Source organism: Peromyscus californicus, unplaced genomic scaffold, assembly GCF_007827085.1.
Source record: "Peromyscus californicus insignis strain IS unplaced genomic scaffold, ASM782708v3 Scaffold_10__1_contigs__length_136768540, whole genome shotgun sequence".
NCBI lineage: Eukaryota > Metazoa > Chordata > Mammalia > Rodentia > Cricetidae > Peromyscus > Peromyscus californicus.
In genome coordinates, this window is record NW_026294391.1 from 47,458,985 (window position 1) to 47,531,073 (window position 72,089).

The 72,089-nt window shown below is 38.6% G+C and overlaps 1 protein-coding gene across 1 annotated transcript; it reads left to right on the top strand.

The window, feature by feature from the left end:
• Positions 1-29,157: 29,157 nt before the first annotated feature.
• Positions 29,158-56,963, top strand: LOC128116595 (kinesin-like protein KIF22). The gene is given in 2 exon segments (XM_052747996.1): positions 29,158-29,296; positions 55,570-56,963. Coding segments are annotated over 2 exon segments (1,512 nt in total). The 3' UTR covers positions 56,943-56,963.
• The last annotated feature ends 15,126 nt before the right edge of the window (positions 56,964-72,089 follow it).

Genomic DNA, 72,089 nt, shown 5'->3' on the forward strand with positions numbered 1-72,089 from the left:
GGGGGTGCCTTCCCTGGGCTGGTGGTCCTGGGTTATATAAGAAAGCAGACAGAGCAAGCCATGAGGAGCAGGCCAATAAGTAGAACTGCTCTATGACCTCTGCATCAACTCTTGCCTCCAATTGTGGGCCATACATGAGCTACAAAAGATGGTGCTGAGAAGAAGTTAGCTCAAGTTATTTACACTGAGATACGATACAAAGATCAGGAGATGATGTCAGTGCATAAACAACTCATAAACAAGGAAATGAGTATAGGGTAACCTTTAAAATGATTGGTTGATTCCTTCCACCCCCTTCTAGGGTTCTGAGGTTTTTTGCTATAAAAGAGGCTTACTGCCTAACAATAAAGGAGTTCTTGCTTGACTTGACTCCCCACTGTGTCTGATTTTCTCTGGGTAAGAGGAAGGCAGTGAAATGGACCAGTGGAACACTTACCTTTCCTTAGTTCCAAGCTACCTCTTCAGAAGTGACCTAAGTTCCCAGTGGAGCAAGACTCCACATCCAGTTGTCTGCCCTGTCTATGCTGTTGAATTCTTGTCCTGACATTTTTTTTTTTTTTTTGGTTTTTCGAGACAGGGTTTCTCTGTGTAGCTTTGCGCCTTTCCTGGAACTCACTTGGTAACCCAGGCTGGCCTCGAACTCACAGAGATCCGCCTGGCTGTGCCTCCCGAGTGCTGGGATTAAAGGCGTGCGCCACCACCCCCGCCCGGCCCTTGTCCTGACATTTTTAAATGATGAACAGTGACATGAAAGTGTAAGCCAAATAAACCCTGCCCTCCCAAAGTTTCTTTGGTCATGGTGGTTCATCACAACACTGGTAACCCTAACTAGGACAACTATCTTATTCACATTTTCATATTAATGTGAAATCTCATGTTTGGAAACATCACTTCTTATGAAGAAGTCTAATCACAGTCTGAAGGAGTATTAAAGCAATGTAATACAACTTTCATTTCGATTCAGCAATTCTTACACTCCAATGCCATGTCTTTGGGGATGAATGTGTATAATAGCACAAAGTAAATTTGTTATTATTAAGAGGTGTTTTATTCCCTAAGAATAATCTTAAATACCACTTTTTATTTATGCAAGGAAAATATGATAAATTAGGATACTCAAAATAATTCATTTGAATCAGTTATTTTCTCTCTTTTAATTTGACACACACTATAGCTGTTGGCAGTGAGGGCTTTGTTTTATGTCAGTGTGACACTGATCACTCACTTATGCCTTGCTCAGGACAAGGAGTCAATGATCAGTGGCTGAAAACTTTATTAATTCTGATTTATTTATCTTTCTTGCTACAGATCTACTGGGATAAACTTTATTTTAGTAAAATTAATTTTGAAAATTAGGATTATTGAATAATTGGCCAACCAATGTTAATTATATAATTATAGAAATCTAGAAGCCCATCTTTCCTGATTTGCTTACATGAAAATGATACAATTATCATGAATATAAAACAAATGGAATAACTATTGTCTTTTTTTCTAAATAAAGTGAAACAGCTTCAAAATAGTTATTAAAATGTTATATGTTGTGATTCAGAAAAGAAAAGCACTGTTCAAATAATTTAATCCATTGTTGAAAACCTTCCCATTACTATGTATTATGTCCAGGATAAATGTGAAGAATGAATGTTATATTTCATTAAGTAAGTTATTCTAACTTTATCACTTTTCCTTTCCATCCATCATCATGGCCAGTTATTATGGGGAGTTTGTTTATGCTTTGAAAATGCAACATTGACAGTTGTACACACATTCTTGATATAACAGCAAAGCCTTTTGATGATCTCAATTTACAGGAGATAGGAATCTTAAAATTAAGAAGAACAGATTGTCAAATGAAGCGAGATGATAAGTGGTAAAATTTGTTTAAATATAGACTTGTACTCCTCAATAAATTTTGCCAAACTTGAACCATCTGCTTTGTAAGAATAAATCATCAGTAGCATATCATGCTAAAATATTCATGAAATGAATTTGTCCAGGATGGAGAGTAATGGGTCAGTGGTTAAGTCTTGCATGTGCTTATTCTAGAGGATTTGAGTTTGATTCCCAGCATCTATGTTGGATAGCTCAAACTGCCAGTAACTCTAGCAGCAGGGAATCCAGCACCCTTTACTGACCTCCATGGGCATATGCACAAATGTAGCAAACACATATACACATACATACATACACACATACACACACACACACACACACACTCATGCACACATAAATGAGAAGTAACTCTTTAAAATATGTTTTCCTAGAGTTATTAATTGAATATAATGTTATAAAATTTCCAGGAAGCTACCTGATTTTTCTGTTAGTGGTCTTTTGATGGATGGACTGCCTCAGTTCTTATATAATTCCCTAGTGTAAAAAGTTTAATGATACCTTAGAAATGGTGATAAATGATATGGAGTATATTGTTGACCACACAGATGTCTAAATGTTTAGAATACTCAAAAGAAATTCAACTCTTAAGCCATTAATTGTCAAAATTTAGTAAAAATATGCCAAGTAGTCTTAGGATTCTTTAGAAGAAAGTTAAATTTTTTACTGCATTATGTGAAACCAAATAGAGTGCTATATGTAATATTAAATAATTATCTTTAAAAAATACTGGTATTAATAAGATGTTTTATTTTGATTAACTAGAAAGATTATTAAACTTTGAAATAATCCTTCACTGACCTTTGATACCTGACTTCTAATACTAATTAATTGTACTTCTCTATTTCATGTCATAAGTTTTTAATCATAATCAAATAGTGCATCATATGCAATAAATTCATCTTTTCAATATGTCAAACAATGTAAGTTCAAAACAGGAGAGATGACTCAGCATTTAAGAGTGCTGGCTACTATTTCAAAGGAACTTGGTTCTAGTCCCAGCACCCACATGGTGGCTCAAACTATCTGCAACTTCAGGTCTAGGGGATCTGATTTCCTCTTCTGGCCTCTGTGGGTACTGTACATGCATAGCACACAGACACACATGCAGAAAAAACAAACATTTAAAAACCAAAGAAAATGATAAAAAAAAAGTGCATAATGGTGCTAATATGCTAAATATTTAGTTGGTCTCTTCAAACTCCAAATAAATTGTTTCCTTCTGAAAACTTTTTGACTCCTCAATAGGATTTATGTTCAACCCATAATTTATAAATCATTGATTTTACATTGAATTTCTTTGGCACACAGTTTTCCTTCATTTCAGTTTTGCTATGCCATTCCTTTTAGAAGATAAGCATCCTTAGGTACAGTGACTATCTTTTATTCTCTAATACATTTTCCTCAACTTAAACAGATGTGTTAAGTGGAGTAGATGCTCAATAAATATTGGCTTTAATCAAATTAACTTTTCTATCTATTCTGAGATTAATCATGTCATGTTTTATGGAAGGAATTTAATATATCACTCTTTTCTTTTTCAAAGAGAACCCATCCAGATGGATTATTTTTTTCCATTTAAGTGGTTAACACTTTTATATTTATTCTACATTGCATGTGTTCTTTCTGTTACATCTCTCACTTTAATGAGTTGATAATGTCACCAAATGGTTTTTGGCTATATCACAACAGGTATGTGTAGGAAGTAATTTGAATTCCTGTATGAATACCTATAAATACCTAATAAGTTTCTAACATAGAAAACAGGGAGTTAATGAGGAAAGTGAAGATTCATTTCCTGGCACAATAACAAAGGAATGTATTTAGGACAATACAGTGTTCTCCTTCAGAAACATAGCTGTCTAATTTCAATACACAGACACACAGACACACACAGTTTTGTTTTAGTGTATATATATATATATATATATATATATATATATATATATATATATATATATAATTTTAACTTGCCTTGAATTTTTTTCCAGTTTGAAAGAACATTGATTGCTAGTTTGCTTTTCTATATTTGTCCGTATCTGAAAAGTGAGCTTCACTGTTTTACATTGAAGAACTGTGAAAATATAGTTATATTTGTTTAGAGATCTACAGCAAATTTAGTCTCTGGGCATTAACTGGAGCACTAGTCCCTGCCTACTAGAATATGGGTATGCAGATGCTAAACCAGTTTACTCTTTCATCTTAGTCCCTCACTATCTGTCTGACCTCAGCATGATACTGAACCTGCTTTTCAGTTTCTAAATTCACAAAGCAATTTATATGTTATATATTTTAATTCATCTTCATTCTGAGTGTGTTGTTGTGGGGCTATGTTTTGGGGAAGAAGATAATATTGGCTTTCTGCTCTCGATCATTTATTACCTATTTCCTTGCATAAGTTACTTAATGTAAGACCTCCTCATATTTTCAAGAAGAGTACAGTAATAGTTACGAAAGACTAAATAAATATTCAAATGTATTGTGCTTATGATACATAAAATCATACATATCAAAAGTGAAATTACTTAAAACCAACAAGTATTTATTTTGTTTATTTTGGGTGCAGGCTTTTCTATTTGCAATAATAAATGTAAGCTCCTGTGGTTCAAGTTTCTTAACCATGCTTAAAATTGGAAAACATACAGTGGATTTAGTTTTCTTTTCTTTATGGTATAGAGAAGTAATTTCTAAAAATGGAGTGTCAAGAGCTAATATTATTAATCAAACACAACATAATTTGAAATTCCTTAATGAGTAAGTTAATGCAAAATGTTCTTTACTATAGGGATTTTAGTAGTCCAAATATTTGCACTTAAAAGCCTATAATCCAGGCATTAAGGCAATACTTGCACAACTGAAAGCAGTTTTCTCTAAGTACAGACATTAGTAATTACTAGACTTTGGGCAGAAGAAATAAAATCATGTCCTTTGATGATGAGGGCAAAAAAAAAAAAAAACCTCTCAAAGTAAGTGTTGCACCTTCATCTGAATATTAACAAAGGGACATTTATAGCAAATAGAGAGCAATGTGTATGGGTTCTGGGATGGGGCAAAAGAAACTATGAAATATTTACAAGACAATAGATGGGTTTGTGGGCCCTGGCCCCCCACTGTGAGTGGCTGCTGCCTTGCTTGCCGACCTTGACCAGATGTCCTCCTTATGCAAATTCCCTGCTGGTTTCCTTCTCACCTAATGATCATGGGAGGTTCTTTGTTCAAGAATCCTGCATTTGGTGTAAACAGCTTAGATGCAAGAATGTAGAACTTTCGGTAGCGAACTACTGCCCTCCGGGGATTCTCTATTGTGCTGTAAGCCTGTATTTAAGGTTTCCTCCCTCTTTCAATAAATGGCATTTGGCATTCAGCTGTGGAAAATGACTTGCTGTCTCTTGTCTCTTATTTTTTAATCCACAGCCCCTCCCTCGGACATGGTGAATGGGTAGTGGTTGCGCGGGCGTTACCGCAACAGGGTTACTTAAAAATATAAACTACTGATATTATTTGTACATATGTATTAATTTATCAATTTTTATTTGTATATGTGCTTGCCATGTGACTGCAGTATCCTTTGAGGACAGAAAAGGATGTTGGATCCCCTGGAGCTAGAATTATAGAAGATTATGAGCTTCCTGATATGGGTGCTGATAACAAAACTGCAATCCTCTGGAAGAGAAGCAAACTTTTTTTAACTTTCATTTTTATTAATTCTTTGTGTCTTTCATATCATACATTTCTTTCTATTTTTTTTTCTTTTTTGGTTTTTCGAGACAGGGTTTCTCTGTGTAGCTTTGCGCCTTTCCTGGATCTTGCTCTGTAGACCAGGCTGGCCTCGAACTCACAAAGATCTGCCTGGCTCTGCCTCCTGAGTGCTGGGATTAAAGGCATGTGCCCCACTGCCCAGCCATATCATACATGTCGCATTCATTTCATGTCCCTTCGTATCTGCCCTCTACTCTTTCAACTTCCCCCCAAAATAAAATAAAATTTAAGAAAAAACTCGTTGTAAGTAGATTTAACCCTGATAGTGTAGTTGGAGAATTGGCCCTGCCCCTTACTCATTGCTGCAAGGGTGAACGAGGAAGAGCAAAGCTGGTGAAGACAGGGGAGAGCTGTCAGGCTGACCAACCCTACAACTATCCAGGCCCAGAACCAGGGTTGGCCCACCCCATCATCCACCGCATCTATAAACTGCTGGAGCATGTGAAGGGGCTGGACCTTCACATCCAAAGCTACAGGATCTCCATGACACAAGGCAAAAATGGGATATCTAAGAAGTCCCAGTGAGGGCCCAGCATTGATAGTGCATCACAAACCAGACCAATAACTCTTTGCAAAGAAGGAAACATTCTTAACTACTAAGTCATCTACTCAGCTCCACTATATGTGTATTTTTTATTATTTTCTAGTTTTTTTATATTGAGATATCATAAACACTAATTATTTGAAGTTTCCTATTGTGATTTTATTTTAATTACTTTCTTCCACTTTATGTACTTTACATTTTGAAAATACATGTATTTATTTTATCATATTAAGATATATATGAATCTCTTTAAAGTACATTGTATACTTTATAAAATACCATATAATTTTTAAATAATTTTGCTTGTAATTCAGTAATCCTTGATTTCAATAACACAACTCTTTTATTTCCCTTTGTAAGCAATTTTATTCATTGAGTATAACTTTGTTTTACCTGAACAATTTTACATATTTCAGTTTTTCTGAGTTTTGACAATATCCAAGAATCCTTTCTTACATGTTAATTTTCATATTATATCATTTATTCTACTTGATTCCTTTAGTCCACAATATCTTACTTGCTTATTTTATTTTATTTTCATTTTTTGTTAGAATTATAATTCTGAGCTGGGCGGTGGTGGAGCACATCTTTAATCCCAGAGCTCAGGAGGCAGAGCCAGGCTGATCTCTGTGAGTTCAAGGCCACCCTGGGCTACAGAGTGAGTTCCAGGAAAGGCGCAAAGCTACACAGAGAAATCCTGTTTAGAAAAACAAAACAAAACAAAAAAATTATAATTCTGTTTTTAAATATGTCGAGTCTGATGATGAGTTTCTATCTTAATTTTTTTGTTTTATATGTTAAATAACACCTTAGATTATTAAAAGGCATTCACAACTATGATAGAGGCAATTCAGATAATTTTGCAACATCTGTGCTGTGAAAAATTCTAAGTAGGTTATCACTAAATGATCATAATGGTTGGTAGGAAGCATATTATTGATCAACCTCCGACTTAAAATTTTAAATGAATACATAATCACAATTTTTAATGGCATAGAAGAGGCTAAAATGTGAAAAAAGGAAGGATGTTGATGATTATGAACTATATAGTGATAATGAGGTAGCTTAAAATGAGCAATATTGTAATGAATGACAATATGTAATTATAAAAGCATTTAATGAGTTCTCTTTCAGGACAGATGTGGATAATAACAGGTCATTTTTTCCATTTTTGCTGATAATTATTTTTATATTACATGTAACATATCAATCTTTATAGCATATACTCTAAAAGTAATAATACTCTAGTTCCAGTCTTTATGACTTCACACGTGATGGAAAATGATGAGTTTTCATATGTCACTTATTTTAAATTCTGGCTTGTAACTAGGTGAAACTTGTGAGATTACCAATTTCCCAGGTCAACTCAGGGTTAATAACTTCACATTGTTCAAACTAATAATCATTGTTTGCATATTCTTGTATGTTTATCATTTTAACTTGTATAACTACATTTGACTGGTAGCTTGTAGGATTTGTTCATGTAGAGTAATTACCCTATGAAAATTTTATATCAGTTTTCCAAATTATCTTATCCTATCTCTGGGTATCTAGGCCAAGTATTTTTGTCTTTCAATAGTAATTGAGCTGATAGTTTCTTGCATGACTTTCTTGAGAACTTAGTCATATGATCATAACTAGGTTCAAGTTAGGTTAGGAAGTATATTCATAAATTGGGTTGGGAATTTGCCTAGTTTTTAAAAAAAATATAATTTTAAAATAAACAGTGACAATGTATTTTAGGACAATTTTTCTCTGGCCTACTTATTATCTAAATAGTGATTGATAGATCCACAAAAGTTAGGTAACTAGAGTAATGTTATGCTTATTTCCTAAAATAAAAGAACATAGTAAGATATGGTGACAGCATTCTGGAAGCCCAGGGAGGATGATCTTCAATGTCAAGTTATCTTGGTCAATATAATAGGATGCTTTTTAAGCAAACAAAACAACAGCAACAACAACAAAAAGTTGAAACATTAAAAAAAAGAGTCTATAAATTCCAAAAAACTATAAACTAAAAAAATCCAAAACATAATAACAGAAATTATGATAAAAAATTAGTGAGTGGAAAAATAAAGTCAAAAGAATGGAGTAAAATACATATTATGAACAGAAAATGTGTTGGCCAATATTAGACTAAATAAAAAAAAAAACTAGGCTTGCTGCCATTCTTAAAGAGATAAAAACTCATTCCAAATCACTCAAAGGCACAAAGAAGAGAGAAGTCATTCCAGACATAAAAGAGTAACAACAGTAAATGGCATAATCAGACAAGATAGAATTTAAACACAAAATAGGTCAGTGATATAACTGGAAATATTTACATTGTCAAATAACATGGCTCATCAATTATGTGTATATAATAATATCTATTTATATTTCTCATAATTGATGAAACAAAGTAATATAAAACCCTGAAAAATATTTTCTAAAAATACTGAAGATAGATAAATTCAGACTTGATATTCTCAATAATTTTTCTCTTAGACATCAAGAATAAATAAACAAATTTTAAGTTAGATAATTAATCATCCTATTCAAATAAATTGTGTTCAAGGAAAGAAACTATATATTCCTTTCAGGTTGTTCAGAAATTATTTAAATACAGTTCAATTAGAGAGCTGTTGGTTATCGCCAAGGTATGTGTGCATATGTAGAGAGACCCTGTCTCAAAAAAACAAAAAACAAAAACCATGAAAAAAAATTTAAGCACAAGCTATATCATCATTCACAAAGTAAACTGAAATTTGTAACAAAAAGAATCACATCGGACATTTTCTCTAAAACAATTACATTCATGAAGAACTAAAGGAAAATAGAAAATGTATTGGCATGTATTGACTACAAATACAAAACTACATCTGAAAAATATAATGAAGAAAATTTAATGAAAATAGTAAGATACTACTTGAAGAACTATATATAAAATCTTTGTAAGAAGAATCTGATTAACAATAAGCAACCTAGGGTAGGTGTGGTGGATGGTGGTGCATACTTTAATTCTAGAACTAGAGGTAGAGGCAGACAAAAGCAAACTTTATCTATGTAATAAGTTCTAGGGCAGCCAGGAATATACAATAAGGCCCTGCCTGGCCCCCAGAAAGGGGGGTAGTGCAACATTTCTTCACATTGACTACCTGTTGAATTTCTTATTTAAACAGGCCTAAAACTTAAAAGAACTTGTAACTTTAAAAAAAGTAATATGGACAGCTTGTGAAGGAATTCTGGTTATCCAATTAACTCTAAAAGATAAACTTCGAAAAAAAAAAACAATACTAACAGAAAATTATCAATTAAACTTTAGAATATATTGCAAAAAATTGACAAATTAAATGTAGACATATCTAAGAAAATAATAATCATTCACAAACTTGCTGATGGGCGTACAGGAATTCAGTTTTACAATGCAAAAACTGTTAATCTAATTCTGAGAAACAGATAAAAGTCAGAAATAAACTCATCAAATATGTCAAAACTTGTTGTGAAAAAATGTGCTGAAAAACAAGATTAACAGTAATTTTTTGAAATTCTTAGCTAGAAATCGACCTATTTCAATCGAAAAAACACCCCTTTTATCAGAAATAGGGTCAACATGACATGTAGTTTTGAGTTATTAAGTTAATACTTCAGATAGTCTGAATATCAATAGTTATACTTAAACATTCCTAAAATCACTTTTTTCAAAAATTTTTCTGAACCAGGTGTAGTGGCACATGCTTCAATCCCAGCACTTGGGAGGCTGAGACAGGTGGATTTCTGCATGCTTGAGGTCAGCCTGGTCCACATCATGAGTTCCAGGACAGCCAGGACTGTTACAGTGAGACATTGTCTCGAAACCACCCCCCCACCCCAAATTGTTCTGAATTAAATGACAACGTTTAAAGTTAAAAGTTATATATATATATATATATAATAGTGTGTATGTGTAGTGTGTAGGGGGTTTTTTTTCCACACAGGATCATGATATGTTAGCCCAGTTGCAATCCTTCTCCCTCAGGCTCCTGAATACTGGGATTATACATGCATTAACATGAACACTTACTGAAAAGTTCAAAAGCTCTTAGCAACTTAGTTCATCATATTAAGCCACCTCTAGAGGAGTAGAATGAGGTGGCAGCTAGGATCCACCAGGGACCTCTCCCTGTAGACACTAAGTTCAAGAGCTAGCTGTTTTTGTACCAGGCTACCTTCAGTGACACTAAAGAAATCACATGAAAGCCCCAAGAGCTTGCTTCTAGAATAGTGATTTTTTTAAGTCTCTACAGAAAGCAAGTAGGAATAGTTTTCACAGTTGGCACTCCTTGAACTCCAAGCAACCCAGCAAGAAGATATCAACCATTTGGAACAGTGAGGAACAGTGAGAGAGAATTAAGTATAGACTTTAGATTGGAAATTTAGTACCAAGTCTGCCACATCAGAAAACCTCACTCAATACTCATAATAAGGTGCCAGAGACTTACAAGGTGATAGACACTATGGAAGAATTTCACACTAAGAATTTAAATCAAGTATATTAAGGAATTTCAATAAGCTTGAGTGAAACACAGAGAAAATATTTCAATACTTAAACAAATTTAATAAATAAAGTTACTTAAGAAGCAAAACAAATTATTGAGTTGAAGAGACAGTGAAATTAAAAATTCAACAGAAGTCATCAAACACAAGATAGATAAAGCACAAAAAAATGAGTGAATGCCAAGATATTTGTGTTAGGCAAGGGTCTCTAGAGGAGCAGAACCATTGGGATACATGTGATAAGAGAGGGTTTATTAGATTGGCTTACATGACAGGTTGAATAATCTAACAATAGCCATCAGCGTTGTGAGGGGCAGAGAACCAGTCCAGTGTAGAAAGCCTGGCAAGTCAATAGAAAATCACTGGTTTTGAGTCCCCATTGGGAAATCAGAGGATGCAGAATCTTATGTCACATAAGGATTATAGAAGCAGCAATTGAAACGCTTCAGTTTTCTCTTCAGACTTCTTTAATTGGAGGGTATCACTCACCACGAGGGTGGGTTTTCCTTCCACACAATAGTCAATCCTCTCTAGAAATAATCTTTCAAACACCATCAGTGGAGTCCCCTAGGTGATTCTAAATATAGTCAAATTGACAATAAAATCCAATCCTCCCAAGATGTTCGAAAATAAACAATTGTTTCTGAACTAAATTAATGAACAAATATAAAGTTAGTATTTGTGAACTTTCAGACAGAATTTTAAAAGCAAGCAATTATGTTCATTGGTGTGGTGGTTTGAAAGAAAATAGCCCCCAAAGGGAGTGATAGTATTAGGAGGTGTATCCTTATTGAAGGTGGTGTGTCACTGTGGGGGCAGGCTTTGTGGTCTCTTTTGCTCAGCTTCCCTCAATGTTATAGACAGTTGACTTCCTGATGCTTGCAAGATGTTCCACTCTCAGCTCCAGCACCACATCTGCCTGCACACCACCATGTTCCTCATGATGATGATAACGGACTGAACCTCTGAAACTATAAGTGAGCCACTACAAGTAAATGTTTTCTTTATAATAGTTACCATGGTCATGGTGTCTCTTCACAGCAACAGAACTAAGACCGTTGGCATCAAGAAGAATATGAACATGTCAAAAGGGTAGAACGCTGTTCATGATAAGACAATCCTTCCCCATACTAGAGGGTACAGATATTCAGGTGCAAGGAAGTCAAAGGTCACCAGCCAAATTTATCATACTATCTCCAAGACATCTCATAATCAAACTTTCACAGATGAAATACAGAAGATTGTCACCTGTAAGATAAAATAATAAATAGAACATAGTGGTGTCCCACTTGGCCCTGTCAGCAAAAATCCATAATATGGGAGGGATCAGGATGGGATTTTATCATTACTGGAAAAAAACCCAAACCAAAAAAATCTGTCAATGAAAAGGATATATTGGGGTTAATATATCTCAAGGAAATACCATGAACACAATGAACTATCACTTCACCCCAATATAATTGGCTAGTACAAAAAAGGTTAAGGTAATAGTACTGGCACTTGGAAAGTAGAGGCAGGCAGATTTCTGTGAATTTGAGGACAACCTTGTCTACATAGCCCAGATTGGGCTACATATAGAGAATATATATCTCACTTCTGGGTTTATAACTGAAGGAAGTGAAATTAATATGTTGAAGAAACACCTATACCTCCAGTTCATTGAAGCACTGGACACAATGAGTACAAATTGGAAATAACTTAAGTGTCCATCAGTTGATGAGTGGATATACATCCCAGAATTTTATTATGCCAAAAAGTGGGGGTGGGGGAATTCTGTAATTGTTTTCATCTGGGCAGTGGTGGCAAACACCTTTAACCTCAGCCTTTGGGAGGTGCAGGCAGGTGGATCTCTGTGAGGTCGAGGCCAGCCTGGTCTACAAAGCTACAAAGTGAGTTCCAGGGCAGGTAGGGCTGTTACACAGAGAAACCCTGTGTGGAAATCACAAAAAAAGAAAGAAGGAAAGAAAGAAAGAAAGAAAGAAAGAAAGAAAGAAAGAAAGAAAGAAAGAAAGAAAGAAAGAAAGAAAGAAAGAAAGAAAGAAAGAAAGAAAAAGAAAGGAGGAAGAGAGGAAGGGAAGAAAAAAAAAAGAAAAACAAGATTAAAAGTAAAAGAAATCAGGCACATAAACATTGTATGATCACATGTTTTAAAAAGTTTTAAAAATTGAAAATATAGAACATGAGAGTAGAATAGTGGTTAATAGTATTGGAAGAGTGGGAGCTGAAGAAGGATGGTGAAAGATTAATCAGTGACTAAGAAGTCGTTGTTATATAGGAACAAGTACTGTTGTAGTAGTTCTGAGTACAGTGAGTATAAAATATAGTGCAGCATGTATTTTAACAATTTTCTTCATAAGGTCAAAGATATAGCTCAGCAGGTAAATGTACATCCCATGCAAGCTTTGTTTTGTGAGTTCAATATCTGGAACTGATATAAAGATGGGAGGAGACAATGAGCTCCACAAAGTTGTTCTCTGACTTTCACATACACTCTACACCCATTCCAAAAGACACACACACACACACACACACACACACACACACAAGCATATCAGACATACACCTACATATATACAATAATAGTAGTAAATACATCTTTAAAAGGGCTTTTCATAATAAAGAAGTGATCAAACTGGCTATGGTGGTATATGCCTTTAATCCCAGCACTTCGGAGGCAGAGGTAGATGGATCTCCGTAAATTCATGGTCAGCATAGTCTATACAGTGAGTTCGGAGACAGCCAGGGCTACATAGAAAGACTTTGTCTCAAAAACAAATAAATAAAAATAAAGAAGTGATCAGTGTTTGAAGAAATAAATATGCTTAGCCTAGTTTAAACATTATAAAATACATATATATAATCTCACATCATTTCCAATTAATAAGTACAATTCTATGTTTTTATGTGTCAGTAAAAAATACAACACATACACCAACTGAATTTGATATGTAGCCTAAAATTATGATAAAATGTAAATTTAAAACAACCAAATTTATAATATTTCACTGCACTTGAATGCTACTACTCAAATCTGTTTAAGCCATGATTTTGGCTTTATTCACTGGCCTCTACCACCACACATACATGCTTTCTTTTACTCAATGATGCATCCAGGAGATCTTTTAGTTCATTTATTTATTTTTTCTTTTATTTAAAATATATTTTTTCTCACATAATATATCCTGATTAGGGTTTCCTCTCCCTCTACTCCGCCCAGTTCCTCCCCACCTCCTCTCCCATTCAGATCCACCCCCTCGGGGTTGGGGATTTAGCTCAGTGGTTCGGTCCTCAGCTCTGAAAAAAAAAAAAAAGACAAAACAACAGATCCACCCCCTTACTGTCTCTCATTAGAAAATAAGCAGGCTTCGAAAGGATAATAATATAATGTAATATAATAGTATAATATAATAAGATAAAATAACAGATTTGAAGAAAACAAAGAGAAAAGAGGCTAAGAGATGGCATAAGAACAGAGACCCACTTGTTAGTACACTCAGGAATCACATAAATCACTAAACAGAATCCATAATATATATGCAAATGATCTGTAGAGAGAAGAAAAATAATATATAGATAAAAATAAAAAAATAAGATAAAATTTTAAAAAGTGCAGAGACAACATTAGGAGATAATGAATCTCCAAAGATGAGATTGAATCTAATTTTGTGTTGGCCATCCACTATTGAGCATGTAGCCTTCCCTTAAGGGTTGTTTGTCAAAAACAAAAATAAAATAAAACCACAAAAAGGCAATGAAATGATTCCTAATGATATTCTGCTATACTCATAGATTGATGCCTTGTCCAGTCAATATCAGAGAAGGCTTTGTCCAGCAACTGGTGGAATAGGATGCAGCAACCCACAGTCAAACATTAAGCAGAGCTTGGGGACCCTGCAGAAGAGGAGGAGGAAGGATTGTAGGAGCCAGAGGAACCCCAAGAAAAACCACAGAAACAACTAACTTGGGCTCATAGAAACTCACAGAGTCTGAACCACAACCAGAGAGGCTGCATGGGTCTGACCTAGGCTCTCTATACATATATTATGGTTGTGGAGCTTAGTTTTCTTGTGAGATTCCTAACAGTGGCAGTGGGGACTGTTCTTGCCTCGTTTGCCTGCTCTTGGTATCCTTTTCCTGCTTTAATAGGAGGGGAAGTACCTAGTTTAATTTCAGCTTGATATGCCATATTTGGTCTATATCTCTGGGAGGCCCTACTGGTTCTGAAGGGAAAGAAGGAGGAGTGGATGGGGGAGGGATCTGGAGGGGAGGAGGGAAGAACTAGGTGGGAGGAGGGAGGGGAAACTATAGTAGTGATGTAATATATGAGAGAATTTTTTAAAAAGTGGTTTCTTTCCCCAGTGAGACTCCCTAGGAGGAAGCTGAATTTCTGTTTGCTAGTGATAATCAAATGGAAAATGCTTCTGGGTTCAGGGTGGGGGAATGTGTTTACTTCTCCTTTCTGCTCTTGTATACCATCCGGGGCACAAAGTGCAGGCCCCGTGCATGTGCATGCTGCCTCAGTCTGTGGGAGTTCACATGTGCCTTGTTTATGTTAATTTAGAGGGCCTTGTTTTCTTGGTGTTCCTCATCCCCTCTGGCTCTTACACTCTTTCCTGTTATTCTTCTTCGGGGTTCCCTGGACCCTGAGAAGAGGGATTTGATGGAAACATCACTGTTTAGGGCTGAATATTTCAAGGGTGAAGGCTCTGTGTAGGCGTCAGCTTGATTTCTCTGTGTTCAATGAGTTTTATAGGTGTTGTCTACAGCAATGTGGCAGTCCTATCAATTTGTGGAGAGCAACGTATAGTCTTGGCAACAGCCTGGGTTGTTTGGGACTTCATATGGGGCCCCTGTGGCCAATGACTCAATTAAGTCAATCCTTGTACTAGAAACTTCATTTGGTGGCAAGAGATGTCCAGATGGGGCTCGGTCTTTTTGATTATTTGCAATTTCATTTAGATCACCTTCATATATGTATTTATTTTAGGAAGCTTCTACTGTATTAGATTTCTATACTTTCCCTCAAATGACACTTAAGTTTAACTGTCTCTGTCCATATTCCCTCCGTCCCCTCTCCATTTGATTCTCCCATTCCAGTTTCGCCCATCCATAACAATCTTATTTGCCTTTCCAAGGAAGCTTTATCTGTCACCTTCTAGTCCATTACTTTTTAACTAAGCTGTCTGGTCTATGGATTGTAGTTTGGTTATCACTGACGTAACAGCTAATATCTGCATGTATTAGCCAGGGTTCTCTAGATTCTCTAGAGTCATAGAACTTCAGAATCCCCTCCCCTCTATGTCTCTCACTATATATATGTGTATATATATATACATACACATACACACACACACACACACACACACACACACACACACACACACACACACATATATATATAAACACCTGAATAACACTCCATTGTGTAAATGTACCAGATTTTCTTTATCCAGTCTTATGTTGAGGGACATGTAGGTTGTTTCCAGTTTCAGGCTATTATGAATACAGCAGCAATGAATGTGTTTGGGCCAGGACATCTTTCAAAACTCCAGCTGGATTTTGTATTGAACCTTTGCTAATTATCTTACTGAGAGGAAATCCAAACATCTTACAGGGCCTTCTATAAGGACATCTACTTTCATATCTGTTACTTCATTTTCTGAAAGTATCCTCTTTGCTGACTTATCTTGCTGTGCTGACTCTTTCATCTCTTTGAAAACATGTAAAGGATATTTTAATGTCGGATATACTACCTACAAGGCTCATTCTCTCACATTCTCCAATTACTACATATCACTTTTTCAATGGGGAACTTTTAGGACCATCTTATTTAGATTTCCATTTCATAATTTATGTTTCTTCCTATCCATGTTTTCCCTTTAACACTCATAACTGAATGGCATATTTTATCAAATTTTGTCCTTTTTTATTTTTACCTTCTCCTTCATAGGTATTTAAGACCACACAGGTTGAGATCTGTACAATTTCACTAGAAACACTAACTTAGTTGGTTTAACTCCCTACAGTTGTATAATGTGTAGCACATACAATTGTAATGCCTTGTTCTGCTCTCACAATATATAGTCTACATCTACATTCAGTTTATTTCATGTCAAATGAGATAGGAGACATAATGAAACACATTTCGGTAAAGCTTTGAAGGTCACAGTAAAACTTTGGAATTGACTTGAAGTAAAGTTATGAAGGGTTATAATCAGAAGTGTGACATAATTCAGCTTTATATATAGAAGCTTCATCTGGATGCATGTTACAAATACACTGTACTTAGTGGGATATGGATAATAGAAACTAGTTAAAAGCTATTGCTATGAATTAGGTTACTGATAATGCTTAGAGAAAGGGCTAGTATATTGGAATTAGAACATTGTACTCCAATCCTCAATGCACATAAACAGGATTATTTTTAAGGTTAAATGTGGAAATTAGGTTAAAAAAGGTTGAGTCAAACACAAAGACAAAACATCATTGTAATTATTCTAGAAGACACAATGTGTGTAAGTGACAAATTTGGCTTAGGCAATGTTCAAATACAGCTGTCTAGATGTGACAATTCATGCTGTTTCTATGGAAATAGGCAGTCAAAATGCACAGTCTTTCAAATAAGTAACTATGGATTGGGACTGGGGAGATATACAGTAAGGTCATTTTACTGGAATTAGTAAGTAGTCAGGTATTTGCTGGCTTGAAGGCCATTGAAGATGGGTCCTTCTTTTATAATCAGTAGCTTGTATAGCCAAGAACTAAAGCTGCAGGTCTTCCGTTCCTAGTCAGGTAAATGGACTTTATCCTTATCCCTGGTTCTGAGTTGAGATGGCATATAAATTACTAAATAGCTAGAGGATTTATAGTAAGGAATAAGGATGTACCATTTTCCCTCCCTTAAGAGTTCACACAACATGTCAATTACCAGGAGAAGAAAATTCCCCCCTCAGGATACAACATGTTCTAGAGACTTTAAGAGACAATAAAATGTCTAACCAAAAATGTAAAAATGTACGTTGGCACAATAATACCCTTTGGACACTGTCCAGTATCACTCCTTGAGGCTTTTCCTCTGCAACGGTAGCTTTGATCATTGTCCACACTCATCATTTATAGGGTCTCTACTCCACCTGTGTCTGTTTCCTCTGAATTTTTGAATGAAGATTATAGTTGTTTTGCTGAAGGGTACAGAAGAGGAAAGAGAGAGGAGAATGAGAGGGGAGATGGAGGGGGAGAGCACTCAGAAACAGAATGCTAAATTTCAAGTCCAGAGGTCTTCTTGTGGTATGCATTTAATTAGATGTACAATTTCAGGTAAAGTTTCTAGTTATTTGGATAATTTTGATTCCTCATCTACTGAAAGTGGAATAGAGAAATGCATTCTAAATTTTCCTTTTCTGGCTGTAAAATGATATTATTTCAAGATTTAATAATTGTGCTTCAAATGAGACCCTCTGAGAGCTGCTGCCATCATTATGTAAGTACATAGTTTACTGGCATCCTTCTCTAGAAACAGATCTGAAAATGTTTCTTTCACAGTAACATTCCAGGCTCACCTAAAGTCAGATATTTTAGAATATCTGACATCTGCTTAGTCTTCCAAAGCTGGCAAAATGGATTGAATAATAGTTATTTTAGGATGTAATTGCTGCACTGTTAAAAAATAAGCCCCTCTGTAACTAAATAATGTCACATAGCTGAGCCACTTACATAACCAAAATGTTTTTTTTTTCATAAAAAAGCCTGATTTAGGGAAGCATTTAAAAAGTCATTGCAAATGATTTTCATTATCAGTCTGCTGTGCTATAAAAGTGTGACTCTCCAGAGTTTAGGTGATAGCCACATAGAACAATGACAGTTTTCTATTATTAAATGTTAACTAATCTTAGATTAATACAAAAGCCAATTCATTTAAATATGAAAGTATATACAAGGCACTGCTTGTATTTCTGGGCAAATAGAAGGTTTGGGTGAGCAGATTTGAAAGGAATTTTAAAAACCAACAGCACTTGATCAGTTTCTACACAGAAAATACAGTAGTTGACAACCAGGTTACAAATGGAAATTATAACCTAGAGGAAATAAAATGAAAAAAGACAAAGAGAAATGAGGAGATTTCTACTAAACTTAACTTTGCACATTCACAATCAGATATAACTAATTTATAGTTTTAAAGAATGATCACTGATCTCAGGTTTTTGAGGTTAGATGGATAATGATACCATACAGATTCCTTAAGAGAGGAGAGAAAAAGAATGAAATAAAGAAGTAGGTAGACAAGCCAGGCAGTGGTGGCACACACACACCTTTAACCCCAACACTTGGGAGGCAGAGGCAGGAGGATCTCTGTGAGTTTGAGGAGTGGCTTCTTAAATATAAATTATATATCATATTAAGAAGAATATATATATATATATATGTATATGAAGAGAGATTTTTCTGGGATGGAGGTGAGATAAAGGGTTTTAGATGAGACAGGTGGACCCAGTGAGGAAAGCCCTCGAGTTTAGCAGCTGTAGGAGTCACAAGAATTATCTTGAAGGGTCCCTGCCACTTAGGGGGAAGGGGTGAAGGGCACTGGCCTGGAGGGAAGAGAAGAACCTGATCCCCAATGTGTATTGGAGGTGGACAATTATTGTCACACGGCTGAGGTAATGAACAGTCTGCATAGCTCCATAGAATAGACCTTAGGTGACATAAAAGAGGAGTTAACAGGTTATCTGGAATAGTTGGAGGTTTGGATAAAAGATCTGATGTTAGAACTGGCCTTCCATACATTAGTTCAAACGGAGAGATTGAAAGAGGCTTTTTAGGGAGAGCCCTGAGCCTGAGGAGAGCTAGAGGCAATAATCTTACCAGTCGAGATGAAGTTCCTGTGACATCTTAGTAAGAATAGTTTTTAAAGACCGGTTGGTACGCTCCACCTTTCCTGAGGATTGAGGATGGTATGGGATATGGAAATTCCAGGGAATATTTAACGCCTTAGCTAGTGTCTGAGAAATCTGAGAAGTGAATTCTGGGCCATTGTCAGACTGGAGAGAAGCAGGGACTCCAAACCGAGGAATAATATCTCGGAGAAGGAGGTCTGCAACTGTCTGAGCCCGCTTATTAGAAACCGGATATGCCTCCACCCAATTTGAAAATGAGTCCACCATCACGAGGAGATACTTAACTTTCCTGACGGTGGGCATATGGGTAAAATCGAGCTGCCAGTCAGTTCCTGGAAGGGAACCTCTAGCCTGGTGGGTGGGAAAAGGCTGACTCCTGTACTTGGTATTGGGATCTGTTTTTTGGCAGATCTCACAAGAGGCAGTAATAGTTCTTAAGAACTGTAAGTCCTCAGAGGTGGGCTGCAGGTGAGCTTTTACGAATTGAGACAGAGCAAGATTATTAGGATGAAAGAGGTGGTGTAGATAGGAAAGAATATGTCTAGTGTTTGGAGTTCCCTGTGAGGGTGTAGGCTGTACTGTATGGATTCCCTGTGGTGGGTGAGGTGAGACTTGGCCCTGGAGGGCCGCTGTCCTGGCTGCCTGGTCAGCCTAGTTGTTTCCCTTAGAGATGATGGAGCTATCGGTCTGATGAGACTGGCAGTGGACAATTCCTATAGCCCTGGGGAGGTAGGAAGCCTCCAGCATGGCCATTATTTGGCCTGAGTTAGATATGGATCCCCCTTTTGTTGTGAGAAGGCCACGCTCCCTCCAAATAGCAGCGTGGGACAGGAGGATATGAAAAGCATATTTGGAGTCTGCGTAAACATTTAGAGATTGTCCCTGTGCCAATTGGGTGAGAGCTATCAGCTCAGCCTGTTGGTTGGTGGTGTGTGTGGGTAATGCCTGTGCCTCTACTATCTCAGTATCTGACACTATGGCATAACCCGCTTTACGGGTCCCTTCATATAAGAAGGAGCTGCCATCTGTGTACCAGGTATAAGTAGCCTGAGGCAATGTGCCCTCCTGTATGTGTGAAGGGTGAGGTAACAGCTCTTCTAAAGTTTCAGTGCAGGAATGAGAAGGAGAATAGTCAGCATTAGGTTGAGGAAGGAGGCTTGAAATATTGAGAGGTGGACAGGTCCGGAAAGTAAGCGTCGCATCCTCTAGCAATGCCACCTGGAGAGAAAGAACTCGGGAAGGAGGTAAAGTTTGTAAGCCTTTATAAGTTAAAAGATGGGACAGATTATGGTGAGAGAAAACAGTAATAGATGACCCAAAACTTAGCTTCTTTGATTCCCGAATAAGGAGCTCTGCAGCTGCTAAGGCATGGATGCAAGGTGCCCAGCCCTGACTGGTAAGGTCTAGCTTCTTTGACAGATAGGCTACAGGTGCAAAGGAGGGTCCCAGCTGATGCCCTAGAGTTCCCAGGGCAAATCCCTCTTTCTCTGCTACATAGAGGGAGAAGGGATGGGTTAAGTCTGGGAGATGGAGCGCTGGAGCCTGAAGAAGAGCCTGCTGGAGCCTTTGGAAAGGTTTAGTGACAGGATGAAGGAGGGGCTCGTGTGGTGAGCCCTGAGCTGCCTCGTATAAGGGGCGAGCAAGGAGAGAAAAAGATGGAACCCAGGACCGTACAAAGCCAGCTATTCCTAGGAGAGACAGAATCTCCTGTTTAGTAGAAGGGACTGTGAGGGACTGGATTAGACGCTTCCTGTCTACAGTAATAGCCTTGTGAGTTGGAGTAATGGATAGACCTAAATAGGTGACCTGGGGAGCTGACAGCTGAACTTTAGAAGGAGATACCCTGTAACCCCGGCTGGATAAGAAATTTAGGAGAGCAGAGGTGTTAGTTTGGCTAACCTGTAAGGATGGGCTACAGAGTAAAATATCATCTACATACTGTATTAGTTTAGAGCCAGGGAGAGACAGAGAAAGCAGGTCAGAGGCCAGAGCCTGACCAAGTAGGTGTGGACTGTCTCTGAATCCCTGTGGCAAAACAGTCCAGGTCAGCTGTGTGGACCAGTGAGTGTCGGGGTCAGTCCAGGTAAAAGCAAAGATATTTTGAGACTGAGGACTGAGAGGAATAGAAAAGAAGGCGTCTTTGAGATCTAGAACTGAGAAGTGAGAGGTTCCTGAAGGGATAGTGGACAGGAGAGTATAAGGGTTAGGCACTACAGGATGGAGAGGGACCACTGCAGAGTTAATGAGTCAGAGGTCTTGAACCAGGTGGTAGGTTCCATTAGACTTTTTAACTGCAAGTATGGGAGTGTTAAAAGGTGAAGAGGTTAGGCAGAGCAGCTTTTTCCTGAGAAGGTCAGAAATGATAGGCTTAAGTCCTCTTAGGCTCTGGAGTGAGAGAGGGTACTGAGCTTGGGTGATATACCTGGCAGGATCTTGTAGCTGGATAATAACAGGCTGATGGTGTCTAGCAATAGAAGGGTTCTGGGTATCCCAGACTTTTGGGTCTACCTGAGAAGCTGGTAGGGGAAAAGAATTGTTAGGGTCAGAAGAGTGAGTGGCTAGGAGGAGGAGTAAAGGAGCTGCTGGTGCGTCTGGGATGAGGCGATTGTGTGGAGTGAAAGAAATGGACGCTCCTACCTTAACTAGAAGATCCCTCCCCATTAAAGGTACAGGGCAGCTTGGCACCACTAAGAATGTGTGTGTAAGAGGGATGCCTCTGAAAATGCAATTGAGTGGTGGTGTCTGATGAGGTAGATAAGGCTGTCCCCCAACCCCGACAATAGGGAGACGAGCAGGAGAGGTGGGCCCCCAAAACTCTCTCAGGACAGAGTAGGTAGCTCCGGTGTCCAAAAGGAACGAGATGGGGCGCCCATTGACCTTTATAATTACCCTAGGTTCCCTGTGTGAGATGGGAGTGGCCGGGGCGGAAACCGGGCAGCGTCAGTCCTTGCTGTAAGCCAAGCCTACAAAGTCAGCTGGAGGGTGGTCTTCATCTGGCGTTCCTATGTCGCTTGGGATGTTAGGACAGTCAGCTGACCAGTGACCCTTTTGGTAACAGTTTGGACAAGGCTTTGTCGGTGCCCTTCGTGGGCCGGCGGTGCAAGCCCGGGCCCAATGGCCTTCTCTCCCACACTTGAAGCAGGGACCAGACAGCTTCTGGGGAGCTGGTCAGGCAGTGCTTGCCAGCATCTGGCAGCTCCTTTTATGGGCTTTTTCATCTCTACCATGGTATACCTTAAATGCTATCGCCAGCATATCTGCCTGTGGAGTTAGAGGGCCGTTCTCCAAAAGTTTAAGTTTATCCCTAATGTCAGGGAAGCTCTGTGAGACAAACTGGGTTATTAGCAGCTGCCTGCCCTCAGGGCTTTCCGGGTCTAAGCTAGTGAACTGAAGTAGAGCCTTGGTGAGCTGCTCTAGGAAATGAGATGGATTTTCGTCCTTATCTTGAATAACCATTTTTAGTTTTTCATAGTTTACTGGTTTTAGGGCAGCCTTATGGAGACCTGTCAGGAGACAGGTTATAAACCTATCTCTGGCTAGACAGCCACCCTGGGTGTTATAATCCCAGTGTGGCTCTCAGTCAGGAACCGCCTCAGCTCCTGGAGGGTGTGAAAGGTTAGTTTGATGAATTTCGTCTGCATGAATCCTAGCCTGTTCCCAAACCTGCCTGTGCTCCTCAGGAAGTAAGTTATTAGAAAGTATCATGAATATATCATGAAAGGTGAGACTATAAGATTGAGTTATATATTGAAACTGTTTAATAAAGGCAGCAGAATTAGAAGTATAAGAACCCAGCTTACTTTCTATCTGAGAGAGTTCTGCTAGAGAGAATGGAACATGAACTTTAATCATCAGTCCATCCACACCAGCCACCTCTGGCAAAGGGAGAACAGTGGAAGGGTTTGGATGGCTGGAATCCAGCAATTCAGCAGCCGAGATCGGGTGGTAGGAGGAGTGAAGTTTGGAGCTAGGGCAAGGCCTTTGGAAATGGCCGCTGCCGAGGAAGGAACAGTTTTAGAAGAAGAAGAATCCGGAAGGGGAGCGGAAGGAACAGTTGTTCTAGGAGTTGGAGCTGGAGGTCGAATAGGTGGAGGTTCATTAGCAGGATCTAGAGTCAGAGATTCCGGAGTCAGAGGATCCTCCGGTTCAGGCATAGCCAGGAGCATATGAGCAGGAGAGAAGGAATCCAGAAGAGACGGTTTAGCACTGAGAAAGAAAAATGCTATAATGTAGGGCAACTCTTTCCATCTGCCTGAGTGCTGACAGTAATTAGATAGCTCCCATAAAATATCAGGATCTAAGGAGCCGCTCGGCGGCCATTTTTTGTTGTTTTCTAAAGCATACTTTGGCCATTTTTTAGAACATAGACGAGTTAGCTTAGGAATCTTTATGTAAGGCATTAAACTGAGAGGTTTTAAAGCTTCAACAAGACAGCCTAATGGAGAGGAAGGACTAACAGGGTTGGAAGCCTTGTTTCCCATGTCTGCAGCAGAGAGGCAGAAAAAAAAAAGAAAAAAGAAAAAAACAACCGTGATCCGGAGCCAAGGCCCCAGGCGTCCCCAAGGCCAAGGACAGATACCGGGCAAAAGCCGCTCCTTGGCTTGTCAGCCACAGAATCGGGGACCCCTGCCACGTGAGGAAAGGATTCCCCGGGAACCCGGACAGCGTCTGCCGCTTCGTCAAGTCGGATGAACATGTCGGCCCCACGTGGCCCCCAGGACGCACCCAACGGCGGTGGTCCCAACGCGAGAAATATCTCAGGCTGCAGACGTGGGAGAGGGCTAAAAATCTGAGGCCTGCGATAGGGGCCGACCGTAGCCAATGAAGACCGTGGTCGGGGGTTCCCCCGGTCTCAAGAATACTGGTGAGGCGCCGGACGATCAACGGTCGTTCTCACAGATTCAGGAAACCGTTTACGCTGGCCGAAAAATGGGGGGACTCACCAATCGGAGAAAGCGGTGTTGCATGGAATTTTTGCGGTCAGGCAAAATGGAGAGCGGTCTGTCGCGTACGGAGCAGAGTGTTGCAGTCCCCGGTTATGGGTTTCCAGGCGCCAGGCACCGGGCGCCCGGAAGCGCCCGCTCGGTTTCAGCACCAAAATGTTAGTTTTTCGGCTGCGTTGTGTTCTTACCCTGCAAGGAAATGCCATGAAACACCACGACAGAATCCGCTAACAAGAGTATTATTAAAGGTGAAGGGACAGAGAGTGAACAGGCCTGCGGGAAACACGTGTGTAGAGAAGAAGGAACCGGGAACATGGCGCCGGATTTTTAAAGGCTGGGCGTGGACAGATCAGCGTCACTACTACACACAAGCGCGTAGATCACATGGCCATGTTGTGCGCCTACGTGACTAGTGGAACGTCAGGGATCTTGGTCCCGCGAGATGTCCTGACCCGGAAATGGCTATACTGATCTGGACCTGGCTAGGCGGAAGTGTCCGCCAGGCATATGCAATCACGCCTGACCATGGGGGCTTGTTGTAAATCTTTCAGCATGCCCCATATGAATCAAGAATTAAACTGACCATCAGAGGTCAGCTTGCCTGAAAATCAGGAGTAGCAAGCTTTGCTTGGTCCCAGAGTTACTTTCATTTATAATGACCAAAGTCCACAAGTGGAGGTTCTACGGAGATCCGAGAAAGAAGGGACAAGCTGATGGACACCGGAAGAGGTAAGGCTGGCCAGCACTTTAAAGAAAAGATAAGGGTGAATTAAAATGGGTGCAATAGGGCACCACCGCAGTTAAGAAGGGCAGGACAGCTAAAAATTTTAAATAAAAAAGGAAATCTTCCCAATAGAGAAGAAGGAAGGAAAGGAAATTTCCCATTAGAAAAGGAAGAAAATTTTAATCAAGAAAAAAGGATTTTCCCAGTAAAAAGGGGAAAAATTTTGAAACTAGGCCTAAAGATTTTGAGGCCCTGTAGAGGAAGGATGAAGGAAAGAGAAAAGCCTCTTCCCAGTGGTAATGGAGGAAGAAAAGGCTCTTTCCAATTAAAAAAAAAATCAGGATAGCTGAAACTCTGAGCTCTTTGTGTCTGCCAGTGCAGAGTGGCAGCATCTGAATTACAAAGAGTCAGCAGGTGGGCCTCACTGCTGCTGGCTGAACAAGCAATGGAGCCCACAGGTTAGAAGTGTTGTTGTCTGTTTAATGTTTTTTTTATGTTTCCCTCAGAGTGGGAATAACTCAATATTTAGGATCCCCTTCATGGGAAATGTTTTTTTGTTTTTCTCTTATGGTGGGAATAACTCATTATTAGGTAATCCCTTCATGGGAGTAAGAGGAAGTTTAAACAGGAATGCACATGTGCGGGCCTGCGCAGTGGACAAAGGCATGTGTGGCGGCACACGAGATAGTGGGCAGGCAGGTATGCCCTCATGGGAGGCTTAGCCGCAAGACCAACAAGGGGAATGGACTCGTGGGCAGGCAAGCAAGCAGAGGCCAGGAGAGGGACTTGCTCGAAAAGTTTAATCGGGCCCAACTTCTGGTGAAAAATGTTTTCGGTCAGGACATGGAATGCTAAGTCAATGCTGTTGAATTTCCAGAGATATTGATCATTCATTGTATAAAGGATGTTCTGTTCTTTTCATTGTCTTAATAAATGTTTGGATGAATGTTTGATTCTCCTGGTAGATAAACTAAAGGAACAGGATTCATAATTTTGAACTATATATTAGGTGTACTCTTATCTGTTGATCATTACTGAAAATTTGGCTCTGCTTTCTAAAAATTCTTGGAAATTCTGTAGAAATATAACACCTGAAATGGATTGGGTTGTTAGCTTATTAAATAATGTTGTTGCTAAGATAAACCCATAAAAAATAATCTCTTACAGATAAAGAGGTTACAAAATTATTTTTCCAGTATATAAAATGCAGATAAATTGTTTGGTCCACATTGTTAATAATTGGTGATTTACATTAATGTGTTACTTGGAATCTATAAAAAAGGACCCTCTTTTTAAAAGATTTTATAAAAATACTCTAGAAGAGTATTAGCTAAATTTACCTCTTCAAATCCTATAGAGATTGTATTTAATGCTTTTATAATTGGCATATATAAAAAGGATCATGGAAATAGAAGCTGGTGATAGGATTGCTCAATTATTATTGCTTTCATATTTTAAATGCAAAATGGCGCCTATATATAGAACTGGAGGCTTTGGAAGTAGAGGAGAAAAGGTGTTTTGACAAACAGTTATCAATGATAAACAGCCTAAATTAAAAATAAATTATATGGGATTGAGATTGAAAGATTACTGGATTCTGGTGCTGGATATATCTATAATTTCACAAGAATTCTGAGATACCAACTGGCCTCTACAAGAAGTCAGGAAAATGGAGACTAATACAGGATCTTAGAGCTGTAAATAAAACCATGCTTCTCATGGGAGCAACACACCCTGGTTTTCCTGCCCCTGTGGCAATTCCTAAACATTAGCATTTAATTGTGATTGACATATGGATGATATTTTATTGGCTGCTAAAGATAAAAAACTTGTGTTTGATGCCTTTTCTAAATTACAAGAGGTTCTTAGCCTGGCTAATTTACAGATATCCCCAGAAAACGTACAAGTATCCTTTCCCTATCATTATTTAGGTCATGAATATTTTTTTTTCTCATTCACCTACTGGAGTGTTTTGGCAAACAGGTTCTATTCTATGGGTACATTCCCCAGCTTCTCCAGCAAAAACCATTACTCCTTATCCACAGGCTGTTGCTCAGATTATATTTAAGGGAATCAAGATCACTGATGAAACTTTTGGTAAGGAGCCAGATATTGTGGTGACCCCATACACTCAGTCTCAAACAGCATGGTTGCAAGCTAATGATAATGATTGAACCATATTGACATGCTCCATGCAGGGTCAGTTTAATACTCACTACCCCTCCAATGATGTATGTCAATTTTTTACATTGCATCCTGTTATATTTCTCAAGATAGTACAGAGGACTCCTATTCCTCAGGCCCATGTGGTATTTACTAATGGCATTTCATGTGATTTTGCTGTGGTAGTTTCTGGTAACATAGTGAAGAGAATGAAAATCCAGGGCACTTCCACCCAGATGGTGGAGGTACAAGCACTATTGCTTGCTTTACAGATTTTTTTCTGATGAGCTTCTAAACATTTATACTGATAGCCAATATGTGGCATATCCCATTATGCCTTTAGAGACAACAGCCTACATACCATCCATTTTTCTCATTCATGAATATTTATTGCAAGTGCAAGGACTCATATGGTCCCACTCACATAACCTTTATGTGGGCCATAGTAGAGCTCATACTCAATTGCCTGGACCTGTAGCTAGAGTTTTCCTGCCTAGCCCACAGTCAGGACAAATCTCTGTCACCCGCCAGTCCCACAGCCGCTCAGACCCAACCAAGTAAACACAGAGACTTATATTGCTTACAAACTGTATGGCCATGGCCGACTTCTTGGTAACTGTTCTTATGACTTAAATTAACCAATTTCTATTAATCTATACTTTGCCACGTGGCTCATGGCTTGCCGGTACCTTACATTTCCTTGTCTTGGCAGCGGCTGGCAGTGTCTCTCGGTCTCAGCCTTCTACTTCCCATAATTCTCTTCTCTGCTTGTCCTGCCTATACTTCCTGCCTGGCTACTGGCCAATCAGCATTTTATTTATACAGAGTGATATCCATAGCATGGACCTCTAAGTGAAGGTAATCAGAGGGCTGATGACATTATTCTTATGGCTGTCACACTAATTTGTTCTGCCTTTGAAGAGGCTACACAGTTACATCAACATTATCATCTTAATGCTGGATCTCTGTGTCATCACACGGGCATAACCCGGGAACAAGCCAACCAGATAGTTAAATCATGTCCCATTTGTGCTGAATTTTTGCCTGTTCCTCATTTGGGAGTTAATCCCTGAGGACTTTTACTTAATCATGTGTGGTGGATGGATGTCACACATGTGCCTTCCTTTGGAAAATTACAATATGTCCATGTGTCTATTGATACATATTCCTCTCTAATTTTTGCTTCTGCCCATTCAGGGAAAAAGGTTAAGAATGTAAAGAATCATTATCTTCATGCTTTTGCTTATATGGGAGTGCCAAAATGCATAAAGAAAGATAATGTTGCTGCCTACAGCAGTACGGGATTTTCAAAATTCTGCCAAGATTTTTCTATTGTTAGTAAGACTGGTATTCCTTATAATCCTCAAGGACAGGCTTTAGTAGAATGTTGCCATTGTACCTTAAAAACATATTTTGCTAAAGTAAAAAAGGGGGAGCTAGGGGCTTATCTCTCCTTTCCACATTCTATTCTTTTCCTTGTTTTATATATTTTAATTTTTTATCAGTGGATTCTGCTGGGGTATCTGCTGCAGATAAGCACTTGAGGGCTCCTGTTGCAAATCATTCTCTGGTGCGATGGAAGGATCGTTCTACTGGCACTTGAGGGGACCCGATCTGGTGTTGGTGTGGGCCCCGGGATCTCTTTGGTCTTTCCGCAGGACAATGAAGTTCCTCTTTGGGTTCCTGAACGCTGTGTGCGCCCTGTGGCTGCTGCTGAATCCCAACATGGCAGAGACCTACTGGGCCTTTGTGAAAAACTTTTCCCTTCTGATGTCAATGGGGATTGAGAGCCCAATATGGCCATCCTTGGCAAGCATTAATATAAGCCTAGGAACTACAGCCATGCGGTTGGATTCTTCAGAAGGTAATATATGGTAACTGATTTTTCAAGTATGTTTGAGAACGTGTCACTCAGACATCTTAGAGATTAAGGATAACCCTGAATGTCACTGACCTCTATTTGTTCACAGTAGCATGCCAGCTAAGCCTTTTCATTTTCACAATCCTCTTCAACCTGGTGTAGTACCTACTTTTCAGGAGTGGCTCTGTGCAACTTTTACTGGCCTCCTGAAATTCATCTAGCCTCCTTTGAAGATACCTTAAAATTTGTGAGCCTGAATGTAGCCATTATGAGACCATTAGTTCTGCTCCTTGTTTGCTGTCTGTTTTTCTTTACGGTTTTTAGTTGTTCTTTTGCAGAGCTCCCAGCTTAAGTCGTGCTGGGATAAAGAAAAATGGGCCTTGGAGGTTCATGTTCCTGGAGCTGTGTCCATGCTAGTGGACTGTGGCAGTTAGACACAGATGATTCTCATATGCTCCAGAAGAGAATTTGACATTGCTGCTAATGTTGTTCTGTCATAGCAGTGGCAGTCACTGCTGCTACTGTTTCTGGGATTGTTATTTCTTAATTGGTTACTACAGCTAGTACAATGGAGACCCTGGCAACAAAAGTAGCTACCACAGTTAATTACTCTTTCATTCTATTGGGCATGATAAATTTAATTCAACAGTTATATACATTTTGATTGGCTTTGAAAGTTATAAAATTTATGAAACTCAAGTTCCACTTGCTTTTGGGATAACACCTTAAGAGGACTCCAATTTGCAGTAAGGCTCGTTAAGGAAGGGAATGGCTCAATTGCCTTTAGCCTACTGGCTATGGGTGGGTTAGGACTTCTGTTGGTCTTTTCTGTGTCGCACAGATTGCAAGCCCAGTGCCACTTTGAGATCTTTGGCAACAGCTAACTCTACAGCTCACGTGGTTGAGCCTGTATGATAATGAGTATTTAGAGTCGGGTAATGTCTGGGGGGTGCTTGCCAACCTAAGACAGAGCACTTGTGTGGCCTGAGCAGGTGTCTCCATGACTGGTAAGGCAATCTGCTGACATCCCACACAACCTAAGTCAGAAGTTCATTTTTTAGTAAAAAGTGGGGACCTGTAGGGTCCTGGTCCCCCATTTTGAGTAGCTGCTGCCTTGCTTGCCGACTTTGACAAGATGTCCTCCCTATGTTGATTCCCTTCTTCCTGAAAGTTCACCAGAGGTTCTTTGTTCATGTATCCTGCATTTGGTGTAAACAGCTTATATGCAAGAATGTAGAACATTCGGTAGTGAACTTCAGCCCTCCGGGGTTCCTCCATTGTGCTGTAAACCTGTATTTAAGGTTTCCTCCCTCATTCAATAAACAGGATTTGGCATTCTGCTGGGGCGGATGAGCCGCTGTCTTTTGTCTCTGTTTTTTAATCCACAGTCTCTTGCTGGGACATGGTGAACAGGTGATGGTAGCGAGGGCGCTACCACAGCACACAAGCTTACTGGAAATTAGGATGGCATGCTTCCTTCAACTCTGGAGTTATTTTAATCTTCAGAAACCAAATTTCCTGGCTGGCAGATGCCAGGATTTACATATTTCCTGAGAATTGGTGTAGTATGGTTCTTTTAACTCCAGAGTTACCTTAGTGAGTGGAGACCAAGTATTTCTTTCTTAAGAATCTGAAAAGACTGTCAGGACACTCACACACATACAAATAAAAATCACTTATTGCCACAATGTGGCAGAGACTCATGACTCTAGGAGAATCCCTAAGTTCATTTTAGGACCCACTTGGTACATTATGCGAAATAATAATTAAAAAGCAGAACATGGTACTGGGGAGATGGCTCAATGATTATGATTTCTTGCTGCTTTAGAGAACCCAAGTTCAGTTCTTTTTTTAATAAATATTTTTATTTTATAATTAATTTTACATATCACCCACGGTTTCCCCTGTCCTCCTTCCTCCCACCCCCCAGGATTCCCCCCAATCCACCCCCCATTCCCACCTCCTCCAAGGCAAGGTCTCCCCTGGGGATTCAGCCCAACCTGGTAGATTCAGTTGAGGCAGGTCTAGTCCCTTCCTCCCTTCACCAAGACTGAGCAACGTGTCTCAGCATAGGCCCTAGGTTTCAAAAAGCCAGCTCATGTACCAAGGATAGGTCCCAGTCCCACTGCCTGGGGGCCTCCTAAACAGTTCAGGCTCATCAACTATCTCACTCATCCAGAGGGCCTATTCCATTCCTAGTCCAGTTCCATGGGGGCTCCTCAGCTATTGGTTCACAGTTCATGTGTTTCTGCTAGACTGGCTATTTGTCCCTGTGTTTTTTCCAATCATGGTCTCGATATCTCTTGCTCATATCACCCCTCCTCTCTTTCGCTAGTTGGACTCTTGGAGTTCTACCTGGGGTTTGGCAATGGATCTCTGAATCTGCTTCCACCAGTCACTGGATTAGAGTTCTATCAATAGCTTCCTAGGTGAGGTAACCCAGACTCAGAAAGACTTTATTTTTAAACTATTTACTTATTTATGAGTGTCTATATGCTTTTTCTTTCTTCTTTTTAAGCCTACACACATTGTTAAACACACTGCAACTTGTTTAGTGATTTTATCTGTATGAACATGCTTTACTGTGTTATCTGTAATCTTTTCTGTCTGCATGAGTAAAACCTTGGCACACTGCCTAGAGTCAGTGGCCGGGAGACACTTTTCTGTACCACAGCCTGCATGAGAGACTATGGGACTAGGAAGCCATGTTTGGCTCTGTTTTGTGTGTTTGGAACCTTTTTTAAAAGCTTTCTCAGGTCTCAAGTGGAAATATATACTATTCCCCATGTTGGATGCCACCTCTCATCAATCTTTCTGTCTTGCCTGTCAGCTCCCAAATAAACACATGGAGACTTCTTATTAATTATTAAAACTTGGCCAATAGCTTAGGCTTGTTTTTAACTAGCTGTTATAACTTAACTCATTTTTATTAATTTATGTTCTGCCACATGGCTCATGGCTTGTTACTTCTCCTACATGTCATGCTTTCTCTGCATCTCCTGGCATCTCTGTCCTTCTTCTCAGCATTCTCTCAGCCCCCAAAATCCTGTCTAGCTATTGGCCAGTCAGCTTTTTATTAAACCAAATACCCTAGACATGTGTGTGGCCTTTGGTGGCAACATGGGTCACAGGACATCAACACAGACTCTGGCTGTGATAGGACAATGGACCCAGACATGGTCTTCAGCAGCAGCCCAGGGCCTGGATGTTATCATGGCCCCAGGAGATAGCACAGGCCACTTAGATCACCATAACCCATTCTGCAGCAGTCTGGCCCTCAGACACATACATGGCCCAAGGTTGCAGCCTGGAGTACAGGCCTCTACATGGCCCTCAGTTGTGACAGGAGTAACAGATGTCAACACACACACACCCTTAGCTGCTTCAAGGCCGCTGTTCAAGTCAGCTTGTTCCTCACCACCCTCACCTCTTCAGAGCTGCCTCTCTCCCCAGACCATGAACCATTCTGCTCTCTCTCTCTCTCTCTCTCTCTCTCTCTCTCTCTCTCTCTCTCTCTCTCTCTCTCTTCCATTTCTCTACCCTATACTCACTCACCATAATGATGCTTGACTGCTACCTATGACAGGCAAGACCTTGGGTCAGGAGGTGCGAAAACTAGCCCTGTCCCTAGGCAACTGCAGCACTAAGGAGAACAGGCCCTAGACACTGCCTGGGCAGCACCCTAGAGGTAATCCTGTTGTCGGGATTGCAGGTGAGCCAGCCCTGAGGGTGTAAGAGCAGGAGAGCTGACCCACCCCATACTTGTATGCTCCCTACAGCAATCAGTAGAGAGGGCCCTGCACCTCACCTGGGAAAAACAGTAGACCTGACAGTGGTGGTGGTGGTGGTGTGTGTGTGTGGGTAAGATGGACTCAAGGACCTGAAAGCCAGAGAACTGGCCCTATTCCCTGCTGAAGACTGCATTGGGTGAGCTTGCTGAGGCAGTGTTGGAGAGCTTGTCCATGTAGTGATGCTGAGGGAATGCTGGTGTGATGACAAACCCAGCTACCACCCAGGCCCAGAACCAGGGCTGAGTTAGCCCACCCCAACATCCACCTCAATTATGAACTGTTGGAGCATGTGAAGGGGGCAAGCCTACAGATCCAAAGCTGCAGGATCTCCATGACACAGGACAACAGCAGTATATCCAATAGGACCCCCAGTGAGATCCCATTATTGGTGGTATATCAGAAGCCAGAGACCTTGAACCAGACCAATGACTCATAGCAATGAACACTTGCAAGTAAAGACTGAAGAGTAACCTGTGTGACTCACTGGGCCACACTAAAGCTTCCATGAAAAGATCTTTATTTTTATTTTTTATTTTGTTTTTTTTTTGTTTTTCTTTTAAATTTTGTTTTGTTTTTGGTGGGGAGGGTGCAAGGACAAAGGGCAGATGCAGGGGAACAGGGAGATAAGTGGAAACGGGATACAGATGTGAAACCCACAAAGAATCAATAAAAGTTAAAATAATTTAAAAATCTGGAAGTAGCCTATGGCTTACTATACTACTAAAATTCACACTCTTGTGTGGAAAACTTAAGGTGCTAATTAGACATGCTATGCATGAAGTTTTATGTAGAACCACATGTGACCTAACACTGGGGAGAAAATTGACACTGCAAATGACCAAAAAAGCTCATGAACAAAGCCCCTGTCTTTGTAGAGCAAGGCTATTGAGGTTCTGGGGTATATAGATTCATTATTTTGCTAAGAGGATAATTATTCCTCAGATCATTTAACATGTCCACAGGTATAACAGCTTTCCTAATAGGTGGTATTCACAGGTCCTGCACAGGTTCGAGCCAGAATGGGTCCCAGCACTGAGAGGGGAAAGTTGACTATCTGTAATTGATATCCACTGGCAATGGAGTCTCACTGGGTATATTAACCACATTTCTAGATAGGCTTCATGACTTGGCCAACACAAAATGAACTCAATGGTATTTTGGTAGACTTTGTTGTTGTTGTTGTTTTCAAGACAGGGTTTCTCTGTGTAGTTTTGGTGCCTGTCCTGTATCTCACTCTGTAGACCAGGCTGGCCTCAAACTCACAGAGATCTGTCTGGCTCTGCCTCCTGAGTGCTGGGATTAAAGGCATGTACGACCGCTGCCCAGCCGTTGGTAGACTTTTTATCTAATTTTGCATTGTTTGAGCATTTATTGTCCTACTAGTATTTTGCTTGTGTATTTTCGTTCTCATTTCTATGGTTTATTTCAGGGGTGTTGTGTGTGCTTCTTGTTTGTTTTTATTTTTGTTTGTTTGTGTTTGAAAAAGAGAGAATGGGCATGGAGTTGGGTGGGAGGCTGGAGGATATGAGAGGAGTTTGGAGAAGGGAAAGGCATGATCATAATACATTATATGAAAATGTTCTTTTAATGAATTAAGTTGTTTCTGGGAGGTGATCAAAATTAAACAATATCCTCAGGGTATGGTTCACATCATTGACTATTTGGTGCTTTTATAGGAGAAGGGAAAAAATTCAATGCTCTCATGAATTCCTTGTCTCTCATTTTGGGCTTCTTTAAGACCTCTCAGCAAGAGGCAATCACCAGATATGGGCCTCTCCACAGTGGATCACAGTAAGCCAAAATAAATCTTATTTAAAAATAACTTACCATTCTGTGGCACTATTATTAGCAACAAAAGGTGGACAAAGAACCCAGTACAGAAATAGAAGGTAATTTTATTTATTTTTGTCACTCTCACACTAATGAAGTTTAATCTACATACTATTACATGACAAGAGCCTAGTACAGTGTCTGGCAAAGGGTTGGTATTTGCTTTTAAAGTATATTCATTACAGTGTTTGGATAAATAATGTAATTATAAAGTGATTACTGTACTCTTAAAACATATATTAGATAATTCTATGTAAAATTTAGCTATGTATGAGTTGTAGGCATAACCATAGTTAATCTTTGGAGTTTCACATACATTAGCATTTATTTATGAGTTTGAAATGTGCATAATGACAGAAATAAAAAATGAATCAGTGCAATAAAATATCATTCTCTAGAGGTAGCTTTTAAAAACATACACAAACATAAACACATTTTAAAAATACATAGAATTCTCAGTTGTAAGATGGATCACACCACAATCAATGTTTTTTGTTTACAGATTTCACTGACAGTGGAATAGACCATTTTAAAATTTCATAGAGGTATTATTTTGAAGTTAAGCAATATATCTGACAGATTTGTAAGTTGGATATCTTATCAATCACTTCATGACTACTTTGTATACTTGCCCTTTCAGTTACCATGATCCAATCCTCAATTTTTACCAATTGTCCAAATCAAGTAGCAGAGGTCTTTGCTGTAACTTTGGCTGTGATTGTTGCACCAAATGGCAGAATGCGAGTAGAGGATGTTCAGTGCATGAGAAAACAGTCAATCCTATGTATTCTCATCAGTGGAATGTCTTTAACAGGGTATGTTTTAGCATCTTATTCAATACGCTCAGTGATAAAGTTTGTTATAGACTTGCTTAATTAAACTATGGGGTTCAGATATGTACAGTGATACATAAAGTTAGGTAAATACTAAATGTATTTAACCTGCTCTTTCCTGGCACTTCAGGAGAAGAGACTCCTTATGTGTTACCCTTCCATTTTTCTCTGCCATGTACACATATACATACTTGAGCACAACATAGCACCTACAGCTGCATGGAAACACATTAACAAAATCTTGTTTATGTTTTAAGAACTTAAAATGCAGTTTTCTCACACTTGTTCTATAAATGGCAAAAACACTAAGTTGAAATACTAATACCAGTTGCAGAGATTGTTGCAACATACACATAAAAATATTAAGATATATATTCTGTTGGAATATAATTTTATGGTTGGATATTATAAAAACAAAGCATAACTCTAGATATCATTTTCTGAACAGTTTTTTTGAGGAATAAATGGAATTCGTTGCATTTCTGGTTCTATTTTGGCTTTTTCCTTCATTTCTTGAAAGTCTAAGTGTTCTCTAACTTCCTGGTGTGCACTGGGGTCCTGGTCTTGGGATACACTTGGTTCTTGACTTTGTTCCAGGAGGCAGTCATTAGTTCCATAATGTTCTTATGTGTTTCAATAGAGAGGTCTTCAGTACCAGGCATTTTCTGGTAGGCTTCAGGTGAATATTTCTCAGCTCCACATATTTCTTGATATGCTTCAAATGAATGTTCTTCAGTCCCAGGTGTTTCTTAGATCATTCTATAAGAAGCTGTAGGTGCAGCAATTTCTTTTATATCTCATGTAAAGGATATTCTGGTTCAAATGATTTTTGTATTTTGCGAGAAACCTCTTTAGACACAGTTATTTCTCCCAGATGGGGAAAGAAACCTTCAGTCATAATTGTATCTGAATCTGGTTCAAAACTGAACTCATCTGGTCCTGGTGATTTTTGGCATGTGTTGAGAAGACAGTCTTCAGGTACATCTGATTTAGGAGATTGTGAGCATTGATGCCTTTCAGTTGTATCTTAAGATATTGTACATGGTAGAGTTTTTGGAAACATTGTCTCTTCACCTGTTTTAGGAGAGAAGGCTTCAGGTTCAGTCACCTCACAACATATTTTTGAAGAGAACTCTTGAAGTAGAGCTATTTCTTGGCATAATTTAAGATAAAGGTCTCTAGCCAAATATTAGCCTGTTTCAGAAATGCCATTCCATACTGCTATATTGTTTCTTGACTTTATTCTAGGAGGTAGTCATTAGTTCCATCAATGTTCTTATATGTTTCAATAGCCAGCAGAATTCTCCTCATAGGTAAAGCTTTCTTCATGTATTTCCAAACAATATTCTTCAGGCATATCTTTTGGAGATGAGGCTAAATATACAAGGACTTCCATTCCAGAGTGCTAGATTTCTTTCTGGGCAGGTATCACCTGGGTTTCTTTTTCTACTTGTAATAGAGGCTCAGCCTTTTGTTATGCAGCTTGTTGTCTCTTTTGACCTCTTTGATTTACTTTCCTTGATCTCTGCCTCTTATATTTCTTCTGTTCTCCAAGGTCCCATTGTAACATATGCTTCTTTTGTGCTTCATACTTTCTTTTCTTGAGCTGTTCTCTATTTTGTAAACACCAAGATCTGATGACTTCTGGAACATGGGTCTCTTTTGCATGGGTGTCAGGTGTCTGGTAGAGCTTCACACAAGATGGGTTCTTCCCAAAGCCCATCTTGCCACAGTGCCTTCCCCGTACTTGCTGTGAATTCCATGAACAGGGTAGAAGTGTTGGGAAAGTCAGTGCTCTTCCCTGTGTCCAGCTATCTAGGTAGGGAGTGTTTCTATCACAAAGCCTTTGATAATATTGCTAGGAATGCTGATGAGATGATGACATGTTAGCCATTCTATGAGCTAATAATGGTAACTCACAGTATCTGAACTATCTGACTAATAACTGCTGTGGAATATCTTTCTGTATGCTGCGAATATGTGTTGCACTCATCAGTTGATAAGTAAAGCTCTCTGGCCAATGGCGAAGCAGAATAAGGTTAGGCAGTACATTCCAACTGAAGACAGAGACAAAGAAGGGTGAAGTCAGGAGAGACACCAGCCCACCACCCAAGGAGCAACAAGCAGATGTCAGAAGACCGGTAATGCCACAGCCACATGGCAACACATAGATTAACAGAAATGGGTTATTTTAAGATGAAAGAGGTAGCTATCAAGAAGCCTGATCATAGACCATACAGTTTGTAATTAATATAAGCCTCTTATATTTTTTTTTACTTGAGCCCAAGTGGCTGAGGGACCAGGCGAGATACAGGACAACTTCTGACTACATCTGGCATTCCAATGTGGGGCAAGAATTTCCACCTAAAACCTGAGAAAGCTTTAAAAAATGATTCTAAAATGGAGCCAAGAGCATCTTCCTGGTTTGTGTCTCTCATGTGGACCATAGCACAGAGGTACTGCAGTACTTGAGCTTGGGCACAGCATGGATGATTCCTGTTGAAATACAAAGAGGTGTCTCCAAGCCACACAGCATGCTATGTGGTGGATTTAGATTTTACTAGTGCAGACAGAAAAAAGGTTTCTGGGCTACACACTGCTTGATGGAGGCACAGACCCACTGCTTCCCAGAGTTGGTGGTGAGCATGGCTCCCAGAGCTGGCAGTAAACACATCTCCGCCATGTTGGGAAACCAAATAGGGCAGAGTCAACAGCCAAAGCCACTGTGCAGCTTAGCATTAAAAATCTCTCCTGGTCAGAAAAAGATTATAGATACACAATAAGACAGATTCAGATGGACTAAAACTCTAAACAATTTACAGTATGTGTAAAAGTCTACCCAGGCTTCAAAGAGAGAAGAAAATGAGTATAGGTAGTGAGATAAGGAAGTAAATATGCCAATACTAACCGACATGTGGACCAATGGGATCAAATTGAAGACCCTGACATTAATCCGCACACCTATGAACATATAATTTTTGACAAAGAAGCCAAAAGTGTACAATGGAAAAAAGAAAGCATCTTCAACAAATGGTGCTGGCATAACTGGATGTCAACATGTAGGAGGCTGCAAATAGATCCATATCTGTCACCGTGCACAAAACTTAAGTCCAAGTGGATCAAGGACCTCAACATAAATCCAGCTACTCTGAACCTGCTAGAAGAGAAAGTAGGAAATAGTCTTAAACGCATTGGCATAGGATATCACTTCCTACATATAACACCAGTAGCACAGACACTGAGAGAAACAATCAATCAATGGGACCTCTTGAAACTGAGAAGCTTTTGTAGAGCAAAGGATATGGTCAACAAGGCAAAGCGACAGCCTACAGAATGGGAAAATGTCTTCACCAACCCCACATCTGACAGAGGACTGATATATATATCAGAATATATAAGGAACTCAAGAAATTATACATCAAAATGCCCAACAGTCCAATTAAGAAATGGGCTATAGAACTAAACAGAGAATTCACAACAGAGGAAACTCAAATGGCTGAAAGACATTTAAGGAATTGCTCAACATCCCTAATTATCAGGAAAATGCAAATCAAAACAACTCTGAGATACCACCTTATGCCTGTCAGAATGGCTAAGATCAAAAACACTGAAGACACCTTATGCTGGAGAGGATGTGGAGCTAAGGGAACTCTCCTCCACTGCTGGTGGGAATGCAAGCTTGTACAACCACTTTGGAAATCAATATGGCACTTTCTTAGAAAATTGGGAATCAATCTCCCCCAAGATCCAGCTATACCACTCTTGGGCATATACCCAAGGAATGCTCAATCACACCACAAGAGCACTTGCTCAGCTATGTTCATGTCAGCATTGTTTGTAATAGCCAGAACATGGAAACAACCTAGATGTCCTTCAACTGAAGAATGGATAAATAAAATGTGGTCCATATACACAATGGAATACTACTCAGCAGAGAAAAACAATGACATCATGAGGTTTGCAGGCAAATGGATGGATCTAGAAAAAATCATCCTGAGTGAGGTAACCCAGACCCAGAAAGACAAACATGGTATGTACTCACTCATAGGAGGATACTAGATGTGGAACAAGGATGACTGGACTGCTACTCACATCACCAGGGAGGCTACCTGGAAAACAGGACCCCAAGAAAGACATGGGGATCGCCCAATGAAGGAGAAGTGGATAAGATCTACATGAACAGCCTGGGTAATGAAGGGCGAGGGCCAAGGGAAAGAGAGCTTGGGGGAGCGGGAGATCCCAGCTGGATCAACAGAGAGGGAGAACAAGGTATAGGTGACCATGGTAAATGAAGACCACATGAGAATAGGAAGAAGCAAAGTGCTAGAGAGGCCCACAGAAATCCACAAAGATACCCCCACAATAGACTGCTGGCAATGGTTGAGAGACAGCCCGAACTGACCTACTCTGGTGATGGGATGGCCAAACACCCTAATTGTTGTGCTAGAAACCCCATCTAACAACTGAGGGATCTGGATGCAGAGATCCACAGCTAGGCCCCGGGTGGAGCTCCGGGAGTCTAATTAGCGAGAAAGAGGAGGGTTTATATGAGCGAGAATTGTTGAGACCAAGGTTGGATAAAGCACAGGGACAAATAGCCAAACGAATGGAAACACATGAACTAAGGACCAATGGCTGAGGGGTCACCAACTGGATCAGGCCCTCTGAATGGGTGAGACAGTTGATTGGCTTGATATGTTTGGGAGGCATCCAGGCAGTTGGACCGGGTCCTGTGGTCATTGTATGAGTTGGCTGTTTGAAACCTGGGGCTTATGCAGGGTCGCTTGGCTGGGCCTGGGAGGAGGGGACTGGACCTGCCTGAACTGAGTCTACCAGGTTAATCTCAGTCCTCAAGGGAGGCTTTGCCCCAGAGGAGGTGGAAATGGGGGGTGGGCTTGGGGAAGGGGAGAGGGAGGGAGGGGGGAGATCAAGGAAATCTGTGGCTTATATGTAGAACCGAATTGTATTGTAAAATAAAATAAAACACACACACACACACACACACACACACACACACACACACACACGCACACGCACACGCACACGCACACACACAAAGAAAGTAAATAGTTTTAAAAAATAAAGTCTTTAAAGAGACAATAAAAGTAATATACAAGAAATCGCCACATAAAGATGGAAAATACACAAAGAGCCTGGATTATGTATGTTGTGTTTTCTTTAAATTTTTTGACTGTTAATGAGCTAACTGCAGGAAAACATTTGATTGTAAAGGCTGCTAACTTACACACACACACACACACACACACACACACACACACACACACGATATTATATAAACTATATTAAAGGTATCTTGACTTCAAAATTTGGATCTAAGGATATGTTTCTTTGGAAAAGTGGCACATTGGAAAGTCACTCACACCCCAGGCACAGCATCCATGTAGAAAGAGTTTATGAGAGAGAGAGAGAGAGAGAGAGAGAGAGAGAGAGAGAGAGAGAGAGAGAGAGGAAAAGAAGAAGAGAGGAAGAGAAAGGGAGGGAAAGCAGGGTTGTGCACACCTCATGGAAGGGAAGAGAGGAAAGGAGGAAGGGAGGAAGGATTTATGTCAGGACTCAGATCAGATCACCAAGGGGTGGACCAGAATGCCAACACTGGCAGGAGCCATGTTTACTGTCCCAACTCTGGGGAGTGTTTGGATCCATGCTGTCACCAAGTAGAGCTCTGCTCACTGCTTAAAAACCCCATTTAAGTGTTCAGTAGCATGACCTCCCAAAAGAGCCCTCCATGCTGCCAGCATGAACCAAGGAGCTGCATCTTAAAGGAGTTGTGCCTCTGCTTACCAATAGCAAACAGAGTCCACACAGGAAAATGCTACTACCAAGAAGCCTTCATCCAGTAACTGATGGAAGCAGATGCAGAGATCCATAGTCAAGCACTAGGCCGAGTTCCAGGAGTCCAGTCAAAGAGAGGGAGGAGGGATCATATGAGCAAAGGGGGATCAAGATCATGAAGGGGAAATCTACAGACAACTGACCCAAGCTCTTAGGAACTCATGAACTCTAGACTAACAGCTGTGGAGCCTGCATGGGACCAAGCTAAGCCCTCTGCATGGGAGACAGTTGTGTAGCTTGGTCTGTTTGAGGGGCCCCTGGCAGTGGGACCAGAATCTGTTGCATGAGCTGGCTTTGGAGGCCATTTTCTAGGGTGGGATGCCTTGCTCAGCCTTGATGCAGCGGGGAGGGATTTGGTCCTGCCTCAACTGAAATTACCAGGCTATGTTGACTCCCCCCGCAAATGGGAGGCCTTACCCTTTTGGAGGAGGGGTTGGAGGGCTGGGAGGGGAGGTAAGGGTGGGGGGTGGGAGGAGGGATGGGAGGGGAAACTGTGGATTGTATGCAAAATGAATAAAAAATAAAAATAGAATCTTTTTTTTAAGCTTTCTCAGGTTTTATGTGGAAGTTCTTGCCAAACATTTGGGCACCATATGTAAATGGAAGTTTTCCTGTGTCTCATAGCCAGTCTCAAATAATTACTCAGAGGCTTAATATAAATTATAAATGCTTGGCCTATAGTTCAAGCTTATTACTAATTAGCTTTTACACTTTAAGTTAACTCATATTCTTTATTTATGCTCTGAAAAGTAGTGATAACTTTATTAGCATGGTATGTTCATCTTCTGCTCCCTCTGCATCTGGATGGCAACTCCTGACTCTGCCTTTCCTCTTCCCAGAATTCTCCTAGTCTGGAGCTTGAGCTCAATCTCTTCCTACACAGATATTGGCCAATCAGCTTTTTATTAGCAAACGAGAGTAATACATATTCATAGTGTAGAAAAGAATTGTTCCACAGCAGTCGAACACCTCTGATAACCATTGATTCATTTTTTTGAGTTGTCTATTGTTCTTTGTTATTGGTCATGTAAATGTTATACAACTTCATGAGAAAATTTAGAATTAGAAAATGTGTAAGAATATAGGGTCTAGCCAGTAGTTTTTGATCATATCAAAGCACGACTGAAGAAAAAAAATGTTGGTGGATCTTAGGAAATAAAATACAGTGATCTCAATCCATTACCCTTTAATCCTTATATGGAAGAATAACTACTGATCTCAGATTGTTAAGGTCCTTGGGTATCAGAATTGTGGAAAAACTTACCAAAAATTTGACAGAATATTGAGCTGTATAACATTTAGTGCTTATAACCTAAGAACAATTCTCATTCTTAGTTATTCATTTAAAAGACACCATGAGGTTTTAAAAAATCTAAACCTGTTTTTTTTGTGGCACTATGAAAAATTGATTTTATGTCCTCAATTAATCTATACTTCTATAGAATTCAAATGATTCAATTCATATTGGACCCTTGAACGCATATCCTCAGGTAGATATCTTACATCTGATTTCAACATGCAGTACTCGTGAGGAATGAGTATATAATCAAAAGGATACTTAAGGGAATGGTGGCATTGCTCAGTGGTTGGGAACTCATAGCACTGTTGCAGAGGCTCTGAAATTAGTTCCCAGCACCCATGTCAGGTGGCTCAAATTTACCCATAACTTCAGTTCTATGTGATCCAATGCCCTTTTCAGGCCTCTACAGGCACATGTACTTATGGCCACATACCCACACACAAACACAAACTCATAAACATCATTAAAAATAAAACTAAATCTTTTAAAAGCGTGTTTCTCCAAATATAAAAATGTAACTTGTAAAGGCAGTGTGATCTAACTACTAGCATTTTTTTTGAGATTAGAATCTGATCTTATGATAAATATATTTTATATTCCAAGGAAGCATATATAAAATTTTTGTGGAAGTTTTCTCTCATCTATAGCTGATGCCTGGCCTTGTTGCTCAGCAACTACCTGCCAAATCTCATTTCCAAGCTGTAATGTAACTGACTCCCTGGAGAGCACTTCAAACAAATGGGAGTTTCCAGACACTTAATTCAATGCCCTTTATACAGGGATTGCTTTAGGGACCATGAGGTTTAGGATTTAAAATGTCCCAGGACCATTGTTAACTCTATGGTTTCTACAGATGCTGATTGTAAGTGGTGAGAAATTCAGAGAAATGCACACAGACACAGCCAAAAGAAACATTGACAAGGACTGAGTTTCTAGACAGCCTCAAAAGGAATGCAATATCCCATGGAGATACTGAGAAAGGAAAACCAGTATTCCATAATAGCTTTATTTATCATTATTTTCCTTAACACAAAGAGAAAAACATACAAAAATCTATAGATGAAACGTCAATTAGAAAATCAGGAGGATATAATGGCTATACCAGTTAGTGATGGATGGAATTTCAAGAAGTTATGATCATTAAGGCCTAATATTTACTGGATGCCAAAACCACGTAAAAATGAACCCACTGAAATGGAACTTAAAATTACTGAGAACAAAACCCCACTGTATCAATTGGTTTTCTATTGTGTACTTTATTCATTTTTAGGCTGTCTGGTTACAGTTTTCCTTTACTTCAAAAAAAAATCAATTTCTCACCTCATACCATCTAAGGACAAAATAAAAACACTAACATGCTAGTCTACTGTCATAGTTAGTTTCAGTTATCAAGTTGACACACTTGGGAAGAGGGAACCTCAACTGAGTAATTGCCGATCAGATTGGTCTCTGGGCATGTCTGTGGGGCATTTTCTTGATTGCTAATTTATGTAGGAGGGTCCAACCTATCGCAAGCCATATATCCCTATTGACTGTACCAAAAAGCTAGATGAGCAATCCAGAGGAAGCAAGCCAGTGGGCACTGCTTTTCCATTGTCTCTGTCTTTGCTCCTGCCTGAGTTCATGCCCTGGGTTCCCAGTGACGGACTGTAACTGTCAGTTAATTAAAGCTTTTCCTGACCAACATAGTCTTTGTGACAATTTTTTATTTTTTGGTTTTGTTTTTGAAATTTCAATGTTTTATTTTGCCCTTCTGTGATGGCTAAGGTTGTTGAACACTTTAAAAAATAATTATTGGACATTTTGTATTTCTTTGGAAACTTTCTGTTAAGCTCTTTAACCCATTCTTTCACTGAGTCCTTTGTTTTCTGGTTTTTTTTTAAGATTTATTTGTTTTATTATTTTATGTGAATGAGTACATTTGGCTGCATCTGTGTGCATACCATGTATAGTGACTGGTGCCACAGAGGTCAGAGGACAGCACCATGCCCAGTGCCCTCAGAGGTCAGAGGAAGGCATTGGGTCCCCTTGGAACTGGAGTTACAGATGGCTGTGAGCTGCCATGTGGGTGCTGGGAATTAAACCTTGGACCTCTGCAAGAGCAGTAAGTGTACTTAACCAATGAACCAACTCTCCAGTCTTGGTTTTTTGGTTTCTTAATCAGTGTTGTGTGGGTTTTTTTTCATATTCTGGATATTAATCCTTTGTCAAATGTATAAACTGGCGAAAGATCTCTCCCTCTCTATGAGTTGTTTTTCTACATGATAACTGATTCCTTTGCTATATAGAAACTTTTTAATTTTACAAGGTTCCATTCATTGGTTGCTGTTCTTACTTGCTGATAGAATCCCTTAAAAGGTGTGATTGATAAGTAAGAAATTACTTCCAAAAAACGATGGCTTCTGGACACAAAAGAGTGGACATGAAACAGTTCTGTTCAGTCAGAACTCTATAGGCTTATGACTGCAGTCTGGCCTCTCCTGCTCTATCTCTGTTAGCATACCAGGGGTTTGTTAGGTGACCCAGAGCTCAGACTCTCTTCTGGTCACTTCATCAGGATGATCAGTTATTTTGTGAATTGGCTCCAGTTTTCTAAGTGTTCAAAAGGCACGAAGCTCTCATCCTTTTTAAAGCATTGGATTGAATTCACACAGGTTCTTTTTGGCTGAATTCTGTTAACTAACACTCATGGGAGCCAGGCAAGGCAGCGCATGCTTCTAATCTCAGCATATTTGAGGACAAAATGAGAGAATTGGCAGATTTCCAGAAGTTCAACACCTGGGTTACATGCTCCTATGATCTTTGCTATGTTTAGTTTCACCTAAATTTTCCTTATTGATGAGAGTGGAAAAATTATTTAGATAGAAAACTTATACTGATAGGACATGGAGTGTTTCTCTAACGGCCTCTCTAAAGCAAACAAAATTGTCAATAAGAGAAATTTGCAGCCTACAGAATGGGAAAAGATTTTTACCAACTCTACCTCTGATAAAGGGCTAATATCCAAAATATATAAAGAACTCAGAAACTAGACCACAACAAACCAAATGATCTAATTGTAAAATGGGGTACAGATATAAACAGATAATTCTTAATAGAGGAATCTCAAATGGCTAAGAAAGACAAATACTCAACATCCTTAGCCATCAGAGAAATGCAAATCAAAATGATTCTGAGATTCTTATACCTGTCAGAATGGCTAAGATCAAATACACAAATGCCAGCTTATATTGGAGAGGATGTGGAACAATGGGAACACTCCTCCATTGCTGATGGGAGTACAAACTTGTGCAGTCATTTTGGAAATCAATATGACAGTTCCTCAGAAAATTAGGAATCAATCTATCTCAAGACCCAGCTATACCACTCTTGGACATATACTCAAATGACACATCATCCTACCACAAGGACACTTGCTCAACTATGTTAATAGCACCTTTAGTCATAATAACCAGAAACTGGAAGTAACCTAGATGTCCCTCAATCTAAGAATGGACAAAGAAAATGTGGTACAGTTACACACTGGAATATTACTTAGCTATTAAAAATGACATCATGAATTTTGCAGAAAACTGGATGGAGCTATAAAAAATCATCCTGAGTGAGGTAACCTAGACCCAGAAAGACAAACATGGTGTGTACTCACTTATAAGTGTATATTAGCTTTTAAGTAAAGAATAATCATCCTACACTCCCAGAGGAGTCTAAGAGGGAAACGTGGATCTCCCTGAGAAGGATAAATAGAATGTATTTTGTGAGTGGGATGGGGGTGGGTGGGAACTGAAACAGAAGGGATCTGATGAGGGGAGGAATGGAGTGAGAGAGTATGGGAGAGATGGCTGGAATTGGAGGGCATTTGGGGGGGAGGGCAATGTGGAAACCTAGTGCAGTAGAAGCTCCCAGGATTCTATGAGGGTGACTCTAGTGAGGACTTCTAGTGATGGAGGATACAGAGCCTGAACTGGCAATCTTCTGTAACAAAGTAATTTCCAGTGGTTGTACTGGTACAACAACCCAGCAAAAAACAAAACAAAACAAACAAACAACAAAAAAACAAACAAACAACAAAAAAACAAAACAAAAAACCTCCACCTTCAATCTATCCTGCCTGCAAAATATACTGGGGTAACGAAGGTGCAGAACTTGTGAGAGTGGCCAAGCAATGACTGATCTAACTGAGGCACAAGCCACGAGAGGGAGCATATGCCCAGCACTGCCTGGATGACCAGGAGCCAGAGGCTAGGTATCCCAGAGACCTGGGGTAGAAAAATATCAATAAAATGATTCCTAATGATATTCTATTATATTCATAGATTGGTGCTTAGCACAATCACCACAAGAGAGGCTTTCTCTGGCAGCTGATGAGAGCAAATACAGAGCCTAAAAGTCAAATATTAGGAGAGGAAAGAGCCCAAATTGGAGATCTCCATCAGGTCTCTCCCCTTGTAACTCAGGAAACCTGGCACAAGATGGGGAGGAAGAACTGTAAAAGCCAGAGGTGTCAAGGACACCAGAAGAACACAGCCCACAGAATCAAATGAGCGAGGCCCATAGGGACTCACAGAAACTGAATCAGCAATCACAGAGCCTTCATGGGTCTGTACTAGGTCCTCTGCATATAGGCTGTGTTGTTAGCTTTTATTTTTTGGGGGGGACTTCTAACAGTGGGAAGAGGGGTTTCTCTGTCTCTTTCACTTGCTCTTGGGACACTTTTCTTCATATTATGTTGCCTCACCCAGCCCTGATATGAGGGTTTGTGCCTATTTTCATTGTATTCTTGTTATGCTGTGCTAATTTGATATCCCTGGGAGGCCTGTTCTTTTCTAAAGGGAAACAGAATGATTGGATTTGGAGGAGGGGGTAGTGGGGAGGGCTGGAAGGAGTGGCGATAGGAAAAACTGTGGAACTGTGGTTAGGATACATTGTATGAGAGAAGAATTAGAAAGAACTGATTGAAGAAATGTTGAAATCTCAATATGAGACTTAGGATTAATGAACATACAAAACCCAAAGTGTACAGAATTGTGTCCCGCCTAGTGGCAGCACATCATTCCAAGAAGCAGTTTGCAAAACGTGGTTCTCTCAAGGATTGGTTAAACATCATTTAACACAGCAAAAATATTGATTCTTGGGTCTAATAAATAGTTGAATTAAGATCAAATGTCAAATGTCTAATGTGGGCAGAGCTAATAACAATACTGCAAACCCATAGTCATTTATTATGTCTTATTTTGGCTTCTCTGTGTGTTCTTTTTCATGTTCTATGAATGGCAGAGTGACAAAAATGTATTAAATGGCTTGTTTGTTTGGAAACATTAAAGGTTTGATCCCAGTCTTAGTGTAACGTGCATATTGCATGAATACATTTAAGTACCAAAGATAGTGTATATATGGGACCAAATAAGAAACAGGAGATTTTAGATGTCAGGGAAGAAACAATTTATAAATCTTTGTACATCAGATTAGGAAAATGTCTTGATGAATAACAACAAGATATTGAGTGCTTTTTTTGGAGCAATCCAGACAAAAAAAATGTCAGACCTATCGAGCAGATAACATGTGTGCCCAGGTTATTTCTGATGAAATTTCTCATTTATAAATAATAAGAAAGAAAACATTGTGTATATGAGGACATTATCTTTTCCCTTTCTATATTTCCTGTTGTATCTCCCCTAAGAGTGAGTGAATGCTTATAGTGTTTTCAACAACAAATTCTTTAAATAATATTTTTTATTTATTCTTAGAAGATTTCTTGCATTCATATAATGTATTTTTTAATATCCAGTCAAATATACCTCCCTCCAACTTTCCCTAGTGTTCCCTACCCTTTCTCCATCCCAACTTCATATCCTCTTTATAATCAACTCATTTGAAATGTAGATTTTTAAAATATATTTTCACTAAAGAGCTCCATATGATTATATGTTATTTCTCCTACTGCTGTATTTTACCTAGTCATAGTTTTTAAAGATTTTTAGATAACAAAATCTACCCATCACGCTTCCATTACCTTATACCTATGAACTATGTTCTGAAACAAGCCTATGATTTATCTCTATTTAGTTTAGTGTTTATGAATTCGCATATGTTCATAAGTAGAAAACTTTAACATAGCCTTGGAAGTTTTTAAGAAATCAATATGATAATACAAGATAGCATCGGAAAAGCCTGTTGTGTTGGTATTAGCCTATAATCCTAGCAGTATAAGGCAGAGGCAGGATGATCTCAAGTTCATACTCAGCCTGGGATATATAGTAAGACCATGTTTCATTTTTTTATAAAGTAGTTGTGACCTCCTTGTCTTGTGTTACTGTGTCTAGGATCCATCATTTAAGTGTTATCAGCAGAAATGTGTACAAAACAAAACAAGCAACAACAACAACAAAATCTAGTTTATAATGCACAGCCAATAGCTACAAAACAAATTGAAATTATATAGGAAGCCAAGAATTCAACCTTAATTTTTAAATTTCAGAGCTGATCATAATCTTCAGAGTTAGATACACAAAACAAGCTACACTCGCACTGTGGTATTTAATTCTCTTATACTCAAAGTAGGCTAAAACTTTACGTTTTTCAGATGACCATAATAAAATATAAAGTGGCATACTGTCCATATAGTTAAAATAAAATTTTTGACTGATTAGACCATTGCACTTCATAGAGCAATAAAATAACTATATAATTTTTAAATAGAGATAGACTTTTTAAAATTACACTGTGCCATTTCTCCCTTTTGTTAGATATTTTGGCTTATAAACTAATGGATTTTGCTTTCTATATTACATTTAGTAGTGCATTAGCAAAGAATGTGTAGAGAAATTAACTTTCTTCATTTATTTTTTTCAGTGCTCCTTACCTATTGATGCCCTCATTTTGGAGTTAGTATCAATACTCGAAATAACTTATAAGTAAAATTATAATAGCTTCAGTGAGTAATGTCCCCCATAGGCTTATGTACATGTGTTCCCTAGCTGATTGTTCTGTTTGGGGAAGTTATAGAACTTTTGGGAGGTATAGCCTTGCTTGAGGAAGTATGTCATTGGGGAAGTGTCTTAGTGTTCTATTGCTTGAAGAGACACCATGACCACATCAACTCCTATAAAAGAAAACATTTAATTGAGGAATTGCTTACAGTTTCAGAGGTTTAGTCTGTTATCATCATGGTAGTAAGCATGGAAACACACAGGCAAAAAAGGTGCTGTAGAAGTAGCTGAGAGCTATATCCTGATTCTGACCAAGAGAGTTACTCTGGGACTGGCATGGGTGACCACCTCCTGTGACACACTTCATTCAATAAGGCCACATTTCCTATTCCTTACAAATAATTCCACTCCCCAATGATTAAACATTCAAATCAATGAGCCTATGGATGACATTCTTATTCAAACCACTATAGAGAGACTTTCAAAGTTTATAGCCTCACATCATTGTCAATTCATTCTCTGTTTCCTGAATGTGAATGGAAATGTGATTGTTTAGCTTCCTGCTCTGGTTATCTGCTGCTGTTTGCTGTGGGGAGCCCAAAACAGCTTGACCACATAGCTGTCATGACAGGCTTACTGACAGGAACCACTCAGTCCCCAGGAAAAGCCATAAGCTGAGCCCACCCAGGAAGAGCCAGCGTCTAAGGGGAAATACCCAACATTTCAAATGTTCTGTTCCACCCATTATAAAATATTATCAGGTGTCCTTTAGACAAAGCACACAACCATTTCCCTTTTCCCAAGAAATCCCTAGGCAATCAGGGTCTTGAACCCTGGTAAGCCCCTCACCCCCAACTTCTACTATGATTAAAAACCCCACCCTCCCCGGGCTCAGCGCTCTCCAATCATAAGACTGCATACAACACATGAAGGGTCCAAGCTTGCTTGAATAAAGGCACTTTGCTTTTAAATATGGGATTTCGTCTCCAGGGTGGTCTTTTGGGGGGTCTCCGCAAACTTAGCATGACACTGCCATGACTCCCTCACTGTTATAGGCTCTCCCTCTAAAGCTATAAGCCCCATCCACCAAAGAAAAGTATATAAAAAGTATTTTCTCATAGCAAAAACTAAGAATTGCTACTAACACCTTTAAAGTCATCAGTTTTTTTTATGACATTTAATATAAGTTCACATCATTTTAGAGCAGCAATTCTCAATCTGTGGGTTACCTGCATATCAGATATTTACATTATGATTCATAACAGTGACAAAATTACAATTATGTTTTAGCAATAAAACAATTTTATAGTTGGGGGTCACCACAACATGAAGAACTGTATTAAAGGATTGCAGCGTTAAGAAGTTTGAGAATGATTGTTTTAGAGTAAAAGCTGAGATTTTATTGTCCCTATCAAAATGTGTTTGTGGTGGTTTGAAAATAGCCTCCAAAGGGAGTGAAACTATTAGGACATGAGGTTTTGTTGGGGTAGGTGTGGTATTGTTGGAGGAATTGTGTCACTGTGGAGGTAGGCTTTGAGATTTCCTATGCTTGAGCTATGGTTAGTGTGGCAGACAGTTGCTTCTTCTTTCCTGTGGATTAAGATGTAGAACTCTTAGTTCCTTCTCCAGCACCATGTCTGCCTGCTTGCTGCCATGTCCTGCCATGGAAATAATGGACAAAACCTCTGAAATTGTTAGCTCGTCCTACCCAAATTAAATGTTTTCTTTTGTAAGAGTTGTCTTGGTTGTGGTTTCTCTTCACAACAATAGAAACCTGAACAAAGAAAATACCACAGACTTTTACTTTTCAGTACATTCCTAGACATATGAGTGACAATTTTATCTATCTTAATTTGTTTGATAGTCCTGAGACTTCACAATTATTTGGGAATTTATTTTTCTTAAGACTTTATTTTTATTTCTCTGTGTGTATGTGTGTGTGTTTCTGTATGAGTGTATATTGCACGTGTAAGGGTGCCCATAGAGGCCAGAAGAGGGTGTTGGATCCTCTGAAATGAAGTTATTATCCCTTGAGAGCAAATTATCTATCCATGTTAGTATACTTAAATGGAAAATTTTCTTAAAAGTAGCATGTCTTAAACTCTTTTATGTTGCTTTTAATCAAATTCAATATTTATCAATCAATTCCTATAGACAAGGAACAAAGAACAGAAAAGAAAGAGAGGAGATAGAACTAAGAATAAGCTCAGAATCAATATTCAGCCACTGAGAGATGCCATATAGTCATTAAGTTTTATTAACAACCAGTTTTTGATTATCCTTTGCTTTACATCTAGTATCCATTTATGAATGAGTACATGCCATGTTTGTCCTTCTGAATCTGGGTTACCTCACTAAAGATGATATTTTTTAGTTCTATCCACTGCCTGTAAATTTCTTGATGTCATTGTTAGTAATACTCTATTGTGCATATGTACCACTTTTTCTTTATCCATTCTTCAGTTGAGGGGCATCTAGGTTGTTTCCAGGTTATGGCTGTTATGAATAATGCTACTATGAACATAACTGAGCAAGTCTCCTTGTGGTATGATTGAGCATCCCTTGAGTATATGCCCAAGAGTGGTATCACTGGGTTTTGAGGTAGATTGATTCTCAATTTTCTGAGAAGTCACCATACTGATTTCCAAAGTGGCTGTACAAGTTTGCACTCCCACCAACAGTGGAGGAGTGTTCCCCTTGCTCTGCATCCTCTCCAACATAAGCTGTCAAAAGTGTTTTTATCTTAGCCATTCTGACACATGCAAGATGGTATCTCAGAGTCATTTGATTTGCATTTCCCTGATGACTAAGGATGTTGAACAATTCTTTAAATGTCATTCGGCCATTTGGGATTCTTCTGTCGAGAATTCTGTTTAGATCTGTAGCCCATTTTTTTTAAAATTGGATTGTTTGGTATTTTACTACCTAGTTTCTTGAGTTCTTTACATGTTTTGGAGATCAGCCCTCTATTAGATAGGGGGTTGGTAAAGATCTTTCCATATGCTACCATTTTGTCTTGTTAGTTTCATGAAGTCCTGTATATTAATTTCGATTTCAGTGTCTGTTACTGGTGTGACGGGGGAAATAGAAGAGATCCTCTGGGTAAACTAGGGCCAAGGGGTGGGGATGGGAACATGAGGTATCAGGTTGGGAGGGTTGGGAGCCAGATGGAGGAGAAGAGTAAGGAAAGAGATGTCTTGATAGGGGTGACAATACTGGGTTAGGGGAAAACCTGATATCAGGGAAACTCCCAGGAATCCACAAGGATGACCCCAGGTAAGACTCCTTAGCAATATGGCAGGGGAGGCCTGAACTGCCCATCTCCTGTAATGAGATTGGTGATTACCCTGACTGTCATCAAAGAGCATTTATCTAGTAACTGATTGAAGCAAATGCAGCAATCCACAACCAAGCACTGGGCCAAGCTCTGGGAATCCTGTTGTAGAGAGAAAGGAATGATTGTATGAGACAGGGTGTTCAAGGTCATCACACAGGAACCCACAGAAACAACAAACTTGGACTCATAGGAGCTCACTGACTCTGCCCCATCAGTAAATCTCATTTCTGATGTATTCCACGTTTCCAAGTCCATTCTTTGGATTTCGGTAGGGGCATTTGTTGCTCCCTTGATATGACAGAAGTCAAATTAACTTAAGGGTCCTTAAACACAGTAAGAAACCAGAAAAAGCAGCTTCTATTATGCTAGGAAATAATTAAAAACTGGAGGAAATTTCATACTAAGTCTAACAGATCAGACTGAGGCAACAACCAAGTGTTATGCAGGTGTATGTACTCAGATTTATTTATGCCCCAATTCATTAAAAAATTATTGATATCTTTGTGGCTGACATTTTTTATAAACAGAAAGAATAAACATCCATAAAACACACATGATGCTTACATTGATAGAACTGAAAAACTTACTAAATTGGTCTGCCTAGACAGGGTTTTTGACAACTGTTCATTTTCATGATAGTTTGATTCTTTTGAAAGATTACAGCCTTCAAGTATTTAAAAATTCCTATACATTTTCAGGGGAAATTCTAAGAATAATTTAAAATTTCCTGGCTTAATGGTGCATGATCTCTACAATTTAAAAACAGCAGGGAAAATAGAGAATAAAATTGATGACGAGCAATTAGCTATGAGAAAGGAAAGGTGTAATCACAAGCCATTCCCTGGGATCTGCTTTCCTTAGGTGGCTGAAATCAGAGCTCCTAAGTAATTGAATCCAACACTGAAAACTTCTATAGCCTCTTACTGAGGTCAGAACTGGTCACAGCAATCACTCTGATAATTTCAGTGAAATGGATCAGATTAGTTTACAAAATTACTTTGAGAAGAGTTTAGACAAGAAGATTGAAGCATAAACAAAGTCATGATGTATTGGCATATTTACAGATATCTGTAAATGGTAAAACTAATATTATGGCTTAAAAAATAATGTCCTCTGGAAGAAGAGAATAGCATAGGAAGTGGTACCTATAGTTGCATGGAAATGTCAAGACTTGTATATTGATTAAATTAATGGATGATAAGGTAGTTCTCACACTTGTGACAATAGTGTTGGTTTATAGACTATGCTGGTTCTGTCACAGTGACTAGAATATGCCTATTTTGGACTTGGACAGTATGATGGTAAATAATGATTGTCAACTTGGCAAGGTTTAGAATCACCTAGGAGGCATAGCTTTGAGTATACCTGTAAGGGTGTTTCCAGATTGGACTAACTGAAGTAGGGAGATCTATCACAAATATATTTTGTGCCTTTCCATGGGCTGAAGCCTTACACTGAATAAAAAGGAGAAAGCAGCTGAACCCTCAGCATTCATTGCTCTTTTATGCTTGACTTTGGATGCATTGTGACCCGCTGCCTCATGCTCTGATCTTCATGACTTCCTAACCATCATGGACTGTGCCCTAATGCTGTGAGCCAAAATGAAATCATCCTTCCTTAAGATCTATGTGTTAAGTGTACAATTTATTAACTTTTGATCAGGTATTTTGAGCAGCAACAACAAAAGTAACTAGAACAGATATCAAAAAATTACATTGAGTCTATTGTTTCTCTTTGGTAGAATAGCATTTTATTGTATGAAATAAAAAATAAAAGTTTTTAAAAAGGAAAAATTTAATGTAATAGCTATATATAATAGAATAAAATAAGAAATAATTTTCATTCATAATATGAATATAGTTACATAAATAATTGAAAACTATTAATATAAATTTAATTTTTCTACTGATATTACAATTATTGTGGTTGTATATAAGACTTTATTTTTGTTTGGATAAACATTTATGAACTCTACATATGTGCCATTATTGATATATAGTCATATTATTTTTTTGTTTTTATTTACACAAAGCTTCTGCTTACAAAAGAAATCCTGTGAGGCCGGGAATCAGGATGTTTCCTCGACAGTCTTCTCGTATTGCTAGGTCTCCTGATGCGGGATCCAAGAGGTCTAATACCTTTTCCTGGTAGCTCTCTAAATGGGACATAGTGACAGAAAGGTCCCATGGCCGGCCCTCTGCACTTTCTTCCCTTGTAAGCTGCAGGAGGTCCATGAAAGCTCTGGGAATCACTCCAGGTTGTTCTGGGCTGCCCAGCATTTTGTGTGTCTTCCCTGCCCAAGTAGGCCCATAGGCAAGCACACTGGCATTCTGCCCTTCCAGCAAGTGCCTTAGGATGGGCTGTACTGAACCTATAGGCAAGCACACTGGCATTCTGCCCTTCCAGCAAGTGCCTTAGGATGGGCTGTACTGAACCTACTCTCTGACTTTGAGCAGCACTTCCTCTCAGCCAGTAAAAATCGTGTTGTAGGAGCCACCTGGCTTAACCAGCACTCTTTGTGTAGTCATGCAGTACTCCTGGTCAAGGTGGGTCAGCGGGAACGTTTGGCTCCATTTCGCCAGAAAGAAGGAAAACTCTACCTTATTGATTTGGCTGGTTCCGAGGACAACCGTCGCACAGGCAACCAGGGCATTAGGCTCAAAGAGAGTGGAGCCATCAACACCTCCCTCTTTGTACTGGGCAAAGTGGTGGACACATTAAACCAGGGCCTCCCTTGTATACCATACTGGGACAGCAAGCTCACTCGCTTATTGCAGGACTCTCTGGGTGGCTCAGCTCACAGCATCATTATTGCCAACATTGCTCCTGAAAGACATTTTTACCAGGGTACAGTCTCAGCGTTGAACTTCACTACTACATCCAAGGAGGTGATTAACTGGCCTTTCACCAATGAGAGTCTACAGCCTCATACCTTGGCACCTGTTAAGCTGTCTCAGAAAGAACTGTTAGGCCCGTCAGAGGCAAAGAAAGTCAAAGGCCCTGAAGAAGAATCAACTGAGAGCCCTGAGTCTATAGCAGCTCCAGCTTCTGCCTCCCAGAAACTAAGCCTCTTACAGAAACTAAGAAATATGGACCCAGCCATGTTGGAGAACCTGCTGAGCTTGGATCATATGCTGGGCTCCCAGGGGAGCCAAGGGACACCTCTACTGAATACTCCAAAGTGAGAGCGAATGTTTTTCATTAAGACAGTGGAGGAAAAGGACTTGGAGATTGAGAGGCTTAAGATGAAGCAAAAAGAACTGGAGGCCAAGGTGTTGGCCCAGGAGGTGCTGAATCCAAAGGAGAAAGAGAACATCCCGGCAACTCCCCAGCCCCTCCCTTCTTGTCCAGGCACAACCGCAAAGCCCCTGAAAAGGGCCGTGATGATGCCTCTGCAGCTAATTCAGAAGCAGGCAGAGTCAAAGATCCATATTCTGAAGAAAGGCCACAAAAGAAAGCTGGAGCCATCACATGTGTCCGAGCCTGTGGAAAAGGCTGAGGACTGCTGGGAGCTACAGATTAGCCCACAGTTACTGGCACACGGACGCAAAAAATTATTGGATCTGCTGAATGAATGCTCAGCCCGAGATCTTCGCAGCCTGCAGCTCATTGGCCGGAAGAAGGCCCAACTCATCATGGGCTGGAGGGAGCTCCGTGGCCCCTTCAGCAAGGTGGAGGACTTGGAACAGGTGGAAGGCATTTCTGGAAAGCAGGTAGAGTCTTCCCTGAAGGCGAACCTCTTGGGCTTGGCTGCCGGCCAGCACTGTGGTCCCTCCTGACTACCAGCTCTTAACACTACCTTTTCCTTTTAAAACCCTTGTATAATGATATGTTCGTGTAAATACAGTTTTTATTCCATGAAAAAAAAGAAATTCTGTCTTCAAAATTGCAAATATATTAGATTCATAAAGTTGTATATATGCTACCAATATCTGATATATTAGGATAATTCTAATTTACAAACTTTCTATTGATAAAAAATTCACAACTATTTGAAGCAATGTAATATAATTTTATTTTAAACAGTTTTATAGTTACTGTTTTTTTTTTCTATTCTTCCATGACTAGGAAATGAGTGCTTCATTTAATGGTAATGGTATCAAGTAGTTTATCAAAGAAATATGCACTAGATGTGGTGGTGCACACCTTTGGTCCCAGCACTCAGGAGTCAGAGGCAGACAGATCTCTATGAGTTCAAGGCCAACCTGGTCTACAAAGTGAGTTTCAGGACAGCCAAGACAACATTATGAAACCTTTGTCCCAGAAAAACAAAACCAATAACAAAAAAGAAAGTAATATGCATGTCCAATATCTTTACTTTTTATTATTTTATGTTATGGGTGCTTTTGGCTTGCATGTATGTCTGTATGTCACAAACATGCCTGGCACCAGCAGAGAACAGAAGGATGTATCCAGTCCTCTGGAAGTGGTGTTATATGTATTTGTGAGCTACCATGTGGGTTCTGGGAACTGAACAAAGGTAGTCTGGAAGAGCAGCCTGTGTTCTTAACCACTGAGCAACATCTCCAGTCCCATATCCAATATCTTGTTCACATGTTTTCTTTGATTTGACATATCTCTATGGCTTTCCATGGAAAATTATAAGATAGCTTTTAAAAATATTTATTTTATTTTCAATGATGTGTATATGTGTGTCGATGTGCATGTGTGTATTGTATATGAGTTTATGCATGTGATTTCAGGTGCCCAATGAGGCCTGAGGAGAATAGGGTGGTAGATTCTGTAGAGATGTACTTACAGGCAATTATGAACCACCTCATGTCGGTGCTGAAGCCAAACTTGTGTCCTCTACAAAGGCAGTACATGCTCTTAACTACTAAGCAATCTCTCCAGCTCCTATAACACAATCTTGATTACACTGTTTGATGTTTACTAATTAACTAAAGTTGCTGACTTAACAAATAACACCACATTAATTTTAAAACACAATTATTTTTCTTTAAATTCAACTTCTAATTATCTACTTACTCATTACTAGTATTACCTAATAAAAACCTATCATGTCAAATATTGAGCCAAGAGTTTCAAAGAGGCTCTTACTCACATTTAATGGGAATAGAACCAAGAAATGGATTTCCCATTGTCTTGAGATATCAGTATCCATTTCTCCTAAAAATTCTAGGTAACATATACAACAGAGGCTTAACTTTTGAATTATATATAATATTATATTATATATATATATAAAATTAGTAATACAAACTTTTGAAGTTTTTGCTTGAAAATTATATTTGACACATGTTAATATAAATTAAGCATAAGATTAGAATATGCATAATGGTAGTGAGTATTTATTATCTACTCTATCTGCTCATTCTGTACTGAACTAACTAAACATGACAATTATAAATCATCAATTCAGAAGTTCTAAAGGAAGGAGAGGAATGACATAATATATTTTAAAAGACAGCATCAGAAATAACACCTGAAAGTAGTTACAAAATAGAAATAAGCAGTGTTAAACTGGTTGTATAACAGCTTTCTGGATACTGTCCTTCCCCATGACTGAACAATTGAAGGATATTAAAAAACATCTCCACTGACTTTGTGAGGTATGTCTTGTGAACAAAGCTCTATCTCTACTTATGGGATCCAGTAGTCTATCAGGTAAATGCTTTCATACACAGTGAGACAATCTCTGCCTCACATTGGATTAGAATATAAATGTATGTATGTTTTTAAACATCACAAAGCAGAAAAATAAAGGAGAGTTTTGAGTTACGAGTTTAAGTAGTTTAGTGATGTCCTTAGAAACTAAGCTCCTTAAAAAAATTTTACATGCATCTTACAAAGTTGGTGACATTTTGAGATAGGTAATTATAATAATCTAGACAGCACAATATCCAGTGAAAGAAGAGATGCTTTTCTTGCTGTTCTAGGAGAGTGTCTTAGTTATGGTTACCATTGCTATGTTGAAACACTATGACAAAAGCTACTTTGGGAAGAAGATGTTTATTTAACTTATACTTCCATATAATTGCATTGAAGGAAGTCAGGACAGGAACTCAAACAGGGCAGGATCCTGGAGGCAGGAGCTGATGCAGAGGCGATGGAGGGGTGTTGCTTACTGGCTTGCTTTACAGGGCCTGCATAGCCTGCTATCTTATAGCCCAAGACCACATGCCCAGGGATGACACTACCCACAATGGGAATCATCAATTAAGAAAATTCACTACAAGCCTGCCTGAAAACCAATCTTTTGGAAGTATTTTCTTATTTTTTTTAAATCTTTTCCTCCTATTCTTTTTAAATAACAAAATAAAATATAATAAGATAAAACAAAAACCATCACATTGAAGTTGGACAAGGCAAACTGGCAGAAGGAAAAGATCCTCACGTGAAGGCAGAAAAATCAGAGACCCAGTCATTTACACATTCAGGAGTCCCATAAAGGTATTAAACCTGGAAGTATTTTCTTAATTGAAGTTCCCTCCTCTCAGTTTTATGTCAGATTGTGTTAAGTTAACATAAAACTATCCAGCAGAGAGGGAAAGACAAAGATTTTTGTAAGCTTGAAAATTTGACTTTCCACTATGTCTTAATGGTTATATTAGGTCACCTAATAATTTGTAAACAAATTGGCCTCTATTTTGCTGAATATTATGGTTGTGGAAAAATGGCTATCCATAAATATGTGATTGCCTTATGAAGTAATATGATTGGAATAGGCTCTGGATAAAAAACATGTTCATAATCCTCTGGCAGGTAGGACATAGGCACTACATGGAAACCTCAATACCATCATCATTACAATAAATAAATATGAGATGTTAAGATGATAATAGTCATGAATTTGAATACTTAATGCTATCAGAATGTTTTAGTATTTTTATTATATTTGAAGCCATCACTCAAGAGGCCCAAAACTTAATATTGATTTAGAATTAATTGATGACAGACACACTAACCTTTATAAAGTGTTTTGATAAATGTTTTATCTAGTTTTGAATTATTGGTGCAGAATTTTTAAAATTGAAAATGACTTGATATTCATAAAATGACAAATTTCTTGGGAATTCTGTAATTATGAGCCTAAACCAGGACAAAAGTAGCATATTTATAAAACAAGAACAAATTATTATATTTGGTCTAAAGTTGTCTTTAGCAGTATTTAATAATAGGATCACAAAGAGTGAATTAGATGCATAAATCATGTGATGATTAATCTTGGTTGTCAACTGGACTGCATTGGAAAAACTAAATCCCAAGTATGACCACTCCTGTGAGGATTTTCTCAATCAGATTATTTCAAGCAAGAAGACTCACCTTAAATCTGGGCCACACCCTCTGTTGGCAGCTCACATAAAAGGACATGGAAGAAGGAAGCTTTTGTATTTTGTCTGTTTGCCCTCATCATCAGTGACGAGTTCATCTGTCCTGTTGCTGAGGCATTACTTTAGTGGTATTAAAACCTACTTCTTCGGCCGGGCGGTGGTGGCGCACGCCTTTAATCCCAGCACTCGGGAGGCAGAGCCAGGCGGATCTCTGTGAGTTCGAGGCCAGTCTGGGCTACCAAGTGAGTTCCAGGAGAGGCGCAAAGCTACACAGAGAAACCCTGTCTCGAAAAACCAAAAAAAAAAAAACAAACAAACAAAACAAAACAAAAAAAAAACAAACCTACTTCTTCAGGATTCCAATATACACCAAAGACTATCAGTTATCCAGGAATCTTCCAGGCATATAGCACCAGATTGAGACTGCTGAGACATCCAGTCTCATGGACTGAGACAGATTATCAATTTTAGATAGGGATTGAAGCCATATGAAAATGAAGAAGACAGAAACGGACCTCAAAGAAACAAATAGCATTTTTATCATTATGAGGGGCAAGCAACCTTCTTGAGGAAATGAAGGTCTTGTCTTGTGGGGATGGGGAAGCCAGGGTTTTATAGAAGATAAGAATGTGGATTGGGGCAAAGAATTTTTGTGTTTTTTTCTGAGAGTGTGTGTTTGGTTGGACACCTGTGGCTATTTGAAAATGTAAGGTTTAGCTTAGAGTGGACTTCCTTATCAGGAGGGTCAAATGTTTTGATTATGGGAAGGGGGGGATTCCTCATTTCCACCATCTTTCATTCGTCCTCTCCAGTGTGAGACAGAGCTATTGTTGAACTATCTGGACTGCATCCTATAATCCAGTCTAATAAATCCCCCTTTAATACACAGTAATGATATCAGTTCTGTTCTTTTAGAGAACTTTGACCAATATATATTGATCATTAAAGTCCTGTTTTATTTCTCTAAATTTAGAATCTCAACTACAGTCAGTATCAGTATACTCTGAATTGCAGTCACTGCAACTTCTCTCAGTATTCTGATGATCCTTAAATTGAGAGGTAAATTAGTACATTTCATAGATTTTTCATGTAGCTGCTCATAGTCCCTAAGATCCCACCTTTTGCTTTTTACAGAAATTCCTTGCACCTTTCGTGTTTTTTCCCCACTCCCCTTTCTATAGCCTAAGTCAGCCAGGGAAACCACCTTGTACCCCATGTAGGCTCTGTACTTGGACTAGGAGAACTGCTCCTGCCTCAGAGTATCAAACACAGGCATGATAAGTGTGCACAGACATGACTGGGTGACACACTTTTCTTCTCATTTTTCTCTTGAGAACTAACTTTGTGCTAGTGGAACTGTCTTGATCATGTAAGCAGAGGATTGTAAGTATGCTATTAATGTCTAGCAGGGAAAATATAAAACTCTTGTTCTATCATCTCTAGTGACAATTTTGAGATGCAATTTACAATCCAAAGACTGACATTACCCCAAATGTGCATATTTGTTCAGTTATTTATCTTCTCTTTTAAAATGCCTCCATTTCTTTAGGACCTTCTCCTGATGATATGTCCTTAATAAATCACATTAACATTAGTTCCCTATAAAGTTTATTTGTTGTTAGTATACAACATGTGTAGCTGGAGAATTTCTCTCTAGCTCCCGCCAAGTCCCGCCAGTCCCGGAGCCCACTTATAAAATGAACACACAGACTCTTACATTATTTAAACTGCTTGGCCATTAGCTCAGGCCTATCATTGTCTAGCTCTTGCTCTTATATTTAGCCCATTTCTATTAATCTATACTTTGTCATGTGGCTCGTGGCTTATTGGTACCTTATATCTTCCTTTTCCTGGCGGCGGCTCCAGGCAGTCTCTCCCTTCCCTTCCTGTTTCCTCAATTATCCTCTCTGTTAGTCCTGCCTATACTTCCTGTCTGGTTATTGGCCAATCAGTGATTATTTATACAGAGCTATATCCACAGCAAACATGTTAGATTTCCTTGTAGAATTTTCATACATAAGTCACTATACTTTATTCTTATTCATTCTCCACTACCCTCCTTCATCCTCCTGCCCTCCTTCCCTTCTCCAAATTGTCCCCTTATGCTGTCACGTCATACATATACCATTATTCTCTCATGAAAATGTGATATTTTAGTTGTCATTAGGTCTGCTTCTGATGAACTGAAGTCTTGATGGAGATCCCTATGATGGCATGAAGTACATTTTGTCAGTTTTTTCTAGTCTTCTAATGTAGGACCTATGGCCTTTACTGGGACAAATATAAAGTTGTGAAATGAAATTTCCAAGACATTCAAAGTTCTTCTTTGAACTAACTTTGAGGTAATACTATGTTGTTTGGATTGAGAACATCATTCACCTTCCAAGTCAAAACAGAAGCTTGAAAAGGTCCAATTTTATTTTGAGTTATTTTCCAATGCACCTGATAGTAGGACCATGGTAATCTACTTTCATTTCTATCTGATTGTACAGTTTATAAATGTTTCCAGAAAATGGCAATTCCTGCTGGGACTTTCTGACTTGAAGACTATTGGCAATTTTATTACATGGAAACAAGTGTGTATGTCAGAAATCATTTCCTTGCACTTCAACAATAAACAGAAAGGAATCCAGTATCTTTGGAAAACTACAAAGACTAGTTTGAAGAATTGAAAAATAGGAATGGAGACAGCTGTCTTATTTCAATTTAAGAACTCAGACCACATCACAAAATAAATAGATATTTCTCAGAGAATAACAGTAGGTTATCATAAATGCACTCAGTAAGTGATTGTTCCACATCAAATTGTCTTGCAAGATCAGTCTGTGTCATTCTTCACATAGTCACAACTATCTACCTGAAAACACATAGACAACATTGGCAATGAGCTGGGGAAGTAAATATATGCTGTTTGCTATCATTTATCTGAACAGAATATTCATCTTGCTTATACGCATGGATTCTAAACCAAAACTGAATCAGAACAGTTATATGATCATATTAATAAAATCCAGGGTTACTAGAAACCTTGTATTCTGATGGTAGCCATAGTGAGAGACATACACAGACAGAAATTTAGTAAAAATGCACCTTAAATATTTTTAAATATGCAGTTTTCAGAAATAAGCTGAAATGTTCATTACAAAGCAAGAAGCACAGTCTAACTGCTAATATTAAGAAGCAAATACCATAATTAAGAAAATGCCTTTGATTTTGATTTCAATAGTATTTGAATATATGCAAAAGGCAGTTAGTTAGTTCCAGAAAATGCTTAACAACTAATTCAAGATACATAAATTGTAAACTTTTCATATGGGCAATGTGTCTAATAAGACTCAATGTTACCTTAAATAAATGTTAGGTATATTGAGCATATAACAATGCTTTATAATCAAAATATAAAATTTTCTAGAAATGTCATGCATTTGTTATGATTCATGATATGGATATACATAACATAATCATAAGAAAGTGGCATCTTCCTCTATGGAACCTTCGTGGTTTCTATATGACTGTCAATAGACTAGCAGATCGTCATTTAAATTTATCTGCTCAGAATAAACTGTTTATTTCAGTCCTAGCAAAATTAGCTATGTGATCAGATGTGTTCAGGAGAGCTAAAATATCTACAATTATGGGCAAGATGATTTAAAGAACTGGGCATGCTCATTTCTGTTGTATTGCTAACCCTCCTTTATCACTGCCTGGAGGACCAGCGTTCAAGCAACACAGGGCTCAAAGGGAAATCTACAGAGTGGGCTCAAACTAGACTTTTTTTATCTGAGGGAGTTAGAGAAAAAGACACACGTCCTCTTCATGGTTTCCTTCTTCATCTTCTCTGTTCTTCTGTATTCTTTCTGTTGTATACTTTTTATCTACAGCATATATATCACCACACCCCAACAAAGTTTTTCAGGCAATATAGAAATTATAATATGGTCACATTCTATGTTTCAAGTGAATGCTTATAATGAATACATGTAAAATATATTTTTCATCTCCCTTACATGATTAAACATTTTATGTATTATAGGTGAAAAACAAATTATCCCAAGAACCCATGTGCATTTATACCCAAAAAATTTGTTATAGATTAACTGTGTGGGCAAATCAGGTCTTTTACTGGCAGGCTGCATTTTTGTAGTTACAAAGAAAGGGCCAATTATTATATTACTTATCTTGAAAAGTAATCTTATAAGGAATCACAAACCTAAACTTCTGTATATGAAAAAGAATCAGTCAGCTTTACTTTAAATCTTTGGGGTGCATACACACTCATAAATAGTTTCTTATATTTGGAGATTGAGGTAAAAAATGTGCACAAGGAATTAATCATCACCTTTGATCATCAACTAAACCTAGCAAGGAAAGTATATCAGCTAGCAACTATTGGGCTGCTTTGTATTTTTTACTCTAATCTAATGAATCTATAACTCAGCTATATGTCCTTGTAAACTTTAGATTGTTTTCTGAGTGTATTCATCTTAAAAACTATTATTAAAGTATCTGATCTAACCTGAAGTAACTTTAAGTCTATGTTTCAGCTAATAGTGCACACAGAAACCTGTGACTGCATGTTTATACATTAGAGAAATAGAACCAGCCTGGCTCATGGGGACTCAATTATTTTCCTTAATCATTAACCTGAACTGTGATCTAATGCAGTTTCTTAGGTTGAACTCATAGGCTCTAGCTGTGTAACATTTCCTTGTATTTGTAATTATTCATCAAAACTCTGTATAAACTATCATTATTATTATCAGTTAGTACAGCTTTGGAAGAAATCATTTTCATAACAATCCACAGATAAAAATATCCAGTAGAACAAGATGTATCCATGGGATAAACACATTACATCACAGGCAGTTGAGATTTGCCGACACCCATTCACACCATGCCAAATAGCAGAAGAAGATAGCAATAGTAAACATGTAAATGGACAGCAGAAACAAAAGACCTTCCAGGGTCTGTGGTCTTGTGGCCTTGCCTAGCTGAGACTGACCCATCAGAGAGTTTCCTCCTGGTGGCATGACACCTTGAACCTCAATTGTCACCTGCTGCTCCTCTGACATGGCCACCAGCATTCCTTCATCTGTTTGTATAGTTTAATGGGTAGTTTATTTTGTCAACATTTTGAGAAAGGGTCTCACTATTTACTCTAGACTGAAAAATTTACAATCCTCTTTCTTCTGATATTCCAGTAGTAGGATTATAGGAATACATCACCATATGTCATTTTTGGGGAATTTCCTATATTCAGAGAATTCAGTGGCTTATTTGAGGGTTAATTATAGATGATTTTACATCATTTACTGAAACTACAACAGAAGTTCATTGCTCATGTTATATTTGATAGATATAGCCTTGATGAACACTAACAACAGATAAAATCTTCTCAATGGACAAGCATTTAATATTTCATCGTTCTTTCAAAAAGATGGCCCAGAGCTGGGCAAGGTGGTGCACATGTTTAATTTCAATTTTCAATAAGCAGAGGCAGGTGGATCTCAGAGTTCAAGAGCAACCTGGTCTACATAGTGAGTTTCTGGTCAGCCAGGCTATGTAGAATGACCATGTCTCAAGATAAATAAATAAGTAAATAAATAAATGAATAGATAGATAAATAAATAAATAAATAGAAAAAGAAAAGAAAGAAAAAAGATGGCCTGAAGTACATCAGAGTATTTACAACAGATACTAAGGTAATGGTAGAGAATTTAATTAGATGATCAGAGACTCAAACAGGCTGAGGACTTCATCACCATACAGGATAACACATACAACAGATTTTTATGTACTAAATACGTGCATAATAAAAGGTGTTGATAGTCCCTAGACACATTGATGAGATAAGTAATAAACATGAGATAATGAAGATGGTAACTGTTGTGGTTAGACCTAGAGACTATTTTACTTCAGATCTTCACACATCTAAGCATTCAACTGAGAATCCTAAAATATGTACTTCCACTGTGGAATATAAAATTCCTCTTGAATTATAAGTAATTAACACATGCAATTTTATTTTGTTATAATTATATAAACAAGGAAAACAATAGAGAAGAGAGGGAGGGTATTGAAATCATTAATGTGAACTATTAAGAGGAAAATAAATTTGCTTGTGCATAAGAAAGGCAGGAAATATTACTTATGAAACTCCAATTATTCACTGGGATCACTCTTCATACTGCATTATCTGCATACTGCATTCATTATCTGCGGGTAATTGACAATGACACACTAATGCAGCTTTATGAACAAAAAACACTGAGGTCTCAGGCAACTTAGAAATAAATAAAATTGTAAATTACAAATCTGTGGAGGCCCACAAAGTTTCCTAGTGATATCTGAGCTTGCTTTACTCAGCAGAGCTGCATTAGAGGATTGCTTGACCACATGTATGGTTACCAGGTATTGACCAGGGTCTTCCCTTGGCTGTGCTAGGGGGAGGTCTTTTGATCCACTCCTTGGCATTCCTTTAAAAAGTCCTTTAGATGAGACAGAAGGGGCTGGTGGGTTTTGATCCAGGCTTTCCCGATGCTATCTTGTGTTTCTGTCTCTCTCCCCTCTATATTTCTGTCTAAATATTTCTCACTTCTCCCTACTCAAGAATACCCTGGGGAAAATGTGGGAGTGGATCTCCCACAGATGGTACCATGAACATGGACTTGGTGAAAGTGGGGAGAGGGCCCCATGGGAAGCAGTTGGAGATGTCTGGTTTTGTAGTATAATGAAGATGTGGGTATTTTATTCTCAGGAGTCAAGTTAGGCGGTGGAATGTTGAAGTTGGACAATGAGACTGCAGCATATATTGCTCTCTATCTAGGTTTCTTTCCTTTTTCTCTCTCTCTTAATTTCTATCTATAAAAATTGAAGAAAAATTTAGAGTAAGGTAGGATATAGAAATATTGGGTTAGGAATATAGTTTAAGAAAAAATTAGGATAAGATAAGCAACAAGACAGAGGAACTATGTCCTTGATTTTCCAACTATGGGGCTATAAATGCAAAATCCTGGTGAAGAATCAGAAAAATTTATCAAAGATGAGAAAAATGGGCAGAAATGATTCCTGTGGAAGCTTTTGGCCTGTGAACAGCTTGAATTCTGAGTCCTGAGTGGCAGAGGAAAGAATTTTCCTGAAGCAGATATGGATGAAATAAAACTTTTCGCTCCACTGAATCTGCCACTGTATGAAAACATCATACAATTAAAATTAGTTTTTATTTGGCCATGAAGCCAAAGAGCAAAGAGGTCTTAGGAAAATCTTAGTAATCTCTCTCTAAAAAACTAAAACCTATTCAGACCTTTTCTTTCTTATATTTTCTCTGTTTCTGTAAGGGCAAAAAATTAACTCACCTGGAAATAACATCTATCACTATGGGGAAAGCAACTGTAATTGCTCTAAGGAAAAAAAAATCTCTTGGAATATGACAAATCCTCTCTGATAATCCTATCTCCTCTTCAGGACAGTACTTAAAAAAAAGAATCTAGGGGCAGTGCTTTTGCAGAGGCACAGAGGAGGCCTTGCTGTTGCAGGATGCTTGGTTGGGCCAGGCTTCAGGAGAAGAGTGTGGGTCCTGAGCTGTGGCAGCAGCATCAGGGACTCTGCATCTTGGGGGAGGGGACAAGCAGCGACAAAAATCTATTGGGGAGAAAATCTTTCTGAAAAAGCTCTTATTCAAGAGCTTCCATTTTCTTTCACTGACCAGGTAAGGTGGAGGAGGAAGCCCTATGGGAATTTTGCTTCTGGCACCAAAGCACCAATCTGTAAGTGCATAGAAGAGATAGAAGGGAGTGGTGAATTTTGATCCAGGCCCTCCCAAGGCTATCTTGTGTTTCTAACTGTCTCTCTCCCCTCTGTATTTCTATCTAAATATTTCTCACTTCTCTCTTCTCAAGTGTATCCTGGGGAAAATGTGGGAGCAGGTCCCCAACATCAATCAACTCAGAAAGTGGCTGGAACAAAATGAATACATATAATAGATAAAGAAAGACACTGAAAGTCAAGTGTGGTGACACAAACCTTTAATGCTAGCACTTGGAAACAGAGGCAGGTATATCTCTATGGGTTTGAGGCCATCCTGGACTGTATCTTGTGTTCCAGGCCAAATAGGACTACATGGTGAGACTCTATCTCAAACAAAATAAGAAAAAACACTATAAAGCCTTACAATCTAGAGAAGGATTATCAATGTTTCCCACCCAATTTACTGTGCTACATATAGAAAGATATTTTAAGTAATTTTACTTCTTTCTTCTACTATTGCTATCAGTAAGATGTGTAACAGTGATGCACTTGAAAAATTCTAATAAAAATAATCACTATATGTGACGGCTATTTTTGTTTGTCCTCATGATGATATCTGGAATGAACTATAATCCAGAAATGGAGGTCACACCTGTGATCCAGATCTTGAGGCAAGAAGATAACATGCATTTGATCTGGGTCTTGAGCCTGGAAAACACATGCCTTTAACCCAGAGCTTGAGGCTTGAAGGCACATGGGATGCATCTTCTGCTGGAAACCTATTTAAGGACAATGGAAGAAGAAAAGGTTTGTTCTTCGCCTGCTTGCCCTAGGCTAGTCAGCACATCCATTCCTTCACTGGCTTTGGAGACTACTTTTTCCAGATTCCAGCATATAGAGAAGACCAGTTGAGACACTCAACCTTGTGGGACTGAGCAGCAACTAGATTTTTGGACCTTTCATTCACAACTAGCCATTGTTGGACTGCAGCCTGTAAGTCATTCCAATAAATTCATATATATATATATATGTATATATATGTGTGTGTGTGTATCATATATATATATATATATATATATATATATATATATATATATAGAGAGAGAGAGAGAGAGAGAGAGAGAGAGAAATTCATTCCCTAATTTCTGTGCCTCTAGAGAACCCTGATTAATACACTAACACTGAGGTGTACAGAGCAAAGAGCCTTGTACACACAGATAAGCACTGGAGAAGCCAGGAAAGTTAAACACACAGCTTACTTCTTCAAAGGAATGAGGTGTGTAGCTGCTCTTTCTGAAACACTAGGAATGGTGTAGTTTTACAACCTGGTGATCCTTTGCTGTCTGATGAGACAGGCTCTGCCGTATCTCCCAGAATTTATCTTTTTACTTACCCAAGACTGTTTCCCCTAAATCTTGAGCACTGTTTTCAGACCATAAACCCACTCTTTTGAGTGAGGTCATTTGTGTTTTACAGCAACCTAAGTGACTTCTATGTTATCTTAGGGCCAGGCCAATCCTGACACCCACAGGCATCATATTCACCTCAGTCAAACTCCCTAGACCCTAAATCTTGGGAACTATCTCTGAGTCAACAGTACCCACTCTTGTAAAAGAAGCCAGATGTACTTTGTAAGGAATCACAGTATAAACATGTCTTAAATTCTTGTGTACTTGGGACTGAGTTCATTGTTATAGGAATACTTTTTTCAAAAATTGTGTTGTGCTTAAATATGGCAAAAGTAAAATAATCTGGGCCAGACTCTGTAAATCCTGGTCCAGCATCAGTTACAACAAAATCAGGCTGAGCGGAATTTCATTCTTGTCTCTTTGAGGCAACACCTAATGATTGCAATTTGTTGCTGCTGAAAGGGACTAAATGTAGCCCATTGTTTTTGAACACTGACATAAAAAATGAATGTACATATTAGGAAACTTATAGAAGAAACATTTTATTGTTTTTTGCTTAACAAACATCTGACTGCCTTTTTTTTTATTTCATTTTTTTTAGAGTGTTTGTTAAAGTTCCCAAATGAGTGAATCTCATGATGGGCAGAGAGTATTGTTTTCCATTACAAAAGTCATTATGATCAATAGTTCCTCTATTTTCTTTGAAGAAGACATTAGGTGAGCTATAATATAAGTTTACCAACTGGAGTGGTCTGACACAATTTTCTTAAACATAATGGCAAAACAAAAATGCCATGAAATTTGAGAAATGATTTGGTGTGGTAGTAACCATGTCCTAACCTAACCAGACTTGAATGTGTTGAATACATAACTGCCTGTCTTACTCATGGGTATCGTTTTTTCTGTCTTACTCATATCTATTTTGTCTAGTCTTATCCTTTAGCCTTTCCTTCATGCTGTAGATCACCCAAATTTCCTTCTATATCTAGTTTCTGTTTTTGATTGGTATCTTGCCTATATATTTTTAAAATTTATTTATTTATTTATTTATTTATTTATTTATTTATTTATTTATTTATCTATTTATTTATTATTTTCAAAGTACATGGGTGTTTTGCCTACATGTGTGCCTGGTGCTCTTGGTGGTCAGGACAGGGAATTCCCTGGGATTAGAGTTATGGATGGTTCTGATTCATCATATGCGTACTCAGAACTGAACCTAGGCAAGAGCAACCAGTGCTCTTACTCTTGGAGCCATTTCCCTGCCGGTGTTTCCTACAGCATGATTCCTTATTTTTACATCAAGTAATAGCCTCTACAGACATGTTCTTGTTTCCACAAGTGAAGAACATGAAATAAACATTTTAAGAGTTTTCAAATTTAAGTGTGTTTTTAAAAGGTTACTTAGTAGATACCAATGTATATCTTGGAAATACCCTTAATAATAAATGAACTCATCCCTTCCATGCTATCATTAATTTTATCTCCATAGAAAATAGTGACAATTTTATAAGTTAATGCTATAAATAAAAATACCAATATTTTAACATGAATTTCTAAAGTATTTCCTTAAATCATGAAACAAGCATAAATCACATATACTTAATATACAAAGCAATGCATTCATGTATCAAATTTAATTTTTTATTCTCAGTATTTTATCTGAGAATTGAATATTATTTCATTAATTTTCATGATAATTGTTGTTTTAAAATGTGGTTATATTTAGTTTTCCTCTCTCTCACTAGCCCCTTTGATTGTTTTGGTCTGTGGAGACAAGGTCTCACCTCATAGCACAAACAATCATTCAACTCATACTTCTATTTCCTCAGCCTTCTGAAATCTGAGATTATAGGCTATATTACCATGCCCAAACTACATATTTATAGATTCATGGCCTTTTATTTGGTTAACCTGCTCATATGGTACCAAGGTTTAGAAATGTCACTGCTGGAGATAGTAGAATATGATTTATGCTTCTTGAAAATATCTGGAAGCCTATATTCCACAAAGCATTTGACAAGAATCTTCATGTTTCAGTTAGGTAGAAGCTAAACAAGTAAAATAAGAAGTCATTTGGAATATCTTACTATAAATATCTCCTCTTTGAGACTTGAGTTGCAGATAGTAGAAAAATTTTTTGCACGAATGGCTCAAACTAATTGCTTCTGATATTAATTTTTCCGTGAATTACTCTCAGTAACTTTTACATTGCTGTTTAAATGTTTAATGGATGCATAAAATCATCTATTATAGTAATTAAATAGCAGATTGTTTTTCCAGATTTGATTTTAAAAAGTGTTGAACACCATAAGATCATTTCTTCTATATTAAGGTGATTACATATAATGGTAAAAAGGTAGTTTAATAAAGATGTCTGTCAGTAAAGTTATTAATAAATACAAATGGATTTATTTGGAGACTTCAATTAAAACAAATCCAGCATTCTGTGTTTTCCAAATACAAAAGAGTGGAA